Source organism: Gobius niger, assembly GCF_951799975.1.
Source record: "Gobius niger genome assembly, chromosome: 1".
NCBI classification, from domain to species: domain Eukaryota; kingdom Metazoa; phylum Chordata; class Actinopteri; order Gobiiformes; family Gobiidae; genus Gobius; species Gobius niger.
In genome coordinates, this window is record NC_136852.1 from 16425601 (window position 1) to 16496171 (window position 70571).

Below are 70571 nucleotides of genomic sequence, written 5' to 3' on the forward strand. Positions count from 1 at the left end.
CACGCAAAAAGACCAAGATATTGTTAGCATTTAGCATCTCTGCTTCTCCTCTACGGGCCGTGACGGGGGGTGAAGTTAGAAGCGACCAAACTCTTCCACGTTTTCCCTATTTAAATATGGTTTCGTCAGTGGTTCCCAAAGTGGGGGGTCACGAGGCTTTGGGTGGAGGTCCCCAGATGATATCAAGATGATAAAAGGAGACAGGCTACTGCTTTTAGTATATATATATTTTTTATCACAAGTATATTTTTGAGTGTACAACAGCATATCATTTGTGTAATCCATTCAAATATAAAACAGTTTAAATACATATTAACTTTATTTTAAAATGTATTTTTCTGCCCAAAGGTAGCATAAGAGGGAACAACTTAATGCACTGGGGTCCCGAATTGTTTACATGTCAATTTTTGGGTTCCCAGCCAAAAAGGTTTGGGAACCCCTGGGTAGCAGTAATATCTTCACTTTACTGCGAGGACGTCGAAGTGCTCCTAAGGTGTTATTACGCCTTACAATATAGTTCCCCTTTTTTTCTGCTTAGAAAATCGACATGTTTCATTTTGTGTAACTATTCTTGGATCGTGTAACTACTCACGTAACCGTATTTGTAAATAGGGAAAATGTGGAAGATCTTGGTCACTTCTAACTTAACTTTGGCCCCATAGAGAAGACCGGAGGCCCCAATACACACTAATGATCAAGCATTGTACATTATTCACTAAACTCAATTAAAAAAGCAAACAATAACAAGAAGTAGCAAAAAGCACCACGGGACACGACTTGTAAATACTTATAACAAACTTCAGTGTCCAAATGCTTTTATCTGAAGAATAAATCCATAATTTTGAAGTCATAATCTTCATTGTGTGTGTGTTTTTGGTTTTGTTTAGATGATTGTGGAAAGTGTCAGGAATCGCAGGAATCTTATCCAGTAGTTTTGACGTCACAATCCCGAGTTCTTTACAACAATAAACTTGATTATGATACATGCCAAAAGAGAGTTTGTGGATCATGGAGCTCTTTCATAACCACAAAACCTTTTTTCCCCGCATTATCCGCCCAAACTTTACATAATTATCTTCTCTCAAACCAGGTCAAGAGTTACTTAACTTGCCTCTGTCATGTGAAAAGTAATTGTTGCATGGGTGAGGAAATGTTACACGTTCCTGGCATTGCTTCCAAATTCACATTTCTGTTAGCGACTGCATTATTTCCCGATAGCAACCCGTGTACAGCGAAAAATGGCAGTGAAAATGTTCTTGGATTGGATTTCCAGTTTGGACAAGGAGAGAACTGGGTAGACAGTCTAGTCACTTGCAGCTAAATCCCAGTGTGTGAGTTTTTTAATCAGGGCCCCAGACATATTGCATCGCATTACAGGAGCTTGAGCAACAGCTAATCCTAAAGACAATGTACAAGGCTGACCCTTTTGTCGAGCGGCTGACCGGCTTCCTATACAGCACTGACGACACATGCTGAGAGGCCGACACGATGAAGGTAATTATCTTTGTGGTGGCTCGGCAAAAAGAAATGATTATTGAGCAGCGCTTTCATGCCGGGTCAGAGTTCACTTGTTACTTACGTGATTCAAAAAGTTACATAAGCAAGTGAGTTTTCGGGCGACTGGTTCAGTAACTATCTGAGTTTTTACACATGAATGAAGTTAAGCCTCTTTGGGCCACCCACTTTACACCAACAACACACTCTGAGGGATTTAGGAACTTTACTTTTTTTACGTCATCAAACATTTTTGAAATAGTTGCAAGTGAGAGATCTGAAGCGTACAGTAATATCATGGGAGCGCTGACTGCAACAGGTTGTGGTAATAGAACACTTTCTACTTGTACTGTGTGTCATTCTCTCCTTGATATGTCTCGAGGACTCATTGTGTCATCATACTACAAATACCCCTCACCTAGAGATTTTTTGGAGCTACATTCTGACTTTGAGCGTTTTATGTTCAAAATCATTCTACAAAACACCACAAAAAAAGGTCACATGCTCTAATATTTCGTTGGACCGCCTTTTGCTTACAGTTTCTATAAGCTGTTTCATCATGTCATTTCCAGCACATGCCAAAGCTTCTCAAGGGGGTTAAGACCTGACCAATCCATGTGTGGAAATGATGTCTCATGCACACTGAACCACTCTTTCACAATGTGAGTCCAGTGAATCCTGGCATTGTCATCTTGGAATATGAAATATGCCCTAAGAAATCCATGGAATAACCCGGTCATTCAGGATTTTCAGGCCGTCAGCTCATTCTTTGATCACATAGTTTGAACCTTGACCTGACCAGCTGCAGCAACCCCAGATCATAACAGTTTAATCCACGTGGCAACATTTTTGTGGTAAAGCAGAGTATTTAAAGTGACATATTGCTAAAACATAGTCAATTATATTTAAGATTTTGCAAAAGATTGTACCCAGCTTTCTTTAGTTTTTGTGATGTTTAGTTTCACTTCCTCATTGGACACAGACAGGAAGTGACATATGAAGGCAAACCATTTTAAACTGTTGCCGTGGAAAGGAAAACTGTAATGGAACTTTAAAACAAATAACTTTTCAGCCCAAAATGTATCCTTCTAAATATATTTTCTAAAGTATTAAAACCTGTCATTTGCACTTTAAATAGTAACCAGTTTCATCTTATTTTGAGTCCAAAGTGACCGTATAACCCTGTACAGGTCCCTGTAGGCTGAGAAACACTGCTGTATTGTATTTTACTACTCTTTAAAACTTTATTGTAGATTTCCCCACAGCTTCTACACAAGCAACATTAGGAATGCCAACATCTGCCACAGACCAAACTAAACGCACCTAACTACTACTTTAAGCCGACAGTTAAGCATTACTTCAAAACTGACTCAAATCACAGAATGCAAGACGTCTGCCGCACCAGACATGACAAATGGCTTTTCTTCTCAAATAATGCTGGAAATTGGAGCCATAAACAGTAGGATGATTAAAGCACCGAGCACACGCCTTAGCTTGGTTTGTCTGGACTGTATAACCTACTCATCCACAGTTTGACAGACAACACAAACTGTCTTCAGCAAACTAACCTGTTATTAGTCCCAGTAAACAACGATATACTAAGCTCCAGCGAGATGCTATTCTTTCAACGTGTGTGTGTACTGTGGCGCAGACACAATGCACTGGAGGAAATTATATCTAAGTCCGTTATTATTGTATATATTGCAGTACATTGGAGGCAAAGTGTCTGCAGAGGTTTTGCAATGTTGAATACTTTACTGTGTGGAAACTACTCTACTACTTAATGCAATATCATAATCTTACAGAGGCATACTGATTTGGTTTTATGCAGAATACCCTTCCTCGCCCTTCACATTTGAGAAGTAGGTCTACAATGAAGTAGGTCTACAATGCCAAATATAAACCATAAAAATGCCATCAGACAATCTTAAATAGTTTACATTTTCTTTATTTTCCATCCATACATCTCAAACAGTTCATATGCCAAACACTCACACAGATAAGTACCAATTAGTACAGCCATCGATTGACTTATTTCATCATAAACACATTTGTGATTACTATGTAACATACATAACATAGTGATACTCCAGCTCTGTGCTGCTGCTGATCACTTTTTGGCCCACAACATCTGGATAAATAAACAGAGCTGAATTAAAGGCTTCTGAAAAATAAGAAGCAAAAACACAAGGAGTTTTTTGGCGATGTGTCACTTCAGATGAGGACAGACCATCAAAGAGAAGCAGAACTATCATTTCAGGCCCAGACCCTGTGATCAGCCAAAGTATGTTTTTTTGTTTTTTGCTTTTTTGCTGCAGACATACATTTCAACAGCCTGTCTGAAATCACAAATATGGCTCATACAGTTCTTCTGGGGTAGTAGCAAAGGCAGTCGCTTGAATAAGACGGTCTGTGTGAGAGTCTTTGGCTGGAGCAAAACACCTTCCTGAGTTACTGCTTGAATAATCAAATAATCAAGCAGATAGTGTTGTGTGGACAGTTCAGTATTTGCCTTTTGCATATACACTTTGGCACATGCACTTTTTATGGAAGCACTGATTGTTGCTGATCTAAATATTTCATGACAGAAAGAGTAAACAAGTGCAGGGAAAGCTTAAATTTCCAAAGGTGAGGATGTAACGTAAATGTACTTTTTAGTAATTTTGTGACATTGTATCATAAGGTATCATTTGGTATCTTCTTAGCCCCTCCCATTCTTTGGATAAGCCCACTACAATATGCAGTTATTGTGCCAGAGTTCGTTCAGTCTTCGATGAATGCAGGTCATTTTCACAGTTCATTTTGGCTTTTAGGAGCTGTTGATGGCTGCAGCTTTATGCTCTCCAACATAAACGTGCCTACTTGCCTGACTGTCCCCAAACCCGCTGCCATTTTGAGGTGATGCACCACAGAATAATTAAGGCGAGTCCTCCTGGCTCCTCCGAATACAAAGAAACTAAAACATCCAGTTTAGATACAAGTTCAAAGGCGGCGGTTCTGTCACTGGACGCACACATATTTCTTCCACCAGGATTTCGAGAGCATCTTCATCTTATCAGCCGTACTGCGCACTTTCCGCTCCCGCCGCGCCCTCCGGTCCGACTGCCGTAATCCCACAGCGATGGCGGCGTCGAACACCTCCTTCAGGTTCTTTTGCGTCAGCGCCGAGCACTCCACGTACGTCACCGCTCCGATTTTGTCGGCCAGCGCGCGGGCGTCCTCCTCCTCCACGGGGCACTCCCTCCTCCGGGCCAGCTCGATCAGCACCTTGACGTCCTGCCGCAGGTCACACTGGGTGCCCACAAGGAGGACCGGGGTGAGGGGGCACCGGCGGCGGATCTCGGGCACCCACTTCTCCCACACGTTCTGGAAGGAGGCGGGGCTGACCACGCTGAAGCACAGCAGCAGGGCGTCAGTGCGGCTGTAGCAGAAGTGCCGCAGTTTGTCGAACTCATCCTGAGGAAGACAGAGGACACGATCAGCAACACTGTCATAAAGAGCCATGTTTGAAAGTAGTGAGTAGCATTTATTCAGCTTAACCCAAATGTATAAGCTCATAAGGCCAGTGTAACACCTCATATGAAAGACCTACAAAGCTCTACATCTAAATGGAGCTTTTTACTTGTGTTGTCGTCACTTTTTGCCACATTTTTTGCTACATTTTCATTGCGTTTTCTCTCTTTTGTTGTGCGTTTTTGTCACTTTTTTGTTGCTCTTTTGTGTCTTTTTGTGTCACTTTATCATCACGCTTTTTCGTCACCTTTTGCGTTGCGTTTTAGTTGTACTCGTCACACATTTTTGCCACATTTTCATGGCTTTTTCTCTCTTTTGTTGTGCGTTTTTGTCGCTTTTTTGTTGCTCTTTTGCGTCGTCCTTTTGTCCCCTTTCTGTTGCTCTATTTTTGCTCTTCTATCGCATTTTTGTTACACATTTTCGTCACGTTTTTATTGCTGTTTGGTTGTTTCCGTCACACATTTTTGCCATATTTTCATCGCTTTTTCTGACTCTTGTTTTGCGTTTTTGTCACTTTTTTGTTGCTCATTTCTTGCTTTTTTGTGACTTTTTCATCATTTTCTGTCCCCTTTCTGTTGCTCTATTTTTGCTCTTCTATCGCAGTTTTGTCACACATTTTCGTCATGTTTTCGTCGCTTTTTCTCACTTTTGTTTTGCGTTTGTTTTGTTGCTCATTTCTTGCGTTTTCATCATTTCTTTCTGTTGTTCTTTTATCACGTTTTTTGTTGCTCTTTTGTTGCGTTTCTGTCACTAATCCATCACAATTTTGCCACTCTTTTGCTTCATTTTCATCTTTGTTTTGAAGCTTCAGGTTGGGGTGAACCAACAATGGCCTCCAGCATCTTAGAGAACAAATACTGTATAAGGCCCATGCAATCTCCCCCCTTTTATTGCCTCAGCCTTTTCCTTCAGGGTTTCATAATCCCCACTTGTTTGAGCCATGCTGATTTTGCAGACAAATGTAAAAGCAGCAAAGTGCAATTATTAAGATTCACACAAGGTCGTTCTCACTATCACCGCAGACATTTATCATCTGCAGACTGCTGGCACATGCTTTTGGCCGGGGGGGCCGGTCAGATGACGCAGATAGAGGAACAGAATATACAAAGCTATCAACATCTGCGAGGAAAGAGCAGCTTTGTTTATCAGCATGGGAGGCAGTGCTTATAAGTTCTCCCTTCACTGGCTTGGTTTTGAATTGTCCCCGATCCAAACTCCCCTCTTATGAAATGACATCACTACAGTAAGCGCTTGCCGGATTTTTTATCTGCCCAAGCTTGTCCACGTATGTGAGCGGCTTTAGTTATTTAACACGCTGGGAGGTTTTCATACAGTTAAATGATTTCTTCTTCATCATGGCCAAGTGGAGGTTGATTCTGAAGAGAACTGGCAGTGCTTGTGTTCACAGTGTTAGCTAATGTTAAATAGGCAGCTCCAGGGCAGGCTTTTATTGAGTTTGATTAAGAAACAGCCGCCCTCGCCTCAAAGAAGTAAACCGTGGTTGCACAACATGTTCCTTCCAAGATAGATTTAATAGATTAGTAACTTTGGCTTCCTACCAACAGACTCTTTCTCTTGCTTAATAATCATAGGAATCTAAATTACCACCATGTAGTCGTTGTAAAACTTTTCCAAATTGTGGTGGAGCTGTTAATGCATCATCACAGTATTCTGCTACTCAATATCCACCCATACCAACTTGTGTTCATTACCATTTTATAAAGTTCTGCGCAGCAATTGAAGAGAAGGATTTTGTGGCACCCGCATCTTTGCAAAACTCTTTGCTATTGTCCACTCAAGCAATCTGTATTATAGTGACGTTCACTATGTAATTTTGATCCTTTACGTGGAAAGGATCAAAACTATACATTTTTTAAAACTTTATTTAAAAAAGCAATGACAAAAACAATGTTTCCATTTGTTCTGATATGTAAAAAAAAAAAAAGAAAAAAAAAAGAAGAAAGTGTGATGATAAACACTGAACATTTATGTGGGGAATAAAAAATGTAGTTCCAATCAAAAAAGTCAACGAAACCCTTGTCATATGTTTCATGGAGTTGCCATAGCGATGATCAGAACTCCACATTAACGCTAATGGAAAAATGGTATAATTGCACAATTTTACCAAATGACAAGGGCAAATGGAAACATTGTTTTTCTCATTGCTTATACCATAAGGTTTACAAAAATATATGGTTTTCAAACACTCCATGAAAATCCCACAACAGTGGAAATCTAAACATAGTGAACCGGACTCTTAACTCCATGCTTCTTATTGTCACTAACACTGACTAAAAAAACAAAAAAACAACAACAATAAGTTTAAACTCACCTGTCCCGCAGTGTCACACAGCTGTAGCCTGACTGGGTGTCCATCCACCTGAACAACAGCTGTAGACGCACAAAACAGAATATTTAGTTGTAGTTGATTGAAACAGCTCATTTGTGATGCAGTACAAATACAGTGTGTTCATGAATTATCCATAACCCTTTACTTATTCCTGAGTTATTAAGCAGACGTCAGTGTAAATGCTCAAGTTATATATATTTTTTTTTACCACGAACACACATATATTTTTAAGAATGTTCCAAAACAGAACTACTAGGAAAGAAAGCAACAGAATTTGTGCTTTAGTATAAGTTTGAATACTTTTTCTTTTAGGTTTAATTTTTGAGCATATTTTATTAACCTCTTAACCCTCGTATAAAAATATTTTCTCCAGTTCGGCTCAATCCATACGTTTACAGCCTAGAGGCCAGAGTAACGTCTCATTTGAAAGCTAAGACCTACAAACAGATCTATTTCCTTGTGTTGTTGTCGTCACTTTTTTCACTTTCTTTTTCATCTAATTTTTGCCAATACTTTGTCGTGTTTTTGTCACTTTTTTGCTGCAATTTGATAATTTTTTGTCACTTTTTTAATTGTATTTTTATTGTGTTTTTGCCACATTTATGTAGCTTTGTCGTAGCTCTTTTGAGCCTTATTTTGGTCACTTTTTGATACCTTTTGTTGCGCTTTCATCCTTGGTTTCTTCTCGTTTTAGATGCTTTTTTTCAAGAAGCTTTTAGATTTGGGTAAAGCCAAACTGGAGACAATGTGTTGGGTTCAGGTGAGTGGAAAATCATTTTGAATTTCTATTGTAAATGCATGAATATCGTATTGACTGCTACATCATAAAACAGAGACGGTTAAAAGAAGCCTCAGTATTTTCTCTGAAACAACAGACTGCCACCCACTCGGCCAGTAACCGTTAAGACCCTCACAATAACAGCTCAAGGTTGTGTTTAAAAAAAAAAAAAAAAAAAAAAGAAGCGAAAGAGGAGAAGAAGGGTGGGTGAGTCACTGCTGCAGTTTCATTGAAAGGCTATTATTCCTTTTTCAAAAGAGTGAACACAATGCAGCGCAGCAGGCACATGGAAACATTTACATTAAAGGCCTGGAGTGTGTGGTCCGTCATAGCACCTGATCAAAGAGCTGGCAAGAACTGAAGTCATGTTTTTAGGGATAGGCACTGACGCACAAACGCACAGAGGTGGATAGAAATAAGATGCATTAGATTAAAGCCACATTCCAGGTTAAAGGAACAGGCGACCGTTTTTCCCATACTGAGATATGTTCTTACCCGAGCTTAGACGAGTTGATGCGTACCTGTCTGGTCTTCACGCATGCGCTCAGTCACGCAAAAAGACCGAACATATTGTTAGCATTTAGCCTCTCCTCCTCTCCTCTATGGGGCCAAACAGGGGTGAAGTTACAAGCGACCAAGCTCTTCCATGTTACCCCTATTTAAATACAGTTAAGTGAGTAGTTGCACAATCCAAGCGCAGTAATATCTTCACTTTGCTGTGCGGACGTCGAAGTGCTCCTAAGGTGTTACTACGCCTTACAATATAGTGCCCCTTTTATCCTCGACAAGTTTGTGTGACTATACTTGGATCGTGTAACTACTCACGTAACCGTATTTAAATAGTTGAAACTTCACCCCTGTTTGGCCCCATAGAGGAGAAGAGGAGAGGCTAAATGCTAACTACATCTTTGATCTTGGTGTGTGACTGAGCGCACGCGTAAAGACCAGACAGGTACACATCAACTCGTCTAAGCTCAAGTAAGAACATATGGAAAAAACGTGGCCTGTTCCTTTAAACTGTGGGAAAAGCGTGAACAACTGCTCCTACTGAATGATCTTCCATAGAGACAGTGAAAAGGCCAATGGAAACATCTTAACCTCCTATTTGATGGAGTAAATTTGCAAGTCAGGTAACCAATAAAACGACAGTCATGCAGTATGGCTTTATAAGTGGTTTCAGTACCGTAGGCTACATAGTTTATTCTGAAATAACAACCGCCAGAGTTCATTTGTACAAGCTATAGGACACAGTTCTCCTCTCACGATCCTCATTTGGGGCGAACCCATTAACATCTGCCACCTGCGCCTTTGTTGCGTAATTTCTGGACAGCAAACTTTCAAGAGGACGCCGATTTGCAGGCACAGAAAGATGACATCACCACCCAAGGCCTCGACTAGTCTGCACAATCCCTCTCTGTCAAAAGTGTCCCGAAAGACAATCTGTGCCTTGGAGCCATTGCAGCAGATGTGGCCGGTCCAGCAGAGAGAGAGAGAGAGAGAAAAGGGGCTTCTGGGTCAGGGCTCACAACAATAGGCAGAGTTGTGCAATCTAAAACCCTTGAACCAGAGACACACACTGTTTTTTGTATGGAGAGGATTGAGCCAGCGCCCACCTCCCGGGCAAACCGCCTTTCCAGCGACCACGGCTTTATGAGCTATGTCTTACAGTCGAGTTAGTTTTACTGCTCATCTGTATAATTTCATATAATTAGACATAATGAATTTTACCACAAAAACAACAACAAAAAACTGTTCTTTGAGCCAACAAGTCTGAGCTATTCACTTTGAAACAACAACTGTCTTTGGAGGGATGTGCCACCACCTTTATTTTTTAGTAAACAAAGCATGCAGCAACTTGTAAGCCTAGAAGTTAACGAAGAGCGTAAAAGCCTGGCAAAAACTGACGCAGACCGAGACAAAAAAAAAGTGTATTTAAAGCTGCATTATGCAACTTTTATGTGGGGGAAAAAAAGTTGATATTTGTGTGTATTTGACCTTGTAGTGACGAAGCGGCTGTACGAGTGGTCCGCATGGTGCTTTTACTTTCCATTACGGTGGTCTCTACAACACTACAGGATCAATTGTTTTGTAGGTTTTCTGGTGAGAGAAAAGCAGAGAAAAGCTTCCAAACAATTGATCCTGGAGTGTCTTAACATAAAGGTGCCATGCTGACCACTCACACAGCCTCTTCGTCACTACAAGGTCAAATACACACAAATATCAACTTTTTTTTCCACATAAAAAGTTGCATAATGCACCTTTAAGTCATTGATAAACAGGTTCAGGAAAGTGGGAGTATAATCAACAGAGCGTGTGTTGGTGCCTAATACTAAGTGTCTATAAACATACTGTGCTTTGTGTGCATTCTAAGGTATTACATGTATTATAATCACAGTAAATTAGCAAAATATACACAAATATAATGGGTCTTTATCAGCTATTGTTCATAATTCCACATTAAAACACAGTATTCAGATGTCTTGATTGACTGTGTACAAAACATGCATTATCACACCCCTCTTTGCTACATTTGGCGAACCAGTGAAATAAAGATCCATCCTAGTTGTATCGTGGATGGACAGGTGGTCTTTGAGGCTTGCGCAGCATCATGAGAGCGACTTACCGGAGAAGTCGTCAAACGCAGTGGGCACATATTTAGTCGGATATCCATTGGTTGTGTAGCTGACCACCAGGCTCGTTTTCCCCACGGCTCCGTCGCCGAGGAGCACGCACTTGAGCTGCTTCTCGTGCGCCTGTCCCGCGTGCGTCGGGCTGGGCTTGTGCGGAGGTACCGGTGGAGCCATGGCCTTTGGGTAATCCATGACCGTCAGACCAGTCCCATGTGAACCCCCGAGCGCTTCTCACGTTTCGACCGCGCGAACGTCCGTCTAGTGACCGACGCGCTCCTCAACTGTGAGCATCGTCACGTACGGACAGGGACCGCTCTTTAGGACTCTGAGGGGGCGGGCCTACTGTGTGCACATTTGACTAGTCCCGCCCACACTTCGCTTCAAACTCTCGTGAACACTGAAGTAGTATGAAAAAGCAGAAAGCCTATTCAAGCTTATTTGGGAGGTTTCGTGGTCTGCTCCATTCTCATTATTATTATTGGGGAAATGGTTACGAGTCAATCCATTCATTTTCAGATGTATCCTCTTTCTAACTTGCACTCAAACTGCAGAACCTCAATAATATTCAAAAAACTAGCCTGGTGTATTAGCAGTGTTTTGATGAGAGACAAGTCAAAGGTTTAGAAAATTCCCCTTTACAAAGTTGGTCCTTTGTCGCCCCCTTGTGTCGAAATAGTGCGGTAGTCACAATAGTATACGTGAATGCCTTTGGTCTGTTTTTATGGTTTATTGTTTCATTGAAAACAATTACAGAAATATAAATAATGGCTGCTTCTACTACAGCGGACATATGACCCAGTTCAATATAGATAGTTAATGCTACTTTAATACTTATTGCTATGGTCTCTTTTTGATCACATTGAATAAAATGAAGGTCAAGGCAATTCATATCTAAAGTTATAGAGAAATGAAAGACAACAGGCCATGTCATAATATAATGCATAGATTCATTTCAAAAGGAGACACTAAAGGCAAACTGAACCGTAGTATCCTAAAACATTTTATTATTCCTAGAGACATTGTAATTACAGTTAAATGTAACATATACCTGCTTATGTCCACAGTCAGAGCTGGATGGTCAGGAGGATGTGTGAGATTATAATCCATGCACTAAGACCCACAGTTAGAAAGGCACCATCTGCACTGGACGCTCAAATTCCTCCATGTTTTTCCCTTGGCTTAGATATGTAAGGACCTAATAGGGCTCAGTGAGGACTCATATCATCGTGTTACATCGTTACTCAAACATATCTTCAGAGCATGGCTGGGATTTAAGATTTTAATTATAAAACCGTATCTTGTGAGTTATATTAACAAAGGAAAATGTGTTCTGTCTAATGGTTTGTGGATGAGATCTTCCCCTCAGCTCAATGCCATACCTTACACATACATCAACACACGCACGCACACACGCACACACACATATAAAGAGTCATAAAGATGAATATACAGTGAACATATTGCACATGTGCGGCCACATAGACGCATGCATCCTGACGAGTATAATGTGAATCATGAGAAATCACATGTCCAAATGAAATCCAGGTGTGATGAGAAGTCATGAACTTCCCATTCTGGTCTTGTTTTATTCAATTTGGATAAAAGCTGTCAGTAAGACACTTCAAAAATCAGTCCATCAGTCCATCATCTCTGACGTGAACAAAAGTCTCATTCAGTGTCCATACACACCCATTTCTCCTTAAGAACTACGCAATCCCACGTCTAACCCTAACACTGATTCAGGAGGAGTATAAAAGACCATGCGTGATCCCAGTAAAGGTCATCTGAAGTACATTCGGTCCAGGTCTCCGGAGCTCCAAGCACAGACTGTGTTAAGACTTCTGAGTGACAGTCTGCAGCTCCTCTGGCTTCTGTTATCCTCATGTCCTCAGGTGCTTACTGGGCTTTGGGTTTGGCGCCACCTGGTGTTTGATCAGAGGGTGGACTGCCCCCGTGGGAAAGTCGCAGCAGACTAAGAGAAGGTGCAAACAATTGGTTAGACAAAATTTATTGACAAATGTGCACACCTATAATGACCAACTATATTAACTATGCGTTTAGATATAGACAAAAAGTATTTAAGAAGATTTATTAAGAAATGCCATTCCATATAAGGCACTGTACTCACATGTCCGTAACGTTGTCATAATGACCCTGAACTTTAGCAAAAACGGTGTCAACCTGCTCCTGTTGAACAAAAAGAGATGTGTGAGTTTGTCTCGAAATAAACAAGTATTTTTTGCTTAACAAGTAAATGTGTAACCTGGTGTCTTTGATAGAAAAGAGGAAAAGAAAAGACGGCAATTACACCTGGAAAATGGAGAAAAAAAATTGTTTTAAAACCTCAATCTGAAATCTGTAACATTTTTGGATTCATTAAAAAACTGAACTCACTGATGATGAGCAGAGTAAGGCCATTGAACACTTTTCCCACAAAAGTCACCAGGTAGAGCAGGAACAGGAACTGATAAAGAAAGCCACAACAGAGGAAAATATAAGTTAACGTCACAGTGACCGAAACAAATTTGATGTTTACATTTTTCCTCTGACTTCAAACAATAAAAATAGCTTTGACATTTTTAGTGAGAACTTTATCAGCCACACCAAGCTGCATTGAGGTGATTGCCAAAACCAGTGTGGGTGTTTCCTCTTTTACCCCATGCAGTCACAGAGCAGGGGATGGGTTCTCTCCTGATATGGGACACCCCTGCGTCGGATTCCAGGGGCGCTGCTCAGACTGCTGTGTGTTACATACCGGCCAGGTCAGGGTTGACACCACAAGGATCTGAGAGAGGCCATTGCACACTCACTGTCCCTGCACTGTAAATGTGTTAACTATGTCAGATAATATCCACACTGTATAGTGATCAGTTGGACTTTATTCTAGGTTTATGCTGATAAGCAACACAGCCATGACACTACGACCAGATAGAGAGAGTCATTTTAATGTCAAGCTGTGTGCATTACATTTAAGTGGGATTCTCTTCCTTGAGTGGTGCATAACTTTCTGGCATTTATTTAACAGGATAGTCCTATTGAGATAAAGAAACTAATATCCAGGGGAGTCCTGGCCCCAGAGGGCAACCTATTGTACATTTTAGTGGTTGGGGAAACCAAGTACCTGGAGGAAACCTCTGCCGACACACAGAAAGGCCCCGCCCGGGATCAAGCCCGGAACCTTCTTGCTGTGAGGCACGAGATGATCCGAGCCATGTTTTGCAGTACAGTAAAAGTTCTTAAACACGGTGTCACTTGATAAGTTTATATGTAAAAATCCGGTCTTTCTGGCTAAAATCAATGATTACATACATAATTGAAGTGTTGCCAATTAGCTAAACAATGGATCCTATCAGATATCAGATACAGTATTATTTTACATTGCTTACCTTGAGGGAATTCAAAAGGTTCCCCACAAAAAATAGTCTCCTCAGGGCATCCACAACTGACAGAATTGTTACAATGGCTTTTTGCATGCACTGGTCAGCCAGCTCTCCACTCAAACTGATGTCCAAATCCAAGTATGACCTAAGAAAACATATTTTTAATATGAGGTAGACAATATAACAAAATGCGTTGCTAAAAAAGAGACTAGTATAAGGACTTACTTAAAGGGGTGTACACCGTCGCCCCAGTTGAGGATATAGAGGACTTGGTAGTAGAGTCTGACTGAGATGGTGAAACACATGACAGCCAGAGAGATGGTGGACAGCACAGAGATGATGCTGAGCTGAAACAGTGACAGCAGGCCTACTACCAGCCCGGTCAGCACCATGCCCGACCGCTCCGTGTCCTTCCAGTAGATCAGGTCCACAGCTGCAGGGTGAGACAAGTAATACAAAGATCATTGAAACTTTGTTCATAGAACTGTATCTGGTCAGTAAACAAAAGGAGAACACATGAATTGTTCAGCCTTCATTGCTGTATGTGTGAAAATGGTTCAACAATCTGCTCTGAACCCTTGACAGCTCAAGACAATGACTGAAGAGTAAAGTGATACAGGAAGTTGGTTTGGGTCATAAAGGTGAGAACTGGTGTTTCTAGCCTCATCACAAAAGCATCACTCCATGAACACGTCAGAGCCAGACTGGAGCTAAATATAGACCCCCGATGAAAGAGAGAAGCATTGGTCGAACAGAATTTAAATGCAGCCTTTTACTGCACCTGCTGACACGCGTCAGGCCCTTCTCCACACCCCTTAGGTTTTACTCTGTCACCGCAACAGCCGCCATGGAGACCATAGTGTCCCCGGATAATCCGTAACACAATGGAAAACTTAAGAAAACTCAAAATGCATGCAAGCAGATGCAGAAGAACTTCGAACAAAAGAATTTATACAAAAATGTGTGAAAGTGTTCAGAGCAAATACAACTGACCACTCACCACACAATTAATTAATGATTAATACTGATGATTGATTTCCATTAGTTAAGAAGTTCCTCTCCGTCTTATGTACAAACATACACTCCAAAGTCAGTTTTAAGAGGAACACTGGTGCTTTGACCTTTCCCAACATCTGACTCAAGGTCAGAAAGTAATTTATTTTACCTCATAATGAACAAACTCAAAATGAATTATTTTGCAAGATTACACACACTGACAGCCATAATCCAAAACAGCAGCAAACTCTCAAGGAACTCACATACATAGAACATAGGCCTATGCAAACTCAAATCCAATCCATATAATAGGCCGAGAAAAATGACACTGCAGCATAGATGATCTATTTGGACCTGATTCATTCAATAAATTGAAACAACAACCCATGTTAAAACATGAAACATAAATCAATGGTTAAATGCTATATCTATCATTCATATTCAAACAAAAGGCAAGTGACTAAATTTGTTCAAAGATTGTCACCAAACTATGGGTAACTTCAGGAGCATGCAATACAGCAACAGAAACAATTACTTTATGGTCAAATTCTATTTTCATTCTGTCTTTGAAATCTAATTTCTTTGTTAACATTTGGATGACGTCAGCAGGCCTCCTGAAACCATATAGTACTACAGTATGACGTGCCTTTTGAATGCCAAGTGTTCAGTGTGAACAAGGAACACTGCAAAGTCAAGCCAGATGCTAATATAGCCTGAGGCTGCAAAAAGAACCTAATATCATCTAATGCACATCTGAGCAATTACAACATCATACTGACACGCGATACTGCCCCCAGAGATTTTTCTTGTAAAGGAGTCGAAAACTTCGACTCCTGATTTTTAAAGCCGGACAGCCCATCCCTTCTCCAGCCTGACCCTCCACTGTAGTTGACAAGTATTTTAAGTAGTAGTTTTACTCTCCTATTTTTCAGGCACTAAACACTTAAACACTTGATTTAACTATACAATTGCAATTATTCTGCAAAGACATTCTTAAAGCCTGTTTAATCTCACCTTTACTGGCCATTTTGACTGCTGTTCCAGTGTTCCCCTTACGCCTGCTGTCACTGTCAGTCCTTCTGCACTCCCTGGTCCTCCTGAGCTGTTTTTGGCTACCCCCTGCTCGCTCAGCAATCCAAAGCCTTGACAGCCCAAAATAATCTCATCTACGGCACCACCCCCTGAAGATTGTAACAAACTTGAAAAAACTATGTTTTCCCAACTTTGTGAGTCCTATTATAATTTTCTATGTGACAAAGCAATTCTGATATTAACTTATGGAGCATTTGATAAAACTGAAAGGACATGTTCTCATTCATGTCTATTTATGAATACTGAAACATAACCACTGCCTATTTGGTTCAATTATGTCACTGAATCTCTCAGTATGTATTATTTGGTAGGAAAAATACACACAACAACAATGTTTTGAAAAGCATAACTGGACTTAGACCAAAGGCTTTCCGTTACAATGCATTCATTTTGAAATGTCCACTACTGTATTGTGTCAGCAATGCATTATGTACACAGATATAAATCATAGCCCAAATGTAATTTGACACTCTAATGTGTGCTATTTCTTCAGGACACTCTAAACTCTGTCATCGACCTGGACAGGCATTCATCAAGTTTCTATGGTCCCTGCCCTCCCCCATGTCCACTGAAATAACACTGAAATGTCCTGCGTGTGATGTTCCTATCACAGTATTTTTCAATTTGATGATCACATCCGTGCCACCTTTACAGGCTGTGTAAAACACATGTAAAACATACAAGAGGAGGATAGTATGGCCTTGCATACAATGTAAAAGTGCATAACCCAAAGTCCCCAATGCCAGAAATACTTATAGCCATAATTAGACAGGCATTCTTGAAGGGGGCTGTTTACTATGGAAGTATTATAAAGCAGGTGGGGCTACTGTGTGCCTTTAAGATCTACTCGAAAGCGAAATCTGATATTTTCAGTATTGACCAGCAGCGTCAGTGAAGGCCTGCAGGCAGACAGACATGAGGCAGTTTAAAGACACAGAACAATACCTGCTATGTGAGTCCATAGTGTTTCAGCCTCTGCCAGGCCAAGTGCTGAGAACCAGTGCTCGCTGACCAGCTTTTCCTGAGATTTGAGCCCTGTGGCAGATGAAGATGTTGGGTCTCCCGCCTGCGTACCTCTGGGCGCCACAGATGTGAGCAGCTTCACTGAAATGGTTTCCCTGGAGACGGGGGAAGCGGGCTCAGGGGATGGGGATGTTGCTGCTGGAAAACACAATATGAGGTCACTGTTTCTACACATGCTCAGTTCCACCGTAATCACGTCCACACTGCAAGGTAACAAAATGTCGTTGTTTTTACTTTGAGACGATTATATTACAATATGCAGCGAAATCAAAATGTCAGTTGAGGTTCATTTTGTGATTTCTGAAGGAGATGGACACCATGAAAAGGGCTTTTGACTCACCCTGAAGAGTGTGTGTGGGGTAATGCTGTGTGGTGGATTGGGAAGGAGTAGAAGTCTGGACAGGAAAACTGCTCTCTTCCCTTTGTAACCCTGTGTCTCTCTCCTGAGATTCCTGGTTCTGGGAGAGTTCAGCTGTACTACTTTCTGTTTGTTCATAGTCTTCTCCCTCAAAGCCTGTCCATTCTGTATCCGTCCTGGCTAGATACGAGTCCTGCTCTCTTCTCTCAGCGTCTGCCTCTTGTCCCTCCTGTGTGAGGAAGGCTTGAGGGTCCCACTCCACATCAGGGGAGTCCAGCAGTGTTTCCAGAGTGTCCGTGCGAAACAAAGCAGTGCGGCTGCTCCTGGAGCCGCCTCTGCGCCGCTCTCTCAGGTGCCGCGATACCCCCACGGCCTCGGGCTCAGCGATGGCGATGTAAGAAAACGTTAGCTCGTAGGAATGCTGGCGAGGAGTGCCCCAAAGGGATGGTGAGGATGCCAACCCATCTTCATCATCACCGTCTGCTCCTTCGTCATCCTCGGACCATTCCCGGGCTGTCTGCAGCTCACACAGCTCAGACTCCTCGTTCCCACCTGCACAAGAACACAGGGTATTGCGTGTTCTACAGTACAAAAATGTGTCTGCATTTATTTTCAATTATCTACTATTTAGCTTGTATCAATAAAAAATTAAGCTTGAAGCTTGAAGCTGACCCTGCAAAAATTAGTATAATATGGGTATAAAAGAATACCCCATGGATTCAGGTAACTCCAACTGTAATATATTCTGTCACAATAACGCTGCATCTAAAAATAACCGCAGCCTATGAAGCAGTGATCCAAAGGAAGCACTGTTTTCATCTGTGGCTCAAAGCTGCAGAGACAAAACAGGGGCTACCCACATTTTGTCAATGGCGTGAGGTCGTGCGAGTACATACCATCAGTGCATGGAGGGGTCGAGTCAGGAGTTGATGCCACTGAGCCGTACTCCTCTGGAAGACAAAATCCATGCATTTATGTTCATCTATAACTTTCCACTGATGCGTCATTTGACTTGTTTTTTTTATTATTTTGGCCTGGAAAATGATACAGCAAACTAAGCATAGTATCTCAAGGTAAATAAGGACAACAATAAGGCCTGTGCTAACAGCCATTAAGCTCCAATATCAAATTGAATTCAAGATGGAGAATTAAAGTAAACAAGAAAAGTTTAGTAGCATAATTAACTGTTTATAGTCTTATAGTACATAAATTGTCAAATAAATGAATTACAAAAGATCTTAGCTAATAGTTGGTTATATGCAATGTGCTTGAAGTTCAAATATCTCTCCGTAGATATGAAAAGTAACATAACAGTTGCATGTGTTTATAAGAAGGTCAATGTTTCTACTGCATCCAATCATCTGGAGCATGTTTATGGCAGAGAGAGGAGCGAGTCATGTTAGCTTGAAAGAGGAGGAGGGAGAGCTAACACACTCTGCGCTCTGAGCAGTTAGCAGGAAAGATGCTGAGGTGGAATAACTCTAACATAAAGGCTGCACAAAAGACTACAGAGAAAAGAAACAAACTCACGGCAGTGGGAGAATCCTAAAACCTGGCCCATGCTCCATCAAGGCATCGCTGGGCCCATGCAGTGTGGAAGCCCCCCTCCTCCTGCTCTCTCCTCCAGTGGACAGGCTGTAGTCCTCCTGCGCCTCTGTGGTCCCTCCTGCATCCCAGCTCCGTCATCCAGCCGCCCCACCCTCACTCACTGACTCACTCTGCCCGCATCTGCTGAGCCAGTAGTGGACGCCACAGCACAAGGTAAAAGGCAGGAGAGAGAAGAGACTGGGTGTTGTCATCTACTGTTCACAACCAATCCAAGCCTCGGCAGACTCTGATGCTGCGTGACTTCATCCCCAGATCTTAAAGAGGTAGGCTGTAAGAGCTTGAAGTCATAAATAATGCACAACACATTAGCAGGCTCTGGCAGTTGGCAAAAAAATCATTAATGTGACAGAAGATGAAATACTGGTCAATACAGTGTAAGAGAGCAAGACGGTATACTTGTTTCTTTTATAGTGAAGAGATTGTGGGGGCCGAGCTTCTCCAGTGACCCGAACTCAAGCACTTCTTTGTGTAGATACTTATGTTGCTACGAAGGGCTGGACCATATGGCAAAAAAATGTCATCACAATATATATTTTTTTCTCATTTACGTATATAAATCTTTATATAAACCTCTGCTCAAACAACAACAAATACTTTCCTGCAGTTTCATTTAACACACTAAAGTCCTGAACCTGAAAGCCTTTAACCTCTTCACGGTGCATGTGATCGACAGGCAGGTTTACTGGAAAGCTGGTCTCATTGGTCAAAGTGATGGCACCGGGATTCTGAGCAGTAGAAAAAAATACATTATTTGATATTATTTACGTTAAAGCAGTACTAAGTAATTCATGCCACAAGAGGCCAAAAGCGCCACTGCAGGTGTCGTAGCGTGTTAGGTTTTTTGTTAGTTATTAATTGTCTGTAAGAGTAAATACTACGCTTATAGAAAAGACAAATGGAGAGAGGGATATTGTACATCTAATTACACAATGGAGATAATTTTTTTCACTCAAACTTGGCTGCAAATACTGTTTGGTGGCGCTAGCCCGCAGCTTGCTTTGCCCGTTAGCCTGTTAGCTTCTTCTTCGTGATTCTATTAGTGTGAATTGGTGTCTCCCTACCCGGTGGCAGCGAAGTTGCAATTGCGGTTTTCTGGCCAGAGACACCAGGGGGAGATGAAAGACCCACAATCATCCCATTAACACTTGTATTACCCCCAGAGGGACTACGAAAAGGATTTATCAAGTTACTTAGTAGTGCTTTAAGTCAAATTTCAGACATGTGCGGCCAATTATACGCAATAGATTACAATGGTAAAACATGTACACTTGCAGACTATCACTTTAATAGTTTTTTTGCATTTGAAAGAAACAACTTAATTTTGTTGTTTATCTACATCAAAGTCATATTTACAATGAACATAAAACAGTTAATGGAGAAAACAGCCTCTAATTACAGAAACATTTTTTGCTATACCTAATACTGCCCACGCTGCATGTTAATTACTATATACTGTATACTATATATATATGACACATATGCTTCGGGCGGAAATAGGCTTAAAATGTACTACAGTTCATACCAACGTAATGAGCACAGTCATGTCACTGTGCGTCAAATGAGACGTTTTTACATTTATAAACCTATTAGGATATGCTGAATGAGGTAAACAAACAGTTACCCTGTGTAACTTCCACTGAAGAGCAGCCGATAACAGGTTTAGTGTAGGCTCCTTACGGTTGGCTATGGGCACACATACAGTCCTTAACTCTATTAAACCATGCTGTTCCAAACTAGGCCAGGTTCCCGGCCTTAAATACATCGGACTAACAGGATTACAACAACAGTCATACAAGGAAAAGCAGCCATCTAAAATGTGACAGAAAAGCAGCTCTTCAAAGAACAATTCATAATAACGATATCTCGGGTTAATGCCTCTTATCATATTGTACTGAACCTACTATTGTTCCTCCAATAAATCTATTATATTCAACAATGTAGCACAAGTAATTCCCATCACGAGTCGAGTTTGTCTGAGTCCAAGTCTAGCACCATATGAGTTCATTGCCACATTAAACATTTAAATGTCAAAAATCCTTGATATATTCACAGCAGATCCTGTTTCTGAGAAGCTAATCATAGGCTCTGTCTGTTGTGTAAAATAGCATGAGTCTAATCCGTGCCTGTGTGCAGAGCAGACAAAGGTCAAATGGCTGTAAGGCCAGGTGATTATTGGACTACATTAGACGGACAGGGAAAGAGGAGGGGCCAACACTTAAGTACAAATGATCAAAAATAGATGGACCAATAGATGCAATCCCCACAGTGACAGAAGTCAGAAGAAGCAGTGATAGACAGACACACTTTTACTGTGTCAAATCGAGATGCAAAAATGGGTCACTTTTTAAAACAAAATTAAAGTAGATTTTGTGTAAACAGACATATTTTATAGATACAGATTAATCCGTCACCTGATAGAGTGTCAGAGATAAGCTGCTGCGCTGGATCTGCTGAGGAGAACACAGCACCGGAGGAGTGGCATCCGAAGGAGACGGGGAGCTGCAAGGTCGAGCCGGAAGCTTGAACACAGACTCCGCGGAGTCATGAGAACGGCCAGGAGAGCCAGCAACGTGGAGGTGCCCTCCTTTCTCCGACAGCTGGTCAAAGAGACTGAGAAGATGGTCACCTTCTTCTTCAAAGGAGGCACCAGGGAGCGAGGGCCTGATGAGGATGACAGTCAGGATGAGGACGACTGCTTTCCCAGCCCATACTTGGAGCACCCCATCTTAGAAAAACATGTGTTTGAAGGGAGTTCCCAGTCTGGGCTCAACTATGCTGTGGCCAGTATGCAGGGCTGGAGAGCACAGATGGAGGACGCACACACCTGCATGCCACAGCTGAGTGGAGACCTCAAAAACTGGGGCTACTTCGCTGTCTTTGATGGACATGCTGGTACTACAGTGGCCCAATACTGCTCTAAGCATCTGCTGGACCGTATGATCGCAACAGGTACTAAGCCCAATAATAAAACTTTACTTTTACGTTGCTACTTATTATCATTATTTTGTTTGTTTTTGTTTAGGTGGGATTATAGCCACTGAGGACCCTGAGCAGGTGAAGGAAGGGGTTCGAGAGAGCTTTCTGGACATTGATCGGCACATGCACAAGTTGGCCCGTAAGGACAATTGGGATCGCAGTGGGTCGACTGCAGCAGCAGTACTGATTTCCTCACAGTACATTTACTTTATCAACTGTGGGGACTCGAGAACCCTTCTGTGCCGTGACGGCCAGGTGATCTTCTACACAGAGGACCACAAGCCCTTTAACCCCCGGGAAAAGGAGCGCATCCAGAATGCGGGAGGCTCTGTGACGCTGCAGAGGGTGAATGGGTCTTTGGCGGTTTCCAGAGCTCTGGGGGACTTTGACTTTAAAGAGGTCGACTGGAGGCCTCAGACTGAGCAGCTGGTCTCCCCTGAGCCTGAGATTTACGAGATGGAGAGAACCCCTGCAGACGAGTTCTTGATTTTAGCCTGTGACGGAGTGTGGGATGCCATCGGAAACGAGGAACTTTGTGCCTTTGTGCGCAATCGTCTGAAGGTGTGCAATGACCTTCGAGACATCTGTGCCCAAGTCATCGACCTTTGTCTCTATAAGGTACAAGTGCATTAACACATCACCCAACACTATCTGTCTATACAGCCAGGTATTCGTGAATGGGTTACTAAAGCACAGGGGCTGTTTCAACAGGTGAGAACTATCTCTGACAGGAGGAATTACAGTGATGTCATGACATAAGAAGATAATGCCAGTTAGCACAAACCTTACGCACCTACAGGCTGTCTATTATTAGACGTCTTAGACAACAGAGGAGATGTATGTACGCATGGCCTGGATTTAAATGAGAGTGCTGAACAAAACTCCTTTAAATCACTTGAAAAGAAATAAATAATTAGAGAATAGAAGATGGACTTGAAACTGTCTCAAGCTGCTGGAACACAGATTGCAAATGTGAATCTAGCATTGTAATTTTTTTTATTTTTTACAATCATTTTAAGTTTATCACCGAGCTAAATCAACAACTACGTATAAAACATAAAACAACAAAACATGAATACAGCCTCAAAGGTCCAGACACATTGAAGTGTTTTACGTGCTTTGTCTCCCTCTTCAGGGCAGTCTGGACAACATGAGCATCATCATTGTGTGCTTCCCCGGAGCCCCCCAGCTGTCCCAGGACGCTCTGCAGCAGGAGGCTGAGCTGGAGCAACACATCGACATGAAAGTGGAAGGTGAGGCAGTTTATTCCAATTATCATCACTAACATAGCTCACATTTTTTTGTTCAACTGCTTGTCACAGAAATCATCCAAATGATGAGGTCCAAGGATGAGGACCCAGATCTGCTGTACGTCATCAAAATATTGGCTAAAGAAGAAATGCCGGGACTTCCTCCAGGGGGCGGCATTACCAGCAAGTGAGTACCTTGAACCCTCATAAAAACACATTTCTCAATCTAAAGAACCAGACACATTTGCTGTTGTCCTTTGTAGGCGCGAATGTATTCTCTCAGCCTATCAGAAACACATTGTGAGTGCCAGAAGTCAGGAGCCAATGGTAAGTCAATAAAAAAATCACTTAAAGATTTAGTTATGAAATTGCATAATGCCTATTTTTTTCTGCATTTTAGGATGTTGAGGGATCAGAAGAGGATTCAAGATGAAGCTTTCAATGTTGAAAGAACTGTTACAAAATTATACATATACCTGGGATTTAATCTCAATAAAGAAATTGAAGTATACTAGCATCTTATCATTTAATATCATGATAGTCATTATTATTTGTATTTAGTACAAGGAGCTGAAGTACAATAGAAACAGCAGAAGTAACTCAGAACACGCACCATGGGCCCAATTGAACCCAGTGTTGAAGATGTATCCGCAAGGCCATGAAGATGTAAGGAAAAGGATGTAGACAAAATCTGGATGTCTAAAGCAGGAGAGGTTTATTACCTTCAATACAGGCCAGGAGCAGAAGAAGCACCTTTCACAGACATAGTCACAAAGCGCTTTACGTGAGACAATTATACATTCACTCCATACGTGGTGGTGTTCAGTTGTCTCTGGGAGAGACTGAAAGAAACACTGTCGTGACTGCACGGCCTCTCTGACCACCATCATTCATCCTGGCCTATTGTACATGTTTTTAGTGGTAGGAGAAACCAGAGTACCCGGAGGAAACCTACGCAGACACGGGGAGAACATGCAAACTCCACACAGAAAGGCCTCGTCCACTAGGTCATGAGAGAATCAGTATGTAAGTGAAGGGCACATTATCTAACACCCAGCTCCAGCTAGTGTCTTTTGTTGTCGAGTCCTTGAGCAAGACACTTACTCGCCTCGCCACCACTGTCTGTGTTATTTCAGATGTTTTTCCCTTGATGGAAAAGTGCCCAATATACTAACTACGCCTCCTCTTCTTCTTTGCACCAAAGACATTTCATATATACGCATATGCAGCTCAAGCACCTGATGCAATGTGACTGAATAATCACAGTTATCACAGAGTTGTTAGAAAGCAAAGGCTCGCAATGATTTCTTATAGAAAAAACATAAACGTGTGTTGTGGGAGAAGAAGATCAGAAAGGGACAACAGGCAATTGCATGTGAGAGGCCACACTGCTATTAAAGGCAAGAAAAATACAGTTTCAAGGAAGAGCCACATACTTGGTTAAAAGTGGACACTATGGTATGTTAGTGTCTGTGTGTGATGTGTTAGATCAGCATGTGCGCTCTGAGACTATGCCTCTATGTCCTGTATTGTACTGACTGTATAAAAACAAAAATTGCTGAAGTATTTTTGAAAGGGAATTTCTTTTTAGTCCACCAAAAATTATTGATTGGGGCAACTGAACCATAATGACTAGCCAAGAATGCGCAAACAGGGCTTTTCGCTCAATGCAAAACACAATAAAACATGATTCCTAATAGATTGAGTGGAGAGGGGCTTGCTCTGTCCAGCAGCAGTCACAGGTTCTGCAGAATGTGTGGAGAGGGTGTTTAAGATCAGCACCTCTGTAATAATTGACTCAGCAGTTTTAATAGGACACCAGTGCCCCTCTCACCTCCTCCTCACTTCTAAGTCACATATTCAGACTCCAGGTTACTTTCATTTGAAGAGACAAGACGGACCGGAGGAAGACCAGAGAAAAGTGAGTGAAGACTTTAAATGTAATTCCAAAAGGCAGATGAAAGCATATTAATTTGATTGCAAAAATATGGCCATGGGTCAATAAAAAGCTCTTAATAATTATTTTAACCTCTTAACCGCCGCCTTAAGCGAGTGTATTTTCTCCAGCTCAGCTTTACCCAAATCTTAAAGCTTCTTGACTGGAGTTTACAGCCTATAGACTAAACTACAAAACTCATCTAAACGTATCTTTGCATTGTTTTGCCACTGCTCTTGTTACTTTGCGCTTTTGTTGATTTTTTTGTGACTTTTTTAATTGTGTTTTTGTGTGATTCTTTTTTACACTCTCTTTTTTACGCTCTTTTGCTGCACTTTCATTGTTTTATTGCTGCTTTTTTTGTCGCTTTCTGTTGCGTTTGAGTCACTTTTTTGTTCCATCTTCATCACTTTCTTGTAACATTCTTTTTTTTTTGTGGCTTTTTTTGGTCATTTTTTGCTTTTTCTTGTCACTGTTTTGACACTTTTTTTCAAGAAGCTTTTAGATATGAGTAAAGCCAAATTGGAGGATATGTGCTCGGTTCAGGTGGGGTTCAGAGGTTAAAGATTGTGTGAGGTGAATTAATTTGTGGCTCAAAGTTGGTTGGCTTGCTCTACCCTTTTTTCTTATTTGGGTGACCAAGCAAGTTAAACATGTGAGCAAATTTTCAGCTGTATGAGCAGGGCTGGACTGGAAGAAAAAATCCGCCCGGGACTTTTGGGTCAAGACCGGCCCTCTATAAAAGTCGGTCATACCATAGACGCTGAAAATGTTCTTCCCAGTGGGTGGGGGTCAGGATTGATCTCACATACTCATAGTTATGTGCCCCGCTTTCTACATATTCAGCTAAACAAGCTCCCTGAAAATGAGAGCAAGATGCATTTCTCAACGCCATTAGCAATACAATAAGCCCTTGAACTAAACCAGTGTAAGCTACAAAGCCGAGGACAATATTCAGCCGAATTAGAGCTAACACCTCAGAGCAGTCTCTTGTTGTTTACAACTTGCTGCAATATGTGTCAAACTTCTAAACAATCTTAAAATGCGCGTTCCGTTAAGGAGGTTCCTCTTGCGACACAATGAAACTTCACAAAACCAACCGAATGATCGCACTGTAGATTTGAGAGGGGGTTGTAGCCGAAAGTGTGGTCTGGTCCGTGAATATTAAAGACGGGTCCGGACCATTACGGACCATGACCTCTAGGGGCGCTGTGCACTGGTCCGAGTGGTCCCTGATGGTCCCTGAGATGGTCTCTAGGTCCCTCGAATGGTCTTTGGGCTGAATTAATGGTCCTGTGTATTATGTGTGGCAGGAGTGGAGTCCTAATAGGTCTATATCAATATTTCTCATTCATTTTGAGGAAAACCAACGATTTGTTGGGAAGATTTTTTATTTGAAAATCATATTCTTTTTCCGGATGGTTTTCGACATCATCTGTTACAAACATTGCTCTATATTCATTCCAACCAACTGAAATACGCAAATTTGCGACATTAATGATCTTTTTTTTTTAAATTGTACTCATTACGATTATAGACTACATATACTGACATTCTGTAGATCATTTTAGATTTTACGTGGCCTAACGGGTTACGTGCATGTCTGCAATGTCGAAGGTTTCGAGTATGATTTGAAGTGTCATTTTTGGTTTCAAAACACAGAAGCATTTTACGGTTTATGATATTGATTCTTTGCGTCATTGATAACCGTGCAGTTTTTAAAATGTCCAAATAAACTGAATTTACGGATCAGCATTAATGTTTTTCCCAGTGGGTTCCCAGTAAAAAAAAAAAGATTTAGATTTAGGTAATAAAATGGTAATTATACTGTATATACGCAATTATCTGGGAACCATGACTCAAGAAAGCATGCCAGTGGAGGGGTATAAAATGAGTCCGATCCCTCACTATACATAGGTGAAATTGCACATTAATAGTGAGGAGCACATCAATAGAACATAGTAGGCTATACTTTGTGGGCCAGTATGGCGCCCCCAGAGCACGTCGGCCCACCGGGAAAACAAACAATTTTCCCAATTTCCAGTCCAGCCCTGTATATCAGCTTCAAAATGTTCTAATCTGTAAATGTGTGAATCTGGTTCAGCTCATACTAATGCTCTTTGCTGAGTCAGTGACATAATGCCTACAGACTGGCTGCAGCTGAAAGTAATGAGAGGTTAATTAAGCGCGCGATGGCTGCTGTCCGGGAAATGTTCAGACATGATTCTGTCTGCGGGTGATTATGAAAAGCAAGACAAAACTTTCAGCCTTATGTTTTTCGATGTGTAGTATATCTGCAGCTCTCCGGGATGACGCTGAACGCAGGTGGCCCCGTATATGGCAGTTTGTCCAGTCCCGGATTTTCACACAGCGGAGGTGGCGCAGAAACGGCGCCGTTGCTCATCCCCATCGATGAGGAGCAGGTGGCGCGGCAGGACTGGCGGCCTCTGAACAGGGAGCAGCTGGAGGTCGTAGCGGGAGGCCCAGGGTGGAGGAAGTTTCGCTCTTACCTGGTGCTGCTGTTCTGGCTCACCTGGATAGGCATTCTCGCCACGGCCATCGCGATCCTCGTGGTGGCGCCCAAACCCGTGCCTCAGCCGCTGAAGTGGTGGCAGAAGTCACTGTTCTACCAGGTCCAACCAGAGCTGCGACTAGATGCCACAATGGAGGAGTCAACGAGCCTCGATGGTGAGATACTCTTGAGTCTACCACCTTATCGGCCATATCTTTTTTGGGCCTATAGGGGTGGGCCATATCGTTAGTATCGCGATACAATTTTTGGATATTATTGTGGACACGGTAGGCTATATGTTTGTTCCTACTTCACCAATCAAAGGCGGCCTGAGTTCACAGATTAACGTGTGTTTTTTTGGGCATGTCCTTCATATTATTCCTCACTCATTTATAAACAAAAGTAAATCTGATGAAGGCACTTTACAGTATTATTCTTCCATTGTCCTGTCACTCTTGTTTTCAGCTTATACCAAAGCTCCCGGTTCGCTATTCCACACTGGAACATGTCTGACAGCACAGGCTGCACATCAGACACATGTCCATTATGGGCCTATGTCTCACACAACAGTTAGAATAACCATTACAACCATTCTCTGTTATTATTATTCATAACCTCTTCACATATTCAAAAACGTAGTTGCTACAATAAAAAATAATGATTTTGAATACAAAAAATACTATTTTAGTAGTGTCCCACTTTACCAATTACAAGTGTCCCACTTTACCAATAGCACCTAGAAACATTTTTCATTGGACCAACCTGTGTTTGAGGCAAAACTTCTGTGTTAAACATTTGACCTTTTTTCCTCCACTGATGTAAAATAGACATCTAAAGCTTTTTAAAAATATGTAACATTAAAGACTTTGGCATTTAATTCCAAACCAAAAATGAGGTGGAAACTAGGGTTGCACAATATATCGCGAAAAATATCGTATCGCGATATTAGCTGATGCAATATCCGTATCGCGAGAAGCCACAATATATCGCAACATCACCATAGCCTTCATCTGACTGAGATCGACCCATTTTTTTTGCAAACTCAAACTCATGCATTGAAATCATGTGTAAAAGTTCAGTTTTAATTGAACATTTACAAGCTTTGTTAAATTCTGCACTTGTTTTGGTCCTGATTGGGTGTTTTTTAAGTCTTCTTTTGACACAATTTGCTGAAAAAAATTGAACATAGTGTGTTTGGTGAAATATTGCAATAATATCGTTATCGCGATATTGCACAACCGTATCGCATATCGCAAGTCACTTCAATATCGTGCAGCCCTAGTGGAAACTGAATTTTCAAAAAGTGCTATATTCACCCTATCATTTATGTTATGCTAAACACTGACGGTAGAACACGGGGACAGGTGCCTCAAAAGTAAAATGAAATGAAGGATGTAGACTGCTTGAGTAGATCATATTTGCGAGGAAATTTGTATGCCGTAAAAAAAAAAAAAAAAACAGTGAATTAATCTTCCCAATAGGCGTAAGGCTGGGATTTTCAAGTAATTTCTCCATTGTCAATAATGTCGTTATCGTGATATTTCTTTTTTTTATACCGTGATGTAGATTTTTGGCCCTATTGCCCTGCCCTAGGGCCTACTGAATCACACGCAATTAAGCCTACACAGTTGGCCTACATCTGAAAGTGCAGGCCATATATAGTTGGTGATTTGACAATGATTGTGTGGAGTTCCCGTACCTGACCATTTGCACTGACTGAAGTGTGTAACTATCTCCTGTGATAATGATTTCCTCCTCCTGTTGTAGCTCTATCGGAGGAGTTGTCGTACCTTAGGTCACTGGGTGTGGGTGTGCTCATCTTGGAGCGTCTGTTTGGGGCTGATGTCTCCCCAGTGAACATATCCGCCACAAGTAAAGGCTCCTCAACATTGCCAGAGATCCTGTGCTTTCTCCAGGAGAGCAGCAAGGCCGGTACGATGCCTGTGCTTTGAGATGCGAGTTTAACTTAACGACTGACTTTTTTTCTATTAGATTTAAAAGTAGTGTTGGATTTTTGTGATGTGGATCTGCTGGGGGGAGGAGTGGACAGCGACGAGTCAAACAACGCCATAATCAAGGTAAAATAGGTTTGATATAGAAGCATAGGTTCCCTACTAATAATTTTTTTAACAACAGGAGGCACTCAGTTTCTGGCTGGCTCAAGGTGTGGCAGGATTTGCAATCTGTGACACTGATGAAGCATATTCAGAAAAGGTAAACCTCACTGACTTTATTCTATGGCCAAATGTTGCTGATCACCTGACCAGCTAAAAATCTTTCATTTCAGACTCTACTGGAGTGGAGAACTGTCCTGAAAGATTTTAACGCGGAAGATGAAAGGTATGTTCTTAAAAATAACGACAACAAATGTATGTCTACTTTTTTTTAAATTCCTGGATCTTTGCAGAATTTTGCTGGTCAGACAGAAAAGAGACACACTGCCTCCACTTAATATCTCACACTCAAACTCTACACTGGTGGATGTTGTCATTAAACCTATTCTGCCCAAGTTGCCTCACCTTCTGTCGGGGCAAGAAGTCTCCTCTGCCATCGAGACGCATCTGTACCAAGCGCAACGAGACGGAATTTGGAGCAGCTGGATGGTAAATGAAGTGTTTTCCTCCACAAAGGTCCACAGTGAGTTGGTTTGGTCGTGTGTGTGTTTGTGCAGGTTGGAGGTAAAGCGTCAGAGAAGTTGAAGAAACTCCTCCTGGTGCTGCTGATGACTTTGCCCGGGTCTCCTTCTGTGGAACACGATTCAGACATCGACCGAGATGAGGTACATTTGGAGAAGGTGTATGTTGTATTACTTATTTCTATCCAGCCTAAACATTTTGCACATTTAATTATTCTGTACAGATGATGACTCTAAATCTGGCTGGATCTTTCGGACAGGGCAGTAAATCAGACAGCCAAGTGAGTAAACTATCATGTCAAATAAGTAACATGGTAACAAGTGACGGTATGTTTAAATATCGAGCTTATGTTCCTCATCCAGGACACAAAGAAGAGACATTTGGCTCGTGCTCTGTTCAGCTCTCTGAGTCAGTCCAGGGCCAGAGAGGAGGCCCTTCTGTACGGCACCTTCACCTTCCTGCCCTTCCACAGCTCTAACACTTCGTCCAACTCCACCTTTCCGCTGCCTCCTCCAGTGCTGGCCTTTCTGCGCTCGTGGGGCTGTGTACACTTTCTCGTCCTGCTCAACATCGGACCAGAGACTCGCGCCCTGGACTCTGGATGGGCCTCGCGCCTGCCTGAAGCGGGAGTGTTTGTGGCCAGCACAGGGATGGACCGCATGGGCGCCACATCTCTGGACAATCTGGAGCTACAGCCACATGAGGCCATTGTCATCAAACTGTTTGAGGCCGAAGCATATTCATAGTGTTTCAAAGTGTGCCAAAGAATGTAGAAAATCAACTTTTAAAATAAGATTTTATGATTATTAACTGTAAAGTAATGGTTTGTTTAGTATTGTTCATGTACTAATTACGTGTAACGAGGGTGGTCAAAAATCCACAAGACTGGGTTTTGTGCTGAAAAACATTGTATCTGAGATGGGGAGACAAAATCACAATTTTTCATGTTGCACATTGTGCTTTATATTTGTCATAAACCACATGTTGAACCTTCTCATCCCGTGTAGCACCACAAGGGGGTGCTAGAACAACACTTTAGCAATTAGGAGTGCAAACGGCAGTTCAACTAGGAAATGTAATAGGCCTTTGTGCAAAAGTTCAAGTCATTTGTTTCCTTGGTGGTGTGTGTACGCTATATTAACAACACTTTGTAGGAGAAAAAGATTTAAACGGGCACATACACTTAAATACAGGTAAAAGGTCAAGTAAACTTTCACAGTGCTTTTGCAGGCAGCTCTATTAAGCCGGGGATTTACATTACTCACTACATTGGACTAAAAGACCGGTGCGGTGACTCTTGCATGCACAAACATGCTTCACCAGTATTTAAAATAAAAACATTTATGAGCATTGGGCATTGACTGGTCTGGTTTTTGACATGCGTGACCTTTTCTCTCACAGTGATAAGACCAAATATCATCCAACATATCGGATCAGTCTTTTTTTTTTTTTTTTCTGCTGAAAATACAAACCAGAAAAAAATGGAAATGTGCAACATGCATGTAATACGAAACATTTACAACATACTCAGAACATTTTCACAGGTTTTAGAGCTAACATTCTATGATATATTATAGTTAAACTTTCTTTGCAGTCTCGTCAAAAGCTAAAAATCACGTGCAACATTCTTTGCAGTCTTTAATTCACAGATAAATTAGGACCATACAGTGAGTGCCCAACCAACATGCCTTCAGTTTAGTTCAGGAGTCTGTATACTTTAATGTCCCAGGAGTCAAGTGTGTGAGGCGGGGTGTCTGACAGTCTGTGGGGGATAGAGAGGTAAACTGGAGTATGCATTGCTCGTAGACACTTCTGCGGGGCTGCGCTGGATGTGGTGGACCTCCAATGGTAAAGAGAGAGCACAATGAGCTGTGGTCTTCACAGCGCCTTTACTAAATCGGCAGCTGAGCAGAGAACAGAGGTGACGAAGCACAGACTTGCGGCAGATGATAAAAATCCAAGGGTCCACAATAGGGTTGAGGGCGTAAAACCGGAAAGCTGTCAGGTTTTCTTTGTCGTCAGAAAACGGGTGAACAGCATTGATGAAGCCTGCGATCTGCAAGGAAAAAACAAGTTTAGTTGTACTTTTTGAAAGACATTCTCATTGTGAATTTTACTAGCAGCGTAAATACAGGAATCATTACTATCAGTGAGTGCTGCAAAATGTCACCTTTCTTAAAGTTGAGCAACATTCTCTGCAGCCCTAATATCAAAATGTATTATCTGTTAAAGTGTGTTGAGCAGTTTAAGGTTCAAAAGCACTGAGACTTTCTGTTTGATGCACAGCAGAGACACAGCTGGCTCACATGCATCAGCAGGAGCAGCAGCAGTTGGCCCGGGACCACTATTTGTCACCTCTCCCTTCTTCTCTATCAACAATTCCCCATTTCCTCCATCAAATATCCAACAAACAGTGGCCTAATTAATGGTCTGTGCTGATGGAGGGCTTTTGTGCATCAGAGTAAATGTTTCCCTGTTGCTAAGGCCTGGACTACAAACTAATACGTCTGTTTGTTAAGTGTGAGGGTCCTGAGGGGGCGAACCAGTACCCTGCCCTGTTTGTGTACTCTTCTTTAATTGGTTAAACTGACACAGATGTGGACACCAATCTAAAATTTACCCTCACACCCACAATGGAAACAAGAGGTGAAGTGAAAGTCACAAATCTATATTCATCACCTTATCACTGGCTTTCATCTGGATAGTTTTTGACAGCACATTTCATGGTTGTAAAACAGATTTTGGAAGTTTCCCTTGCACAGTGAAAAAAAAAACTTGTGAGACAACTTGCTGCAACCACACACACTCACACGCAACAACCTGAAAATGCAGCAGTAATCTCATGATAAATCTGCACAGTGTTACAAGGGTAGTCATCATGCACTTTGTATATCACCCGAGAGCTTTCAAACAAACATCCCTCCAACAGCTTGTGGCATAATGATTGCCGGCCCTGGTATCCCTCCACACACAGTACCACCCAGCCGCTAATGGCCACCACCGCAGCCTGTTATGGACCTCATGCCCTGCACAGAGGAGGACACAAATCACACGAATGCTCCATCCCAGCATTTCAAACTGTGGGGTTGAAATGAATGCGTTATCCTTAACCGTTATAATGCTGCAGGCCAGGAAAGAAGAGAGAAAAGGTGAGAAATCTGCATCACATCAACTTGTTTTAAACACTGTCGGGAAGGTCAGGGACATTTTATTGTCTAAATAAGGGCATAGTGATTTGCCAGTAGTGACCATTACAAATGATTTCACCTTTTTTTCCTCTAGTGCGTTTGGCATAGGTTTTAGACCAATCACACGCCCTGCCATCAATCTGAACTTAGTTAATTTAGTCATGCAGCATTCTGTCATATCAGATTTGGGCCCTAATACTGCAATACAGGCAATTTCAGACAGTAAATTGGTTGCAACGTGATTCATATCCTACTTGCCAATTTTCCCGATTCGCCGGGGAGACTCCCGATTTTTGACTCTCCCGTGCAGTCAGTTCTCACGCTAATCTCCCGATTTTACAGTGAAGGAAACAAGTAAGATTGTGGGAGAGATATTTGCATGATCTGGCAACCCTATCCTTGAGAAGAATCACTCCTTTGCCTCTCTGTCATTGCTCTACTCACATTGCGTAGCTAGCCCTGCAGCGCGCACTAAAATTATTTTCAGCTTGCACTCTGAATTTAGCTTGAATCTTGAATTGATAGAAAAAAAAATAGTATTTTTATGCGGAAAATACAGTACTAAGTAAATAATGCCCCTAGAGGCCATAAGCGCCACTGCAGGTGTCGTAACATGTTTTTTTACTCATTAATTGTCTGTGAGAGTAAAAACTACGCTGACAGAAAAGACAAAGGGAGAGAGAGATATTGTACATCCAATTACACAATGGAGATAATTTTTTTTCACTCAAACTTGGCTGTAAATACTGTTTAAGTGGCGCTAGCCCGCAGTTAGCTTTGCGTGTTAGCCTGTTAGCTTCTTCATCCATTAGTGACACCAGGACACTGAGGGAGATGAAAGACCCCCCTAATCATCCCATTAACACGCGTATTACCCCCAGAGGCACTACGAAAAGGATTTATTAGGTAAAGAAGTTGCTTAGTACTTTATCCAAATCTAAAAACTTCTTGAAACACAAAAAGAAGACGTAAATGACGCAGCAAAACAGACGACAAAAAAAGCGACATAACGTGACAAAAAAACATTAAAAAACAAAACAAAATAGCAAGCAAAGATACAACAAAAAAGTGACGACAACGCAAGGAAAAATCTTAGATCAGTTTCGTTGGTCTTAGCCTTCAAATGAGATGTAAACTTTGACCTCGAGGCTGTAAGCTCCAGCAAACGTACAAACAAAAACACTTGCCTATTTCAGGGTGGAGTTACAAAACCTAATGTGCCACTGCTTTTTTCGTGCAACCTGGATTAAGGATTCGCTCGTCACACCCAAACAACACAACACCCATACACTGTGTTACTTAGGAATGCTGATTGGTGCAACTGTCAGGAAACTGGATAATCCTGAAGTCGAATCCAGTACGATCTATCTATTATCCGTGCTTTGTGAAGGCTCATTCCCAGATCACTGTCTTCCCGCTCCTATTTCACTGCGCAGCTAATGTGTAAAGATAGTGCTCTGATAACGGGCTCCTCAAAGTGGAACAAAGTGTCAAGGGACTCGAGAAAGGACATGCTTAAAAACTGGGATCAAACCACTGACCACGGCGCTTGTTCCTACTTCCTCTCCTACTTCTTACAGTTGTATTGCTTTCTTTGACATGAATAATACAAAAGAACTTAAACCTATAATGTCCATTTATAGTAACTCAATAATATTGATCTAATAGCTGATCTAATAGCTGATATAGAGTTCGGGAAATTCCATAGTTACCATGGAGATCCGTCATCTTTGCAGCTGTTAGCATATTTCCATTGACTAACATTAGCTAAAAATAGTACAATAAGTGGAGGAAATAATTGTTAGCCACTAAGTTACTGCTAGTAAATACATCTTACTCACTGTGGTTTCCAAGTGTTTTCATGCGAACAATAACTCTAGTATTTTAACTTTAGTTTACAATTGCTGCTAATCCCATAATGCTTAGCGATATGACGTCACATTCCCGAACTCTATAGGGATGGGCAAAATGCAAACATGGCAAAATCATCAATTATAGTCATCAAGCCGCACACATTTTCTCCAGTTCATTTTTACCCAAATCGAAAGCTTCTCACCTGGAGTTTACAGCCCATAGGCCAGCGTAACGCCTCATTTGAAAGCTAAGAACTACAAAACTGACCGTAACTTTTCCGTTTTGCTGTCATCCCTTTTTGTCTCTCTTCTGTCACTCTTTTCTTGCGTGTTCGTCATGTTTACGTCGCTTTTTTGCTGCTTCTTTGTTGCTTTTCTGTCACTATTTTGTCACTTTTCTTGTTTTGTTACTGTAGCTTTTTTTCCGGTATGTTTGTGTCACATTGTTGTCTCTTGTTCATCACTTTTTAGACGTGTTTCAGCAACTTTTTTGTTGTGTTTTTATCTCGTTTTCATCACAAGTGCCAAAAAAAAAGCACTTTTTTCAAGAAGCTGGGGGTTAAGAGGTTAAACTATTGTGCATGTTTCGGGTTGTAGGATTAAACAGGGAGAAAGCACCCAGACAGGAGGAGAACACGCAAACTCCACAAACCTGGGACTTTCTTGCCATGAAGTGATGGTGAAGCCACTCATTCCTAAAGCTCTATTTTCTTGCATCTGTCTCACACTTCATGCTCTGCTTCCTCCACCTACAGGAATACGGTAAGTAACAAGTGCGTTCCAATGACGGCTCCGCATCGAAACATCTATGAAAAAGCGCAATTTCATGAAACGCTGATTGCTTCATAAGGAAAGATTGAATTCCTTCATATTCTCACGTCTCGAGGGGCGCCTCGTTCGATTCCAGAGGTGAAAACTGGTAGTGATTAACTTTTGAATCACACACGCTTCGTTTCCGACAGACTGTGGTTAGTCAAACAGCGCAGCCATTCTCGGGTCAACAGGATGCACACGTTTCAGGCGTGAAGGGAACTTTTCTGCGCTGTGAAAGTGTGTCATAGATAGTGTAGGGTGAGCATATTTGCAATCGATTTAGCTGCTATATACAGTATGGGATATAAGCAGTATGCACATTGGTAGCATACTGCACAATAGCATATCTAATACATCAATACCTCTGTTTTCCTTTTCTCCAAGCATCTTTCTTTCTCAGGGTCTATGTGAGCAGCTGGGACAGCCTTTGATCTGACACTCGCCCCCTGTATTGTAGTATTCCTGCCGGGAAGCAGCAGACAGTCAGTGAGCGTCTTCAGGCACCACTGGGAACCGTCGGAGTCATTAGTGCTTTCTCTTCCCTTGGCGCCATCAAGGCTTTACCAGCTTTGCACAAAACGAACTGTACAAGGAAGTATCTTAGCGGAACCCATTATTCTGAAGCTCAGTGTCAATTACCGGTACTGAAAATGGGGCATTAGTAATAGAGGGGAATGCAGATTCTATTTAAGTTTAAGAGGCAATGAGAGAGTACAAACTTGTCAAACAGAAAGGGAAGTAATGTAAAAGATGAAACTGTGAAACAAGCAAAGGTGGAAGATTTTGAAATGTCAAAAGCCTTGCGTTTGGAAACTTAGCCAAAACTAATCATCCTTTTCTGGAGAATGTTACATGTGAAATAACAAACAAACAAACGGGCATGAACTTTTGCACTGCGGGGGAACAGTGTGTCCTGGGCACCAACACCTGCTGCATATTGAACGTGTTAAATGTTAGTGCTAAATACACAATCATAAAAGAATCGTCCATCAATTTTACAACTGAGGTTTCCAAGTTCACATTCTCTGTGTTGGCATAATTCCACTTCTGCATCACATTATCACAGAGGCAACAATAACGACGGATTTTGATTCTGTCAAAAAAAGTATTGAAGGTCGTGGATTTTACAAGGGTCATTCTTCAGCTCTAGATCTTGTATATTATCAAATGAGTTGAAAACCCTCTGGGCAAAATATCAGTGTCATTACATTTAACCAATGCAGAGTCATTTAAGGCCTGAGTGGAGGATTTGGGAGCAGAGGGGATTGTGGGAACTTCTTCCCATTGCATATTTTCAGTAAACGAGTAAACAACAGCGTCAGATCAGTGGGTCTTGAAGCGCTTTGGAGAATCTGCTTTTACTGCCTTCAATTATCAGGGATTTATTGGGCGATTTCAACCCAATAAATGGAGCAGTTTTAAAAACAAAAACAAAAAGATATTTGAGTGATGCATTGATCAACGTCACACTCATTTAATGAAGTCACATTTGGGTTTATTTTCCATGTGAGGAAAAACACGGACGATCTTTGACTACAACATTAGTCATATGTGCAGCGCAGTGAATCACTGATGTGGTTTCTCTTGGGCCACGTTTAACCTGTGCCAGATGTCTTTTCACACTTTATGAGAACCCACCATAGTGAATCCATATTGCAGAGGGTGTGCTGACCTGGACTCGTCGGTTTCTTTTGACAGATGGGGACCGCAGCCCGGCACTTATCGTTTGTTTGGTGTTGAGGTGTTGTATTTCTTTGCAACAACTTTTATTAGCTCATAAATCTTACAGAATCGTAGCTATTGTTCTCGCAATTATGACTCAATAAAGGGCCAATATCACTTTAATGGAAATGTGTGTGTATATCTGTCAAATGTTCCATATGGGGTCAAACACACCATGTACTTTTTGTTAGGAATTTATTTATTTTTCTCCATTTAGGCCACAGACTGTTTGTGGCTGTTTTGAAGTTTATTTGTAAGAAACTGTCGCATAAGCACTTTATATGGAGCAGGGGGAATGTAAGTTATATTCATATCTACACAATAAACTGACTTTGTTTGGCTTTTAACCCTTTAAAAAATTGCTTTTCCTGTTTAATCGTTGTGAAGCTTAAATCGTCGCCTGGACTGGGTTTGGTTGGGGATGTTTTGCTTCTATTCACAGAAGCTTCTTCTAAGCTCTCTAGAACCCAAGTCCAGTCGACGATTTGAGCTTCATGACAATAAACACTTCCTGGACGAATGAGAGCCTTCACAAACATTTTCCTGTTTAATGTTTCATTGTGAAAGTAAACCTTTATAACGTCAGCGCTTCCACAACAAGTTGCTGCACACTCCTGTTGCCTTTTGGCCAGATTTCTTAATTATTCAAATAAAGTATGCTGAGTAATACATTGTGAATGTGCTAAAGGCAAAAATATCGATTATTCACAGGATTAACTAATATATACAGTACTAGTTTTCACTTACAAAACTAGCAAGAGAATTGACAGAGGTGAAGTAGCACAAGACTAGAACTGCTATTGACATGAAACAGAAAACATATGGATGAGGCAACAGTCAGTGACTTCACAAATTAACTCCAGACAAAATGTAATCACTTCCCTACAAAGCTTGTGATTAAAGTCTTGCCAAAGTGGGTGTAAAATTGCCTCTCCTTTTACTGTATTCAAGCCAAGTTGTTTCAGAGAAAACATGTGGTTAGCCTTTTGACTGTAAGGAGACGATGCTTCTCAAAGCCAGATGCATAATGCATGAATCCAAACAGGATGTAGTTCATGTCTATGGTGTGGGAAATATTAGAGTCCCAAAAGGTAAAAGACAAATATCTTAAATTTAACTCAAAGTAGGGCTGTGCAAATAAACAAGGTCATCATTAATTAATTTACATTGGTATGATTTATGTTGGCATATTGCCCAGCCCTATCAAAGACATGAATGAATGCAAAAATAAGTTATAATATTGTGCCAGCAGGTGATCTGTGAGGTATTTCTACACAGCCGCAATACAAGCTTGTCTCTATGAGTGTGATCTAAAACCTTTTCAGTAGCACCTGCGTATCTCCAGCCTGAGGCCATGTTCTTCAGCACACTTCAATAACACATAACTCAAAAAAAATAACGGGCCAATGTCATTAAGAGATGATTTTCTTTTTCTTATTTGTACAATAGCTACTAATTAAATCAGCTGCATGGACTTATGTGGAGGCTTTATGGATTGTCGCCTCGGTGTACTTAAGAGGGAATCCCTATTGTTGGAGACACAAAAGCAGCAGCTCATTTTACTCCACGTAATGGATCTGGCAGCAGCACCTGGAACGCGAACGCACAATCATATCGATAAAAATAGCTCTCATTTTAAGCCTATCTTATTACAACTCAGGGTAAACATATCAATCAATAAGCAGCCCATTTAAAGCTAATGGTCAGCCTTCAGTATGGACGTATCCTCCCTTTATTCTGCAAGCAATTAGATGCTAAGTAACATGTCTGAGTCAATGGTGTCTGGCCTTTCCCCTGCACTGCTCATCGGGACTAATGCAGTCTGGATGGTTTTATGGGGAATAACCATGGCTACAGAAAAATATCAAGTTGCTGTCCCACATATTTTCAGTGATACCATTGGGATATGACTAGGCCTGTTGTTGAGGAATTTCCCGACAGAAAGAAACCGCTAAAATGTCTCCTTGTCTTACAATTTGAATGTTGTTCTCTTTGTTGTGTGGATGGGTGGCCTCCTGAGTTTACTATTTTAGCCCAGAACCGATGACGGACCCCCACCCCCTCTCCTTTCTCAGTTTGGTCTCTCAGACGCTACATAGTGATTAAAACGTCACGATCTTTAAATTGTGATTGTAGAGTTCTCAATATTTAGGTGATGAAGAGTGTAATCTATATATATATATATATTTTTTAATCTAACTAAAGGCACATTTTTTAACAGATCAATATGTGGGCCGATTGGATGTGCACAGCCGATCGATTCCACGTATTGACCTGTCCAATATGTGCCTTTAGCAGTACGGTGCACATGGGAAATGGCACAAAGAGGGCTATTGATGACAGAAATTAATGAGCAGGCTGCATGATGTCACAGTGGAGCAGTTATCATTTATAAACTCAACCTGACAGGACTGTAGGGAAAACAAGGGGCCTAATGGGAGGAAAAGTACCCAAGATGTCCCACGTTCTCTGTAAAAACAATTAAATGACAATAAGAAATGCACTTCAGCAAACACAAGCTAACAATATATCCCAAGATAGATAGACACAGACAGACAGACAGACAGACAGACAGACAGACAGACAGACAGACAGACAGACAGATAGATAGATAGATAGATAGATGTTTTGCGGATGGGTGTCCTCCTGAGTTTACAGAATCTATTTTAGCCCAAATCCAATGAAGGACCTCCACCCCCTCCCCTTTCTCCGTTAGGTCTCTCAGACACTACTTAGAGATTAAAATGTCATGGTGATCGTAAAGTATTTGGGTGACGAAGCGTGTAATCTATACTTTTTTTTTTAATTTAACTAAAGGCACATTTTTGAACAGATCAATATGTGGCCCGATTGGATGTGCACAGCCGATCAATATTTGTCTGTGGTTAAAACATTTTACTGAAATTGCAGGAATTACTGAAATTATGGGAATTGGGTAATGAATTATTCCATTTCATCATCTGCTATAAATGTCATATTGAGTGAGACCCACATGAAGTAGCAGTAAATTCTAAGTATAGAATGAAAACCAGCTGTACTTTTCACAGTCGAGAGAAAGTCATTGTTGCTGGTTTTATTCAAGGCAGCTCTTTAAGAACACAGAAGAACCACATGATAAGTTTGCCTGTCTGTAGCTTTGCAAAAGATGCAGGTGATTGTCTCTCAGATCGGGGTTTTAGTAGCCCACATAGCAAAATGTGTGTGGCCGAGATCTGGGCCCCCCTGGTCTCTGTTTCAGATGGCCAGTCGTTAGTATTGACGTCTTCAGCCCTGTCCGTGGAGGAACTCCTTAATTGACATATACTCTCCATCACATTGGCCTCTATGATGATCCAGGATCAATTGTTTTAGTGTTTCTTGTAGGTTTTCACTGCTGACAGATCCTCTCACCAGAAAACCTACCAAACAACTGACCCTGGAGTGTTGTAGAAACCACCGTGATGGAAAGTAAAGGAGTCATGACGAACCCATGCAGCCACTGGGTCACAATTACGCACAAATATCAAGATTTTATTTCTGCATAAAAAGTAGCACAATGCACCTCTAAGCTCCAACAAGGACTGGACATTCTTCCACGGTCTTGACCTGTCTGTAGAGCCTCCTTCTTCTGTGGTTTCTCTTCCCTTCTCTTCTCTAACCTTTGACTAGCAGAGGTTTCAATTGTGCCCCATACCTTTATTTATGCTTAAAACCTTCATGCCAGCTCTGTCTCACAATAAAATGTTAGTTGTTTGGGTAGAATTGTGTGAATGAAAAGGGCCTTCTCTGATGATGTGTACCAATTCAGCAAGAAGGCAGGGGGCCACCAAAAACTGATCTGAGGGCCGCATTTGGACACCCCTGCACTAGACTCTAGAGTTCGACCCACCCAGGATATTATTTACCTTATTGCGGAAGTTCCCATGGGGGCCGCCATTCATTGTGCCCGCCCCTTCACTTCTATTAGTTTACATAGGACTGCAGATGTCAAGAGATAATCTACACGGACACAAAGCCGTTTTCAGTCCGCCCGCAGAAACTTTGCAAAGAGATAAGTGACACGTCACCGCACGCCGGTGATACTTCTGATGACGGCCTGCAGATGGTGGCTGAAACATGTAAAGGTAAAAGATCTTTAACATCTCTAACCTTAGTGTCTGACAAAACGAATCTAAAAAGTGATACTAGTGCAGAGTTGATCTCTTGAACATCGGACATACTACACAAATCAATCAACTGTACAACATATTTTAGTGGCAAACATTTTCACTCAGTCTGAATGGACCTCGCGCTCTACCAGAAGTGTCATTGCAACGGATTTGCGGATCTGAGGCAAAAAGAGGCAAAAGTGGGCGGGGCGGAATAAGGTGAATACTGACAAAATAAATGCGGCTGTTGCTATTTGCTATTGTGCAACCATTCAAATTGCGGGTTTGATCGACTGCGGTTAATTATGCAGCCGTGATTCAGTAGAACAGCTTTTCCACTATGAAGTCCAAAAATTGCACTGGACTAAATTTAGCAAACGTACTAGCCTACGCATTTCTCAGACAGCAGCATTTATCCTCAGACGTTCCGCACTTTCTACAAATTCAGAAGTGATTTATGGCTCCTAATTGCTGGCCGTGCGTTGCGACAGGCCTCGGGAAGTTAAGAGTGATTAAGCAACAAAGACCAGAGCAAACACTGAAAACTGATTGCTTCTCCATCATAGTTCCACACACAGATCCAGCAGCGGGCCCCAGAACCTTTGTCAAACGTAGTATAAATCTCTCTCAACACAAGACTGATTACAAAGTGAAAGGGAAACTTTACGAAACAGTCTCGCAGTAGGCCAAGGCAAATATTTAAGAAGTAACAAACTGTAATTGTAACTAACACACAAGAACATTGCTTAACTTCCTCGTAGCGCCACAGCCAGCCAATGCTGCCACGTATGGGCTTTCAAATTGTGTAACTGAAGATGACTTATATTAAACGAGACCCACCCTTGTACTGTGAGGCTAAAAGCATTGATCTAAGAGGTATATTACATTTCACACCTTTGAAACCAGTTTGAATAGGAATAAAGTGTTTTTGTATTGTGGGCTATTGTTTACTGTTGTTATGTCTGTATAAAAGTTCTAATGAATTTCCTTGTAGAGTGGAGAGTCTCGGGTGACGTAATCTAAATTGGTGGGACAGAGGGGGGGAACAGGGACAGGTGGTCACTAGTTCAATAGTGGACTTTAAAAATGTGGGAAGACTCCTCAGATAAAACACACATGCTATGAATGTAACTCACCCGGTCAAAGTCTATAGAGAATACATAAGCCAATTAAAATTTGGCTTTTGAAACACATTATACAGAATGAAGCAACATTTTTTCCCTCGAGACGAGTTGCTCATATTCCAAAAACAGGATGCTACCTATTTTTTTGCCCTTTGCATTACACTGCCTTAACCACAGCTCTGGGCAAGTATCACAGACAACATGAACACCACAAGACACAACAGCACAGGGACTTTTAACACTTCCTCAACGTTAAATTTCCCCACCACCACTTTTGTGATTCATGAAACTGACTGTAAGCTACGTTTGTCCTTTCTCTGTGCCAGGGCAGGGTAGGACACTTACAGCCCACAAACCTTGTGTGGAAAAGACAGAGCTCTCCCAGACACACCTCTTGCTAATATTGCCTGCAATGTACACCACTAAGGACAGCACATACCACAGCAGACAAAAACATCAACGGTCGCTACACAAGTGAGCCCTCTGTGTACAATAGGTTATGCAATGTGGCAAAGGGATGGTTTTAATAGATATTCAAGCGATGGGAAAAGCCTAGGATTGCATACTGACTTTTCTATTACTTAGATTTTTTTTTTTAGATCGTTTTCAAGAAGTGAAAGTCTTGACACATCAGGGTGTTGTGTTCCTTGGACTTCTCAAAATGTCCTTGTTGTTATTCGCCTTTTGTCCACATGTTTGTAATACAGTCAGTCTCTTTCTCGAGAACTCAAAATGCTTTCCCCGCACCTGCTGACGTGATGAGGTGATGCTCCTCAGGGTTTTCCAAGTCTACAGGTGAAACTCGGAATATTAGAATATCATGCAGAAGTTCATTTATTTGTCAAGCCTTTATTTGTTATAATTCTGATGATTATCTGATGATTATTTTTAATTTATTTTTTACAAGCTGAGCCATAACAATCAAAATTATAACAAATAAAGGCTGTACATGTCTCACTTTGCATGTACTGAGTCCATCATATATTAGTTTCACACTTTAAACTGAATAACAGAAACGAATGCACCGATATTCTAATTTTCCGAGTTTCACCCTGTATGCACTTTTACCAAGCAGCGGCACAGTGAACAGTCAGATAAGTCCTGGAACTTTGCATTTCCAGAAATCAGGGCTGATTAGGTGGCACAGTGACTGAGTGGGTAGCGCTTGCATTTGCCTCATAGCGAGAAGGTTCTGGGTTTGATACCCTGAGCGCCTATTTTTGAGCATGAGACAGATCATGGCATGGGCCCCCAGGTGCTAGGACAAACAATAACAGTATACCCCTTAACCTTATGAATGTCAACAGTGCAATGATATTTTCTTTGACTTTTTGACATTAACAGCAATACCTGTATACTGTATTGCTATAGATTTTGAATATGATTATTTCAGTTCAGCTATATAGGCACAACTATGGGTCAAACGTTGAGGGACAGTTAGTGGTGTTGTACAAATAAATACATGCTCTATACTGAATATACTTTCAGATACATATGAAGTACTTACAGTGAGTGGCAGGGAGCAGACTGCAAAGATGAGTGTAATGAGTGCCAGCAGAACCAGGTGATCCATCTCCTCTTCACCCTGTCCGAACCAGGCCAGACTCATCCGCCTGCGCCTTCCCACTGACGTCACGGAGCCACGCCGCTTTGCATGACTCCTGTGCATCTTACACAGGCTCACAATCACGGAGCCATTGCACAAAAACACCGCCAGTATGACTAGCGCCATGAGGGACGAGTAGGACAGGGAAAACGCCAGGACTAAGCTGTCGTCCTCTGTCGCGTCCATGTCTATGAAGCACCACGTTCCCGGGCAGTACTGTCGAAATTTGCCATAGCCAACGTACGGCAGTAGACAAAAAGCGAGGGAGAAGAGGTATATAAATAAGAGGACATATTTGGCAAAGCTGCGCCGTATGTGGACAGAGTAAAAGTAGGGGTGACTTATGGCCAGGCAGCGCTCCACGGCCATGGCACACAGGATGAGGGTCGGCGCCAGTCCGAAGAAACTCATGGCAAAACCAAAGAGGTCACACAGCCTCTGCTCTCCCAGGCCTATGAGCGACATGTTGCGGGCATAGCAGATGAACACGGGGGGGCTGAGGAGACAAGTCCCTAAAAGGTCAGTGAGCGCCAGGCCAGTCACCAGAATACAAAACACAGAAGATCTCGACCGCTGCTCCTTCTGGTGGACCACGAGAATGAAGAGAGCCAGCAGGTTTCCAACCACGCCGGCCAAAAACATGATGATGCTGGTCGCGGGTTTGCCATCCTTGCTTACAATGAGAGTGATGTTGCTGCTGATGTTGTGGCATGATCTGTTTGAAATCATGCTTCCCAAAGTGACGGATGAGGTGGCTCAGTGAGGGATGAGTAAAGAGTATCCAGACAACAGAAGAAGGACCGCCTGACCTCTGGACACTAACATCTGGCAGAAGGCAAGGTGGAGATCCATGATGGTGTTAACGCGTCATATTACTGCCTGGACAGAAGAGAGAAAGTACTATTCACCTGACAATGCTCTTCACATTGCCTTCTGCCCACACCAGCTTCAATATATGTGTAGCCTAGACGATGTTCATACTTTATAGTCGACTGGAGGCCGAGTAGCCAAGTTGACAGCAATTATGTTCTTTTGAGCGCATATTTAGCGCACAAAATAGAACCGGTAATCCAGAGATGGGTAGTACTCAGTTACATTTACTCACATACATGTACTCTTGCAAGTAGTTTCTTCACATGTGCTTGAGTAATATTAAAATGAAGTATCTGTTCTTACCTGAGTAAAACAATAGTAACTCCTGGCACTGTAGACTAAATCTTTAAGTGATAATTCTTCACTTTGACACAAAAATAGATGTATTTTGTGTTTTGTTTACTTAATAATGATATATTTTAATATATTTTTGTGGAGGTTTCTTTAAAAAAGTAGTAACATTTTCACACTTTATGTTTTGTGTCTCATCATTTATGTCACTACTTAAACAGATTTTTTTTTTCTCTCACTTGAGTAAATGTTTGAGCCACTACTTTTTACATGGGCCAAATTATCTTAAAGTAACGCTACTCTTATTTGAGTAAATATTTTGGCTACTCTACCCACCTCTGCCGATGACCATAAACGCAAACTGTCTGAGAAATAAATAAGTTCGCAAGCCAAAACATTCACACTTTTGAAGTTCATCTAGTTCACTAATACCATGATATTGAATCGCTTACCTTGCATTCCTCATAACCATTACCCTGCTTCGGTTCAGTCTGTCACTTCTTCTGTCACAGTCCACCTAAAAGCCTTAAAGAAATCCTCTAAGAGTTGAAAAGTTCCGCTGATACACGACCGTGATGCGTCCACGAGCGCAGAGAGGAGGGAGTAGTGAAGCACGCGATCTCGAGCATCGGCCGTGTAATGTTTCACTGCATTTCCCCGCCTCCTCTTTCGATATGTCTGTGCGCAGTTCCTCACTTTACTTTACCCGTTACCGCTTTTGCAAACATTCAATACTACTGCTCCATTATTCCCAGTCAATAATTTCTAATTTCAGCCTAATTATGGGGAAAATGTTAATGGGTTACAAATGCGTCAGAATTTCCATGATGCGTCTTCAAAGCGCGCTCCAATCACTCACTCAATTAAGCTCAATTTCAAATACGCAAATAAAGCCACAATTGCAGATGAATACGAAGCCCCAGCACAACCAGTGATACAAGCACCACAGTGAGGTAATTCATTTAACCTTCAGTGATAAGTTGTACAGCACTTGTTTATTTAAAAAAAAAAACACACAAAAAAAACCTTCGCCTCACCATAAGTCATTAGCCTACTCCGTCACTGTGCTGTACCTTGCTGTTTCTTTTGGCTGGGCCTGAGCTCGGTTGTTCTAAAGGAGGTTTGAAAAGCTTTAATCTCAGCTGGTTTACATTTCATGCAGCCTTAGGTCCAACTCAACCGAGGAAAGAAAAGAACCAGTGCGTCTGGACCTCAAACTGTGTCTGGGAACCTGACGTTTTGTTGGACTGAGCTTGCTCCACCTTCACAGTGGTAAAGAAAGTAACATGTGTAGCTTTGATTTGACTTTCTTGATGCACCACTGCCCGTGAATGTCAATAGTTTATGTGTATTGAAACTCATTGATGTTCTTTGTGTTTGCAAATGGATAATACTGTCGCTGTTTCGTAACATGGTCTCACTTTCTACTTCCAGTCCCAACAATATGGCTCGGTCTATCCCTACTGCTATGAAGAAAACTGTCACTTCCTCATTTGGTTACATGGGGGTCACTCCAGGATTATATTTTAAAAAGGAAAAAAAGAAAACCTCATTCTTCAGCAGAATTTGTTGTGGCAACCGCACAATGTGACTGGCAGGTCAGTCAGAATACAGAACTTGACAAATTTGGGAAGAGTCAAGGAAAGTCACGCCATTTCTGTGTCAGAGAGCTCACATCTGACCCTTTGTAGTTCTTTGGTTTCTGATCAAAAACAGACAAGAACTGGAGACAAAAACAGTGCTCCGAAGTGAGACGCATTATTAAGGAGAAATGACATTGAAGAATTTCAAGAACAAGAAAGTTTCAGCCACGAAACACCGGAAATACAAGGTCAGCAGTTTGTCGTACCAGTTGGACTGTGTCAAAAATAGCCGGCCAAAGAATAATTGTAGTTCTTTGTTATATTTAGGATGCACCGATATCAATACTGGTATAAAGTCTTCACTCTTGTGAACCAGATACCAGGAAAGGGTTAGGTCACGTTATTATTGTTTTAATATTAATTTATACAGATACTAATAATAACTTACACCCCCTCCAGAAGACCAGGTGCTGACACTATCTCCAGAGAGCGTAAGAATATCTCTGAGCAGGATCGACGTACACAAAGCACCAGGTCAAGACTAAAAGGTTGCACTGTTGAACTCGCTGAAGTCTTCACAGACATTTTTGACACATCTCTGCAGCAGGCTGTGGTCCCAACATGCCTCATAGCAACCACCATCATTCTGGTACCAACAAAGTCACCTCCCTAATGACTACCACCCAGTCACCCTCACTCCGATTCTTATGAAGCGTTTTGAGCAGCTCGCCATGGACCACATCAAGTCTGTTCTTCCACCCACCTTGGACCCATACCAGTTCATCAGTCCAACTGCTCAACTGAAGATGCCATCTCCACTTCGCTTCATAAAGCCCAAGTGTCTTGAAACAAAGGGCTACATTAGAATACTGTTTTTAGACTTGCTGGACTTCCTGACAGGGAGACCACAGGCTGTACATGTCAGTGGCAAGTCCTCCAGAACCATCACACTGAACATGGGGGCTCCTCAAGGCTGTGTGCTGAGCCCCCTCCTGTTTACTCTGCTGACCCACTACACTCACAGTACAACTCAAACCTCTTCATCAAGTTTCATCAAGTGGTGTGTCTTGTCAGCAACAGAGACAAGTCATACTACAGGAGTGAGGTGAGCAGTCTGGCCATGTGGTGCTCACAGAACGAGATTGTTGTGGACTTTCGAAGAGTGCGGGTCCAGCGTGCTCCTCTGACAATCAACGGGGCTGATGGGAGAGGGTGTCCAGCACCATGTTCCTGGTTGTGCACATTCCAGGGAAATTTTCCTTGACCGTGAACACTACATCACTGGTAAAGAAAAGGAAACAGCATCTCTATTTTCTCTGCAAGCTGAGAGTCCCAGCCTCTGTTATGTGCAACTTCTAAAGAAGGACTATAGAGCGCATCCTGACCAGCTGCATATATGCATATATGATCGAAAGGAACAGGAGGGCAGGATGGATTGTGATAAGGTGGTGTTGGTGATTGGGAGGTGTGATGCACTATGGAATATCACTCAAAAGTTAATATAAAACACATTTTATTTTTTGTTAATGAACTTCTTTACGCTGGTATCTATTGGCATCAGAAAATAGCTGATGCAAAGCGTATTTATTTTCTAACTCCTATTTGAGGTAACAAAAGATTTCACAGTGATGCAAACCACATACAAGACTTAACAATTACCCCACGTCAAAGACAGGTTCCTAGAGGCATCCGCCCACATTCATTGTTACGGTCCTGTGGCAGTGTACACAGTGAGAAACAGAGCTTGCCCAGTTCTATTGAGAAAACATGCAGCCTGATAATAGACATAATGAGAGCGGTCTGTTTTGGATTAGCATGTTTGTCCTATTTGTCGAAAGAAATGAAATCTGAAGATTTTTTTCTTCTATTGTCCACAACTGCAGTGTTTGTCCAAACAAGCCTGATCAGCCCACTGTGTCAGCTCAGGTATACGCTTTGCTCATACCAAACACATGAATACCACAAGTCAGATATGGAAAACAGTGCTGCCTATAGTGTGACCACCACCTCGTAAAGTGGGACAAGCCATGTGATTGAGTAGAACTTGGGAGGATGAACTTGGAAAGTAATATTTGAAATTGAAATTGAAGTCTTTTTGGACAATTTTCAGGCTTAAAAAAACTACAACACCTGTCATATTCAGTATTGCCATGATATAGCAAAGCGTCACAACATTCCCAGCAAAATCAAACACCCATAAGTTATGAAGTAAATGTGAATTTTACAGGCTATGGACCTCAAACTCTGAAGAGAAACCAAAACGTATTTCATGAACTGAAACAGCCACATCAAAGCAATAACATCAGAAGCTTTTTACCATCTAAAAAACATTGCTGAGATCAGAGGAATAGTATCAAACCCAGACTTAGAGAGACTTATTCATGCATTTGTCTCCAGCAGGTTAGACTACTGTAACGGTACATCCAGAACGCTGCTGCTCGAGTCCTGACAAGAACCAGGAAATACGACCATATTAGTCCAGTGCTCCGGTCTCTGCACTGGCTTCCTGTCGCTCAGAGAATAGAATTTAAAACAGTGTGTGTACAAGTAATCTTATCATGGTTTAGCACCAAAGAACATCTCTGACATGTTTGAGTCATATGAACCATCTCGGGCCCTGAGAGCTTCAGGGAGGGGTCTCCTGGTGGTTCCCAGAGTCAGGACTAAACACGGTGAGGCTGCATTTCAGTGTCATGCAGCTATAATCTTCATGAGGATGTGAGACAGGCCTCAACTCTGACAATGTTCAAATCCAAGCAAAAAACAGTTATTTTTACCTGCGCATTTGACAACTGAAAGTCTTTCATCTACACTCTTGCCTTTTACTGTAATTATTCTTTTTTTAAATTAACTCACTTTCTTGTAATTTTATGCAACTGTGAAGAACTTTGAATTTCCTTATGTTAATTGTGCTCTTCAAATAAACGTGCCTTGCATTGGCTATTTGGAATTAGATGATCCATTGTTCTCATTTGCAACTCATTTGCAACAATATCACAATCACAATACTCTTTAACAAAACTACCATACACATTTTTTTGTGTGCCTCTGATTTCTATTTTTCTATTACAATATTTGTATATTGTTTAAAAAAAAAAACATTTGCTTTTTAGGGAACCATCTAATATGATGAAATGTAACTCCATTTACCACAGAAAGAAAGGACCAGGTTTTAATACCTCTTTCAGTTCCCATTCCTCGTTCACTTCTCAAGGTTGAAATGTCAGTATAAATAACAGTTGTATCGGAACTTTGACACTACTATGGCTGAACGACTGATATACTGTTGGTGTATCCACAAGCAATGTCAAGAGATGTCAGAAATATGAACTCCTAAAGAATTACAGGGAGTTCAGAACATGTTTGCAGAGGTTTAGACTTCAGTGTTAGCAGGTTTTATGAGACCACATGGAGACAGGATGTTGTGTCGATAATCCTGATATTGGATTTGCAGTTTCTCATTTGAAACCATTTAACTTCTGAATTAGATTTAATACCGCATCCCTAGTTGACAAAAAACATCTCCAAAAATCTCAGCCCATGTTGGTGCAGCACTTATTTCACTGTGGATGATGACAAACTCTTGCCATTTTCAACTGGCATCTTCACCAGGTCTTTTGCATTTGTTCTTGGGTTGATATTCACCTTTCAGACACAGCATGTTCATCTCTGGGACACAGAACCCGCCTTCTTTCGGAACTCTATGATGACTGGACATTTCCATCTTTTTTATATTTGCGTAAATTGTTTGAACCAATGTACCCAAGGATGAACCAGACTTGTTCTTCCAAGGTCATGACATCGTCATCTGGGCTTTTCCAAATTGTTTAAAGGTATAAGTAATCTTAGTGTGTAAATTTCTGACTTTGTAGATAAGTAAATAAAAAATAAAAAATTCATTGCAAAAATCATTTAGCAAATAGAAATATTTTTAAAATTCCAATTGACCTAAAAAAATGAAAGTTAATTCTGGTTTCATGTCAGACAGTAAGAAAAAATGTATGTATCTTTTTACAGTATATAGTGTATGTAAACATGTGGTTCCCACACTAAGTAAAACCTTGACCCCAAATGAATATAAAACAAAGGCTTTTCCCTTTATTCTTTCCGCCTGAAAGCCTCTTATTGATGTATTGATCAAACAATAATGACCAAACCTATTAAAGCTTATAGGGAGGGTTACCTGAGTATCCAACAGGAATGTCTTGTATTGATCGAAGAGCCTTATTTGTGCGGCTGACTCACCCGTAATCTAATTTTAAAACGTTTTATCCTTTTATAAATACAAGCTCACGCCCTTATATATAGCCATAATAACCGAGGGCAATTTCAATGTATATCCGAAACAGGAAAGGCTGGAACTATAATAGGGACATCAACCACTAATAGTGGAAAATAGTAGCCAAGTTGCCATGTGTAACTGGTCACCACAAGTAATACATCTTAACACTTAAAGACAGGCACACATTGATGACTAAGTTAGGCACTGCAGCAAAGTCCTGGGTTTGACTCCCAGATCAGGGGTCTGTGTGAATGTTGTGTCTGGTGCCATTTTCCCCAACTACTAAAAACATATACAGTAGAGTCCCTTCTGGAACCAGTTTACCCTACTACTCTCAGTGGGACTCACCTGGTTAAAGTAATCTCAAATGAATATCATCTGCAGTGGCCCACTCACTTCCCCAAAGCAGTATCTGATCTAAATGTCAACATGTCGAGTTACATCCTTACCTGAGTCTACATTTCACAAAGAGTTGTATGTTTCTATGTAAACAAATGAGGGCACTGCACATGAATGAAGACAGGTGTGTCCTGATGCAAAGTAAGAAGACTGAATGGGCACGTTCAAGTCCAACGACGACTCAACACGTCTGGTCTGGGATCTGGAGTCTACAGATGCTATTCAAGTTCAGACCATTTTCAGAGAAGTGTATAGAGCATCCAAAATATTTACTCAAGTAACGTTGCTGTTCTTGTTATGGGAAAAGATTGTGTTGGAGTTATTCCATGTTCTCACCATGTCTCCGTAGGTTTCCTCCTTCATTTGGCAGCCTGAGTCTGTTTGGTAACACAGGCTTGTACAGCGCACTACAATGTAAGCAATTTTTTTTATAGTCAGATGTCCATAAAGCAATAAGAGAGGAATAGACAGCCAGTGGTCCAGATTTCAACAACATACAAACAGCACTGTTAATGTTCATATTTCTTATTAATAAACCGGAAAGTGTAGTTAATAGGGTCCAAAATTTTAATCTGGGTACAAAAATTACAAATATTTCATACACAGGCTTCTTCAGTCTTCATTCAGGAAACTCACAGTGAAAAGTGTCACTGGAGTCTTCAAAACATTCATTTAGTCAAACACACAAAGCAAGTATTTTGTTTTTAGGTTTATGGGTGTTTCGCACTGCTTATGTCAACTCCATGGCGACCTCTAGTGCTAGAAATTAGAGCGTGCACTATCATTGGCTGTGAGCGCATTTGATCATCTTGAGGGAAATAACCTCCATGACCTGGCCTCCCCGCGTTCCCCGGTGAAAGCTGTATTTAGTTTTCCATTGTGGACTCAAAGGATCAGTATTAGTCAATATAACTGCTATACACAAGAGAAAAATAACCAGTTTGAGCACACACATTTATTTTCATTCATTTCAAAGCAACAGCTGTAACAGTACTGAAGACATGCATTTTGGATAAAGCTTGACAGCAAAATAAAGGTGAAGTAAAGCTCAGTCACTTAATTGTTGTGTATAGAATAGTACTGACATGTTACTCCTGTCTTAAATGTTTACAGATAAATCCCAAATCATACAAACTGCAACCCTTCCAGTCGATAGTGGTATAGCCAATTTCTTAAGGCTGAACTTTACTGCATCTCCATTTCCACTGCAAAGATTACCCTTGGACAGTAGTATAATGTATATACACTGTATGTATTAGCTTGAGAAAAAAACAGCAAGCTGACAAAAAAATCACTTTACAGAAACTTGAGACACAAAAGATAAAAACATGGACGCTACAGCAACAGTAAAGTGTGTTGAATTACGTATTCGTAGGACAAAACAATATTAATATCCATATAGCTCATAACAAAGTGCAAATAAATGTTTTCTACTGTATTTAATTTTAATAAATTACCATGAACTACGAGTCTTGCAGAAGATCGAGGCGTTTAAGGGGATTATGGCACATTTCAAAGCAAAGAAAATAAACAGATCACAGAAGTTTTACTACAACAGGCAATGCAAACTTTACAATACACTCATGAAGCTCTATAATATGACCAAAGTTTATCAATACGTAATATATTTATAACACAGTTATAAAGCATTACATCAATGTTATATCATCAGGATATTTGTTTGTAGAACAAAAGTATTAACTGCAGTCCCCGTGTGTTTTCACAACAATCACCCTGACATTGAAGCACTGACTGCGTCCAATTAGTGCTGCACACGTCCAAAACCCACAACACAAAGCCAGAAAACGCCCCGCACAGGGACCAACATACAGCAGTGCAGTCTGTTCTTGTTCAAACTCTTCAAGACTTTTTTACAATGCCCACTTTCAACTGAGCACCAACAAACACCCTACACATATTTGCTCTTGCAACACTCAATAGTTAGATATATTTTACAGATATAGCTATATAGTAATGTATATACCTGCAGAGTGTACACAATCTGACCACTAGTTCTGACGGGCTCCGAACCACCTGGTGACAAGAGACCGCCACAGAGAGGGTGCATGCAAGAAGAGTACAAGAACCCAATTTAGGATGAAGAGAATCACTACTGCCACTGGTGCAAGAAAGTCTATATTCTTTGTAGATATTGCAAAGAGATGAATAGCCAGCAGCTCTGTACGAACTGTGGCCAGGGTTCCTATCTCTGTCTTTACACTGTTGCCATTTCCTCTGAGTTTATCAGGAGGAGGATTCAAGTGAATCTTGGTCTGGAGAACAGGGCTTCAACCCTCATAAAGCTTGGTCCATTCATTTCTCTATTCTGGTGTTTTGCTATACACAGACCTTGATTCAGCAGTAATAAAGGAGAAATTGCACATATCTAAACATGATTTTTTTTTTAGGGGTCCATTTTTGTTTTGAAAGACAATCTTAAGAGGACAGGCAACATTGAGAGAAATGTCAATACTCTTCTCACTTGGCGGTCATCATTTGGACAAACTCTGTAAAAGAGAAGGAATATTATCTATAATTAATACTACAGATCCACAGTATACAAGCACAGTTGTGAATGAACACCAAGACACTATAAATAAATAATCTTGGTACATCTTTCCAATGACATTTCCGATTTTATGCTTTTTCATTACGTTTTCCTCTGGAAAATTCAGAGCTGGGCGAATTTCCCTCACCCACAAAAAATTATTTTACTTGATTCGATTTTTGCCCCCCATTCAAAACAATGTAGCTACTCTCTATAGATACATTTTTTAAAAATCTGAATTTATTGTTTGTTTGTTTTTTGTTAAAGTGCATCAACAAACCCTGAAAAATAGCAGGAAAACGGAAGTCACTGTGCACAAGATTTTTAAACTTCCAAATCATACAATACTGTATTTGGAATGAGCTAATAAAGCAACAAAAATGCCAGAGGTAACTCTTAGTCGATTAAAGAGTATCCATGTCCAAAGAAAACAGAGTATTGTGAAGTAATCATGGTCAAGTCTATAAAGTGAGCATTACAGAGTTCATAATGATCGATCTAACCGTGCACTTATCAGAGCACACGCAGCCTGATGCCAAAACAAACAATGTGACTATCTTTACAGCACAAGCAATGTCTGTATACCAACAGGGTGCTGTCAAAATGTGCTCTAAAGCATAATCTGGACCACTCTTCGAATAGTGACATGCTTTTCCTGTTCATAACAACTAAAAACAGGTACCTTCATAGTTGACCTGGCCGTCACCGTCGATGTCAGCCTCGCGGATCATTTCATCCACCTCTTCGTCAGTCAGTTTCTCCCCCAGGTTGGTCATGACATGCCGTAGTTCTGCTGCGCTGATGTAACCGTTTCCATCCTTAAAACAAGGAGAGCAGGAAGTCAGCATTGTATTTTGCAAATTTGAGATGGTCCAGACAGGCAGCTTTAGGGCTTTTGGAACAGAGCTCATGTCATTGATCCCAGTCTCTGAAATGTCAGTACCTTGTCAAAGACTCTGAAAGCTTCTCTGATCTCCTCCTCACTGTCGGTGTCTTTCATCTTCCTCGCCATCATTGTCAGGAACTCAGGGAAATCAATAGTTCCATTACCTAATCACAAAAATTAATGAGAAACAGACACCAACAATATTTTTAAAATGTGAAAAAAGAACACTAAACCAAATCCTGTATTGTCAAAATATTTTCTTTTAATAAATAATATAAATAAATGTTTAAAGAGTAAAATTTGGCAACTAAACTCTGTTTTGAGCTTTTAAATGAGTACGATATATCTCAAAATTCCTGCCCAGAAGGGTATATTACGAAGCTGTAATAGAGGGTTAGCATGGTAAATTCCAAACCCTGGTTTTGCTGTACTACAAACCTGGATAACTCTGTAGCAGGGTAGATCTCCATGGCTTAGGTCCCAGCTTAGATAAGAAGACGGCTCTTTGATCAATCAGTAGGGCTGGGTACGGTTACATTTTCAACACCTCTACTTCAACTAAACTTGGTTTACAATACTGATACTCAAATGATCATTTTTTCAATACCAACACTAAAATATTTGTCTACCAATCAAAGGAGAGAATCCTTCGCTTTGACACCCAACCTCTGTGGTGTATGGAGAAAGGTGAGGAGCAGAGATGGAAGAGGAGGAAGCACCTTGAGCAGCAGTGAGATAATTCCTTTATATCAAAGCGCACATTGATTCCAGGTTAAGTTCAACCAGCTTCGTAGTATAGTCTTCTGTATAAGCAGCACCACTAACATCATTAAACTGAGAGAGAATGCATGAATGTTACAATGGCCAACAGGGGGCAACAGAGTCTAGTTTCTCTATAGAAAAGGAGAAATACTTCCACTCCACAAACATTTTGTACAAATAAAAAGAATAAATAGAAATCAGAGTTGTTATAAGGTAGACAGTGACTATATTTTAAGCCTTTTGTCAAATCTCATTCTCATGTGCTTTTGCTGCTCACCATCAGCGTCAACCTCATTGATCATGTCTTGCAGCTCAGCCTCTGTGGGGTTTTGTCCGAGGGAGCGCATGACTGTCCCCAGCTCTTTGGTGGTGATGGTGCCATCACCGTCTTTGTCAAAGAGTGAGAAGGCCTCCTTGAACTCTGCACAACAAAACACAATAAATGGACTCGCTGTGCAGTTTTGTCTAGAGAAAAATGTACAAAACAATAACACGCCAACTCACCTGCGATCTGCTCCTCAGTCAGCTGATCAGCCTGTTCACGAAAAAAATAAAATTACTACAAAACAACATTTTGATACAATTAAAAAATACTCAAAGATCAAACACAGGTGTGTGAATAGTTAATTAAAGCATTGTGACTGTTTTGTCAACTCTTTAACTGCTCAAGGCCTTCCACATGGCAGCTCCAGACAGAGAAAGTGTGGTGAGGGTATTAATACTCACAGCCAGGAATACACATGCTGCTATAATTAGTGAGAAACGAACAGGGTCGCCAATGTAGCACAGAGTTTCAGCAGCCAGATGTGAAGCCTGCCTCATTATCGGACTAGCCCTGTGCCAACTGCTGCTGGACACTGCTCTTGAGTGTGCACGCTCTTTAAAGCCATTGAATGAATGAGCATAAATTGCCATTTTAGTCATCGTAGTTGAGATTTTGAAATATCGTTGACTTGACTGGGTTGGACTGGGTTGGACTGGGTTGAGCGTGTTTCGCTTCTGCCTTCACAAGCTTCTTCTTGTAGTTCTCAAGGTATTATTGCCAGTTTTCTGTTCTTCTATTGGCCAGACATACATAGTCCAAATAGAGGTACATGTTATGGGGTAGCACTGGGGCAATTGTGCAGTCAAAGAGGTTTGAGTCGTTTTCACAACCAGCCTGAATGACTGTAGCGTGTGTGGCAGGAACGCTGTAAGTTTAGGGAAAAGAGCCCAAAGATTAATCGGTTATGTTCTGCCACTTATAACACGCGGTTCTCACAAACTTACATGTAGACGCCTAACAAAATTGGAGCTGTGTGCAAACAGTTCCAAACAGGTCGTTCAGTGCGTTTAGTTTGGGCATTTTGAGGGTGCATTGCGGGTCCTGGCAGCCTGCTGCACCGAGCATAGTTTGGTTCAATGCAGGGGGAAGGGAGGGGGAAGGAGGGGTTGCAAGGAGGATCATTCAACAGAGCAGAATGCGGCTCAGCGTTACGACGCAATATGTCACGTCATATAACAACATAGCTGTAATAATAAAACACAAAATATGAATAAACAGTTTAAAAAAACAGTGATTTGCCGCTAATCTGTTTCTCAAATCTTTTTGTGACATATAAAGGTTTATTGTTTGGCTTGTTGCGCATGCCACACTATTTAAAAAACAGGTGAACTGTGGTCAAAGTACAATGAACCATTATATTTTATTTAGATCTCGGGCAGAATGATCATATCACACCTGTGAATCGATCCTTTCACCCTCTAATAAAACCGCAAATGATGATCACATTTATACCAATCATGCCCATCCCTTCAAGCAAATGACCTGAGACTGAATTAGACCAGGAAACACATAGTTAAGTCGGGCTCCTCCCTTGTTGGAGCTCAATAACGCCACGTTATAATTTTACACTAGTGTATCAATATGTCACGTTAGCCCCACACTGTCCACCAGACAACTATAAGGGACTCTTTCAAAGGGTTGATGCTTATGAATTATTTCACGCAATACATCACGCAACGCTGTCACATCGTGGTTACAAAGAACTAAATTGGGTTGAAATGCAATGGCATGAAACCGTGGACTAAATTATGTTTGCGTTTTGGATCGTTTTCTAAATAGTTAATAGGCGGATTATGGTATGAGCGGACAGACCTACTGATGCTAACCGTTAGCCAACATGAGCTAAGCTATTCACAGCAACGTTAGCATTTACTCACCATTGTCCCGTGTGATTTATAGGCTCTAAGAGAAGAGTCTTGCGTCTGTATGAATTACACCACTGTAGATTGATGCGCAAACAGAGGTATTTGTCTTGCTATGAGTAAAAAGCAGTAAAATGTGTAAAATATCGCCGTATTGTAGCGCAGCAGGCTGAAATCTCGCTATGACGCCGGGTGGACTAGTACGTGCTGCTAGGACGGTGATCGCATGTATCCCTCCGCGCGCCTCAGAGGCGCTTGTATCCCTCCGCGCGCCTCAGAGGCAGCAGCAGCTGTGACACACACGACTTCTTCGTGTTCGTTACCGCCGACTACTGGTCATTTGGCGACTTTGTTCAGATTTACTGTTCAAAACATAGACTGTAGAAAATGAGTTACAAGATAATGTTCTCTCAAAGAATATAGGAAAATCTGTAAATCTATTCCAGTGGCTTTGATACAGCTGATAAAAAAACACAATTATTTTTTCTAATGTCCAAATAAAACTTCCAAACTTTAAAATAGGAGAAGTAAGCATTACAGACAAAAGATGTGACAAAGAATATATCGATTATGAATATGATAGGAAGATAAAAGAATATTACATAATCCAACTTTTTCAGAAAAAAATTGGGATTTCATAAAATGACCTATCGCACCCAAAGTAAAAGAAATGCCATTTAAAATTCTTAATAATTACTATCCATCTGCAGAGACATTGAGGGGTAGATTTGGTTTTGAAGTTGACCCTTGTGACATTTGTCATGAAAACCCAGAACAAACAGAACAGTTATTCTTCTCTTGCCCAGTTGGTGGGAAGTTCTGGCAGGATGTCCATAGTTGGTTAAATCATAAAATCAGTCATCTTGAACAATTTACAATTTAAGATATTCTTATCTTTAATTCTAAACTGACAAGGTGTAAATGACCATAATAATATTTCCCCCATTTTGTAAATTGCTTCTAAGGTGTTATTTTGTTGCATTATAATTCATACGCTTTTATTTTGAAGGAGCTTAGAGAAGGCTCAGCGTGCGGATGTAACTATGGTAACCAAAGGGAAGTCCTGCTGCCAACGTTATAGGCGGAGAAAGGTGCGCGTCCTGTAAAAAGATGGACAAAAGATTTATTTAAGATTTATTGGTCTATTGCTTACGGTTCCCTAGCGCCCGGTTGATGAGGGAACAAGGTTGGTATTAGGGTTTTGTCATGACATTTTATATTTTAATCATTTTTGCGGAGTTTATATTTATAACTGTTGCGTAACGGTAACCTTTACCCACTAGAGGGTGCCAACGCTCTCCGGTTAAAGCCATGATTAACGCACTGTAATTTCAAAGACGCAATGTATTGTAAAAAGGCAATGATTATTCTTTCATGGTACAGATATAAGGTTAAAGGACCAGGTTTGGATGTTTAATGATTATAAATAGAATTTACATAATTATAGCACTCAAAATAGAGATTGTCACATGGTTAAAAAGGTTTAAGGTAAATTACATGCTGTATGAGTTACTGATTGTATTGTTCTCTGTTTGTATTGTAGCTCTTACGGTGTGTTCACATGCAAGGCAAGGCTAAATAAAAAACAATGTGAACCATCAGTTTGAGAGACCATCTTTTCGACCGCGGCAGCTACAGTAAGAGCTTGTTCCAAGCTGAGAAGAGCTCCCCCAAAGCCGAGGAAGAGCTCATCCAACGCTCAGCGCTGAGGTCACAGTGAGAAGGTTTCATCTCCACGGCTCCAATCAAGGTAATCTGGGATCCGATGGTCCAAGGCATCTTCCCATCCTCAACATGTCGAAATCTGAAGATGAGACGGATCACACCGAGGATCTTCAGGCCACAGCGGAAGAGGAGCTTCCACACTCTTCTCATCAAAGGAGGCCCACAGAAAGGATGCAAGTGTATCAGGAGGAGGTAGCGTTCAGAAAGGAAAAACGGCTTCTTCATGTTTACGATCAATGGAAAAAAGAAGTACGTACAATGCGAGAGCAATTAAAGGGAGACATATCAAACAGTGAAATTATATCACTCATGAACATCATAGAGAAGGAAAGAGACAGTGTCATTAATTTGTACACAGAAATAAGAGATCACATTATTCCATCCAGTGATACAAGGCGATGTGTGAAGCTGTCACCAGAGACATTATTAAGGTTTCACATGAAAGGCTATCAGGCATGGATGACTATGATAGTGTCCAAGTCAAAATACGTCTTCGTGAGCTTCGTTGACCAGACGCTAAATCCATTTACAGTTCCTCAGTCTCACACTCAAGTAAACACTCGTCAGTCAGTAAGTCAGACTCTGCGGCATCAGTTGTCATTGCAAAAAGAGTAGAAGCTGCAGCAGAGTTAGCAGCCAAGGAAGCAGAGTATGAAATTGCAATTGAAGAGGAAAAACAAAGGGAAAAGACTGATCAGTTGCAGCGTGAGTTAGAAAGGCTCAAGGCAGAAAAGGATGTAAAGTCTGCACGAGCTAGACTAATGACTTATGATCAAGAGATAAAGAGTGAGAGTAGTGTCCAAAATGTAAGCATTAGGAAAGTATCTCAGCAGCTCCCAACAGTTTCTGCTCCCATTCAATCTCCAAACAGTAATGTGAAGTCCTCCTCACCTCTGCAAGCAGACGCACTTTTCTTAGCACAAGCAGTACAGGACAGTATTGCCATGAACAGATTGCCAATGCCAGAGCCCTCCACATTCACGGGTGACCCACTACAGTTAATTGAGTGGAAAGCTTCATTTACTGCACTCATTGATAACAAGAACATTTCACCCGCTGACAAACTACACTACCTGAAGAAATACATAGGAGGTGCAGCTCGAAAGACACTCGATGGCATCTTCTACAGAAATGACAGCGATGCATACAAGGACGCATGGGAACGACTCGGTGAAAGGTATGGACATCCATTCGTCGTACAGAAAGCGTTCAGAGAAAGGCTGGCAAAATGGCCAAAGATACATACAAAGGACTCTACAGGATTTAGGGAATTTGCTGACTTCATTCAAACATGTTATGAGGCCATGCCCCACGTCGAAGGCTTAACTATTCTCAACGATTGTGAGGAGAACCAAAAACTTGTCCAAAAGTTACCAGACTGGGCAGCTGCAAGGTGGAATCGTCAAGCTACTCGGTTCATGGATGAAAGTGGGAAGTTTCCAAGCTTAAGGGACTTTGTCGCATTCATGTCCTCTGAAGCAAGGATTGTGTGCAACCCGATTACATCGTTTCAAGCACTCCACTCAAGAGACTTCACCACGACCACAGGTAAAGTTTCTCAAAAGGAGAAAAGACCCACCTCCAATGTTCTCCACACACAAGCTGTAACAGAGACTGAAAATACAAAACAAAAGTCAAATGTTAAACCACCATGCATGCTCTGTCAAGACAATGGACACAAACTTCACAGTTGCCCGCAGTTCAAAGGCAAATCACTTGAAGAAAGAAGGAAATACATAAAAGAGAATAAACTGTGTTATGGCTGTCTCAAACCCGGACACAGTGCAAAGGACTGTCGTTACAGGCTCGTATGTGAAATGTGCAAGAAAAAGCACCCTACTTGTCTGCACGACTTCAGCTATAACAAAGACAAATCAGCTACTAACACAACTCAGAACAATACAGAACAGGCTGCAACTACCCTGTCTCTCAACGCAGAAACCAACGATCAATGTGTCAACACTGCAATGATAGTACCAGTATGGGTTTCTTCAGAGCAACATCCAGCTACGGAAAAGCTTGTTTATGCACTCTTAGACACCCAAAGTGACACAGTGTTCATTGACCAAGATGTAACTCATCATCTCAAAGCTAAGTCCACCCCAATAAAGTTAAAGCTCACTACAATGCTTGGTAAAGATGCAGTTGTGCCTAGTGAACGTGTCTCAGGTCTCAAAGTGAGAGGCTACAACTCCTCAGAAATGATCAAACTCCCTCCTGCATACACTAAAGACTGTATACCAGTGAACCGCTCCCACATTCCTACCTGTGAAACGGCAAGGCAATGGAATCATCTCAAGGTAATAGTGAATGAGATTCCACCACAGTTCGAGTGTGAAGTTGGCTTATTAATCGGCTATAGTTGCTCAAAGGCACTGGCTCCAAGGCAAGTAATCTTAGGAGGAGAGAATGAACCCTACGCAGTCCTTACAGCATTGGGTTGGAGTATTGTAGGCCCCACATCATCTCACAACGACTCTTTAAGCATGTCTACAGTGTGTCACAGAGTTACAGTCAAAGAGCTCCCCCTAGTGACTCCAGCAGATGCACTCAAGGTTCTCGAGTCTGACTTCAAGGATGATAACAAGGATAACAGGTCAGTGTCTCAAGATGACATTCTCTTTCTCAACACGTTAAAGGAAGGCATTTACAAAAATACAGAAGGACATTATGAAATGCCACTTCCATTTAAGGAGAGACCGCACCTACCGGACAATAGGCAAATGGCCACTGTGCGACTTCAAAGCCTCAAAAACAAGCTGTCAAAGGACCAAAGGTACAAAGAGCAGTATGTAAAGTTTATGAGTGAAGTCATAGAAAAGGGAGATGCTGAGGAAGTCCACAGTGAAGCAAAGGAAGGAGAAAGGTGGTATATTCCCCACCATGGGATATATCATCCCCAAAAACCAGATAAACTCAGAGTGGTCTTTGACGCCTCAGCAAAATACAAAGGTAACAGTCTCAATGATCATTTGCTGTCTGGCCCAGACTTGCTGAACAATCTCAACGGCGTTCTCATCAGATTTAGACGGCATCAGGTTGCATTGTTGTGTGACATTGAAAAAATGTTCCACCAATTTCATGTGTATGAAGCAGACAGAGACTATTTAACCTTTCTGTGGTGGAAAAATGGCAACCTGAGTACTGAGCCACAAGAGTTCCGAATGAAAGTGCACCTATTCGGCGCCACGTCCTCGCCAGGGTGTGCCAATTACGGCTTAAAGCATCTTGCTAAAGAAAACGAGACACAGTTTCCCCTCGCTTCACAGTTCATAATGAAAGATTTCTACGTGGATGACGGGGTAACGAGTACTGCAAGCATCAAGGAAGCTATTCAGCTTGCACAGGAGGCTCAGACACTCTGCGCATTAAGTGGCCTCCGACTGCACAAGTTTGTAAGTAACAACAAAACAGTGTTAGAAAGCATTCCTGCATCCGAACGTGCCACACCACAGCTTGCATGTGACCTAGCCTTTAATGACTCTAAACTTGAGAGAGTGCTAGGCATTCATTGGCACATTGAATCAGACACACTCAGGTTTCGCTTTCACTCCAACGACCAACCTGCTACAAGGCGTGGCATCCTGTCTATGGTTGCATCTCTGTACGACCCGCTGGGTTTCATCTCCCCCTTCGTGCTCACAGGCAAAAGAGTGCTTCAAGAGACTTGCAAACAGGGCACAAACTGGGATGATCCCCTTCCCAGTGAATTAAGGCCAGTGTGGAATAACTGGAAAAGTGATTTGGAGAACTTACAGAAAATCACAATACCACGCTGTTATGTTCCCAAAGACTTTGGCCAAGTAGTAAAAACAGAATTGCATCATTTTTCTGACGCAAGTTCCTATGGCTACGGTCAATGTTCATATTTGAGACATGTAAACAAAGATGACAATGTGCATTGTGCTTTAGTTACAGCAAAGACCAGAGTTGCTCCTATTAAGGTAACAACAATACCAAGACTCGAACTTACAGCTGCTGTTGTCTCCATTACTGTAAGTACCATGCTAAAGGATGAGCTTGGACTGTCACAGGTAGATGAGTATTTCTGGACGGACTCTAAAGTAGTTTTAGGCTACATCAGTAACGAAGCACGTCGTTTTCACACATTTGTCTCCAACAGAGTTCAAAAGATAAGGCTTTACAGCTCACCCCAGCAGTGGAGATATGTCCCTTCTGAGCAAAATCCTGCAGATATAGCCTCCAGAGGTTCAAGTGCAAGCGAGCTCATCACATCAGACTGGTTCAAAGGGCCACAGTTTCTATGGGACAGAGAATTACCTCCGGCTGCTGACGTTGACACAAATGTTCCTCTTGGTGATCCAGAGGTAAAAAGGGTACATGCGCTGAACACGCTCAAAACAGAACACAAAGGTTTATCGGACAAGTTAACAAAGTTTTCTTCATGGTACAAAGCCACTCAAGCCATAGCTCGGCTCGTTCGCTTTGCCAAGAAAAACAAAACAACAGGTCACAGTACAGTACAAGAAAGACAAAACGCACAAAGTGTTATTCTAAAGGACATACAAGCATGTGAATATGCCAAGGAGATCAAGATGCTCAAAGACGGAAAGGCACTTCCTCACAAAGGTCAGTTGTTTCAAATGGACACATTCCTTGATAGTGATGGACTCCTTAAGGTGGGAGGAAGGCTCAAAAATGCATCATTCTCCTCCACATTAAAACACCCAGTGATAGTTCCCAAAGGTCACCATGTCACTCAGCTGATAATAGCTCATTTCCACAGTAAAGTGCAACACCAAGGAAAAGGACTGACAATCAATGAGATCAGATCAAATGGATTTTGGATCCCAGGCATCAACAAAGCCGTGGCAAACTTTGTGCACCAATGTGTAAAGTGTCGCAGACTCAGGAGAAATACAGAAGAACAGAAAATGTCTGATCTGCCAACGCAACGTTTAGATCCAACGCCACCATTCACATTTTGTGGAATGGACTGTTTCGGTCCCTTTCTTACCAAACAAGCTCGCAAAGTGCAGAAGCGCTATGGACTTCTTTTTACATGCCTTTGCTGCAGAGCAGTTCACATAGAAATGTTGGACGACATGACTACAGACGCCTTTATCAATGCACTCCGCTGCTTTATAGCCATAAGAGGAGCAGTTACTGAGATAAGGTGTGATCAAGGAAGTAACTTTGTTGGAGCTAAAAACGAACTTCAAGAAGCTTTAAAGCAAGTGGACTCCAAACGCATAGCCACATTTCTTGCTGAGAATCAGTGTGATTTCAAAATACACACGCCTCATTCAAGTCATACAGGAGGTGTATGGGAAAGACAGATCAGGACAATTCGAAACATTCTGCGCTCAACAGCTTCCCTTTCATCAGGCAGAATAGACGACGCATCCCTACGGACATTCTTTTATGAGGCAATGGCGATCGTGAACAGCAGGCCTCTTACAGTGGACAACTTAAGTGACCCAAACAGCCCAGAGCCATTGACCCCAAATCACCTGCTTACTATGAAGTCAAAGGCAGCCCTGCCCCCTCCAGGTAAATTCATCAGAGAGGACATTTATGCACGTAAAAGATGGCGGCAGGTGCAGTATTTATCAGAACAGTTTTGGTCTCGTTGGAAAAAGGAGTATCTTTCCAGCATTGCTACAAGACAGAAATGGCACACTCCAAGGAGAAACTTAAAAGTTGGAGATGTTGTCATGGAGAAGATGGATGATCTACCGCGCAATGAATGGAGATTAGCGCGAGTAATTGAAACAGTAGTCGATAAGGATGGACTAGTAAGAAAGGCAAAGCTTCGCTTTGGAGAAAAGAAGAGTGAAAAGGCACAAAGTTCTGGAAAACCTTCTATTGTAGAACACCCAGTGCAGAAATTGGTTCTTCTATTAGAGACTCTTTAAAGGGTTACAAGTCATTTCTTCATTAGGAAATCATTCTTAATACCATTGGTTCAGCTAGCTCTAATGATTTGGTGGGAGTGTAAATGACCATAATTATATTTCCCCCATTTTGTAAATTGCTTCTAAGGTGTTATTTTGTTGCATTATAATTCATACGCTTTTATTTTGAAGGAGCTTAGAGAAGGCTCAGCGTGCGGATGTAACTATGGTAACCAGAGGGAAGTCCTGCTGCTAACGTTATAGGCGGAGAAAGGTGCGCGTCCTGTAAAAAGATGGACAAAAGATTTATTTAAGATTTATTGGTCTATTGCTTACGGTTCCCTAGCGCCCGGTTGATGAGGGAACAAGGTTGGTATTAGGGTTTTGTCATGACATTTTATATTTTAATCGTTTTTGCGGAGTTTAGATTTATAACTGTTGCGTAACGGTAACCTTTACCCACTAGAGGGTGCCAACGCTCTCCGGTTAAAGCCATGATTAACGCACTGTAATTTCAAAGACGCAATGTATTGTAAAAAGGCAATGATTATTCTTTCATGGTACAGATATAAGGTTAAAGGACCAGGTTTGGATGTTTAATGATTATAAATAGAATTTACATAATTATAGCACTCAAAATAGAGATTGTCACATGGTTAAAAAGGTTTAAGGTAAATTACATGCTGTATGAGTTACTGATTGTATTGTAGCTCTTACGGTGTGTTCACATGCAAGGCAAGGCTAAATAAAAAACAATGTGAGCCATCAGTTTGAGAGACCATCTTTTCGACCGCGGCAGCTACACAAGGGACATTTCACTTTTAATTAACCTTATCATCATTATGCAATACCACATTCACAAAAATAAATGGAAAAAACAGCTGCCAAATGTTAACTGTTTTAAAAATGAATTTCATATGTTTTTATCATCCTTGATTTTTGTAAAAAAAATAAAAAAATAAAAAATAAAATCCAATAAAACTGTGGAAGCAATTTGCCATGGTGCTGAAATGTTTTTGATCCTTAACACTTTTTTTTTGTTTTGTTTTTATTTTACTCTTAAGGTTTTTTTCCCTGTCAATATACACTTTGTCATCGCCTTGCCTGTTTTGTTGTTTGTCTCTACGAGATTTTGTTATAAACATTTATTTAAAAAAAGAAAAAAATTCTGTGAAACCGAAGTTTGGCAGGATATTTTAATGCTCAAATGATTTGCACTATTAACCATGGAGCATCATCAGTCAGAAACCAGTAGGCCTAGATGCAGAAGCAGTTTAACAATTTATTGTAGGTCTACAGATTATAATGTTGGGGCACATAGACATACGCGGGTTTCTGCAACATAACAAACGCAAGGATAAGGTCGTAACTCAAATAGGCAGTTATAAAATACAAAACTAAACAAAGGGCATAACAAGGAAAGCCGTGTGAGGATGAACAAAGGAGGAAGGTGAGTGGGTTTAGGCTTCTTATAGTGATTGCAAGAGGTGAGGGGAACTAATGCCTTCCCTCCTTTGCAATTTGAAGGACTCCAACCTTGGGCAAGCTGGTCAGAAAGTATTTGCCCACTTCAAAGCCAAACAAAAATTTTTTTTTACTATACTAATGGCTCCCTTTCCTATCCGAGTCCCAAACACTACCATGAACATTCAAAATCAAGGATTTAACCTCTCCTTTACCCACTGGAATCCTCCCACTGTCCTCATTGGGTAACTTAAATGCTTGTTTTGCAATCTCATCTGCAGTTTCATCACTAATTATTCCTATGTGAGTGAGAATCCAACAATAACAAACAACCAGACCTATTCATCTTTTACAGTGAAAGACGAACCTCAAACAGCAAGTCATCGCAGCAAGTTTCTGAGTTCTCAAGTTTCCTTTTTTTCCTTACATCTGTCGAATCCTTGCCCGGTTCTGAATGGCAAAAGTATCAAAGACTTTTCCAAATCTTTCTTTTATTCCAAATTTTGTTGAATAAGCCAAGAGCACATTTTTAAAAACTTCAATAGGAAGGTGTCTAAACATATAGCATAGCATTACTGATCCTGACCCGGGCCAGAGAAACCACTCAGCCAGTCAGAGCTCTTATAAGTTAATCTGGAGTAAAATCCATATCCAACTGTACAGACTCCATTGACCTTTTCTTTGTGACATCAGGATTTCTTATAACCATTTCCTCCTCTGCTCCAAATGACAACCACTGTGTATACCAGCTATTTGTAATAGCCCTATAATCTTCATCCACTAGTACAGGTATTTTGTTACATTGTTTCTTCCCAGTAGTTTTTCTAACCATTCCCCAAACCTCTTTTAGCTCTTCACTACAAAAAGATGAGCAGAACGTCCTCCAGGCATTCCTTTTAGTGGATTAGTCGTGGAGGCAGCAGTCTGAGCAGAGGTGCCCAGACTTCGCGATCCACGCACACCTCCTCCAGCTGTTCTGGGGGGCCCGAGGTGACACCAGGCCACAGAGACATAGTCCCTACAGTGTGTCCTGGGCCTTCCACGAGGCCTCCTCCCAATAGGACCTGCCTGGAACACCTCCTGGCATTAAGATTTGGAACACCATAACTATTTTAATCAGCATTTTCCACATCTCCATCTTTTGACATAACAAGAACATGAATCTTTTCTACATCAACTTCTTTAACCTCTTAACCCCCGCCTTTAACCGGGCACATTTTCTCCAGTTCAGCCCTACCCACATCTAAAAGCTTCTCGACTGGAGTTTACAGAACTGATTGTAAATTTGCTGTTGAATTGGTTTTGTCTCTCTTTTTTTTCTTCTATTTTGTCTCTATTTTGAAGCTTTTTCTGTTGAATTTTCATCTTCGTATCTCGATTTTGATGCTATTTTCAAGAAGCTTTTAGATTTGGGTAAACTCGAGAAAATGTGCTTGGTTCAGGTAGGGGTTAAGAGGTAAACTGCCAGGAATTTAATTGCTGTTTCCACCACTATTACTTTAGTCACTTCTTCTTTCCATCTGAATCGCCACATCAACAACGAAAGTTTATTTATGAAACGCTTTTCACAAATAAAATCACAAAGTGCTGTACAAGAGAATAGATAAAAACAAACAATATAAAAACTAGGGCTGTCAACATTAATCACGATTAATTTAATTATCCTATTTCAACAAAAAAATATTTTCATTTTGTCCTCATATTCTACTTCATGGACCTAAAAGTTTGCAGTTTCTGTCCAAAAATTTCAGCACAAAAAAAAGTGTCTCTAAAAAGTGAATCTTCAGAAATGGCTGAAGATCCCGGTTATCAGCTGTTGGGCTTTTCACATAAACATGAAACTGTGGATTTGGTCAATGAAATGTAATGTAATGTAATGATTTGACAGAGGAGCCAAGGTGCTGTTCAATCAGCAGGATCTTGTGGTCTGGAGCAAAGATCAGTGTTTCAGTCTTGTTTGACTTTATCTGCAAGTAGTTAGTGGCCAGCTAGTCAAATATTGACCTTGTCAAGCAAAAGTGAGTCTTTGTTAATTCTCCTGAGACCTTGGCCTATATGGGGTCCGCCCATTAGTCTGATGTCTCATAATTCCGAAAATGTCCCATTGAGGAGGGGTGCCATTAGTCCGACAACTCTTTAGTCAGAAAAAACTGACCCATTGGTCCTAAGTCCCGTTGGTCTGACCATTAACAGCGGAGATGTACTCGGAGTCTACGCACGCATCCTTGGAGTTTATGCCTTGTAATGCTCACTAATATTAGGGTTAGGTTAGGGTTAGGGTGTTAATGGTCGGACCAACGGGACTTCGGACCAATGGGCCTGTTTGTTTCTGACTAAAGAGATGTCGGACTAATGGCACCTCTGCTCAATGGTAAATTTTGGAATAGTAAGACGTCGGACTAATATGTTGACGTACCAATAGCATGGCACCGGTCTATATCTCGGACTCTCTGGGGAAGCGGTGCTGGAGTTTGTAGGCTGGAGGAAAATGCCAGGGGTTCGGCCCTGCAGAAGGAAGGACTGTTTCAGTTTGCTTAACTTTCTTAACATCATCCGCATGTGATACGTGATTCACTACTTTATCTTTCATTTCCTCACTGGCTTCCCCACCAGAATGACAGCATCGGATTTATAAATAATCATATAATTATATTTTCCATACTCGGGTTTCCCTCGTCATCCGGCACACCTCACTTTCCCTTTGCACTGTGTGGCTGTGTGACGTTTGAAACACCCCAGGGGCGCTGA

At 41.3% G+C, this 70571-nt stretch overlaps 7 protein-coding genes across 10 annotated transcripts in view; 2 read left to right on the plus strand and 5 right to left on the minus strand.

The window, feature by feature from the left end:
- Window positions 1–4160: 4160 nt before the first annotated feature.
- Window positions 4161–11079, minus strand: rhoub (ras homolog family member Ub). The gene is made up of 3 exons (XM_079556284.1): window positions 10759–11079; window positions 7340–7398; window positions 4161–4950 (listed from the first exon to the last, which is right to left on the minus strand). Exons 1-3 carry the CDS (start codon window positions 10955–10957, stop codon window positions 4495–4497), a joined length of 714 nt encoding a protein of 237 aa, XP_079412410.1. The 5' UTR covers window positions 10958–11079; the 3' UTR covers window positions 4161–4494.
- A 579-nt stretch (window positions 11080–11658) lies between these two features.
- On the minus strand, window positions 11659–19413 carry rtn2a (reticulon 2a). Of its 2 annotated transcripts, none has more exons than XM_079556230.1 (10): window positions 19145–19413; window positions 18511–18564; window positions 17597–18166; window positions 17179–17391; window positions 14371–14578; window positions 14152–14290; window positions 13160–13229; window positions 13029–13075; window positions 12894–12952; window positions 11659–12737 (listed from the first exon to the last, which is right to left on the minus strand). In XM_079556230.1, the coding sequence occupies exons 1-10, from the start codon at window positions 19173–19175 to the stop codon at window positions 12662–12664; spliced, it is 1467 nt and encodes a 488-aa protein (XP_079412356.1). In that variant the 5' UTR covers window positions 19176–19413; the 3' UTR covers window positions 11659–12661. The 2 variants fall into 2 exon arrangements, with proteins under 2 accessions (XP_079412356.1, XP_079412355.1); XM_079556229.1 differs by having other exon boundaries at window positions 11660–12737; window positions 17179–17394; window positions 19145–19412.
- Window positions 19414–21557: 2144 nt separating this feature from the next.
- ppm1na (protein phosphatase, Mg2+/Mn2+ dependent, 1Na (putative)) lies at window positions 21558–23954 on the plus strand. The gene is made up of 6 exons (XM_079556250.1): window positions 21558–22171; window positions 22245–22816; window positions 23334–23451; window positions 23521–23635; window positions 23712–23775; window positions 23849–23954. Exons 1-6 carry the CDS (start codon window positions 21766–21768, stop codon window positions 23879–23881), a joined length of 1308 nt encoding a protein of 435 aa, XP_079412376.1. The 5' UTR covers window positions 21558–21765; the 3' UTR covers window positions 23882–23954.
- Window positions 23955–27693: 3739 nt separating this feature from the next.
- LOC306969690 (amino acid transporter heavy chain SLC3A2) lies at window positions 27694–31278 on the plus strand (the record flags this gene model as incomplete). Its single annotated transcript, XM_079565385.1, has 9 exons — window positions 27694–28072; window positions 29664–29828; window positions 29889–29974; window positions 30033–30110; window positions 30184–30236; window positions 30304–30499; window positions 30568–30675; window positions 30792–30795; window positions 30854–31278. The coding sequence occupies 9 exons, from the start codon at window positions 27694–27696 to the stop codon at window positions 31276–31278; spliced, it is 1494 nt and encodes a 497-aa protein (XP_079421511.1).
- A 686-nt stretch (window positions 31279–31964) lies between these two features.
- Window positions 31965–46729, minus strand: ptgir (prostaglandin I2 receptor). Of its 3 annotated transcripts, none has more exons than XM_079579755.1 (3): window positions 46582–46729; window positions 44867–45840; window positions 31965–32588 (listed from the first exon to the last, which is right to left on the minus strand). In XM_079579755.1, exons 2-3 carry the CDS (start codon window positions 45692–45694, stop codon window positions 32265–32267), a joined length of 1152 nt encoding a protein of 383 aa, XP_079435881.1. In that variant the 5' UTR covers window positions 45695–45840; window positions 46582–46729; the 3' UTR covers window positions 31965–32264. The 3 variants fall into 3 exon arrangements, with proteins under 3 accessions (XP_079435881.1, XP_079435880.1, XP_079435882.1); XM_079579754.1 differs by having other exon boundaries at window positions 44867–45844; XM_079579756.1 differs by lacking the exon at window positions 31965–32588 and adding an exon at window positions 33453–33558 and having other exon boundaries at window positions 44867–45844.
- Window positions 46730–53343: 6614 nt separating this feature from the next.
- On the minus strand, window positions 53344–59014 carry calm3a (calmodulin 3a (phosphorylase kinase, delta)). The gene is made up of 6 exons (XM_079580396.1): window positions 58792–59014; window positions 57094–57124; window positions 56867–57010; window positions 55885–55991; window positions 55624–55759; window positions 53344–54900 (listed from the first exon to the last, which is right to left on the minus strand). Exons 1-6 carry the CDS (start codon window positions 58792–58794, stop codon window positions 54872–54874), a joined length of 450 nt encoding a protein of 149 aa, XP_079436522.1. The 5' UTR covers window positions 58795–59014; the 3' UTR covers window positions 53344–54871.
- A 1394-nt stretch (window positions 59015–60408) lies between these two features.
- Window positions 60409–70571, minus strand: part of LOC306969699 (potassium channel subfamily K member 13) — a gene marked incomplete at both ends in the record, with an annotated part of 13078 nt that continues 2915 nt past the window's right edge. The window contains 2 exons of the mRNA XM_079565395.1: window positions 60409–60643; window positions 64783–64856. Coding sequence (XP_079421521.1) covers window positions 60409–60643; window positions 64783–64856 — 309 coding nt within the window. The remainder of the gene's footprint in view (window positions 60644–64782; window positions 64857–70571) is intronic.

Coding starts and splice junctions, on each gene's coding strand:
- ptgir (XM_079579755.1), bottom strand. CDS start 45,694: ATGATTTCAAACAGATCATGCCACAACATCAGCAGCAACATCACTCTC. Junction 32,589..44,866: donor TCTGCTCCCTGCCACTCACT/GTAAGTACTTCA, acceptor TTTTCCTTGCAG/ATCGCAGGCTTCATCAATGC.
- calm3a (XM_079580396.1), bottom strand. Junction 57,011..57,093: donor GACTGAGGAGCAGATCGCAG/GTGAGTTGGCGT, acceptor TTTGTTGTGCAG/AGTTCAAGGAGGCCTTCTCA. Junction 54,901..55,623: donor CGGCCAGGTCAACTATGAAG/GTACCTGTTTTT, acceptor TCTCTTTTACAG/AGTTTGTCCAAATGATGACC.
- rtn2a (XM_079556229.1), bottom strand. CDS start 19,175: ATGGGCCAGGTTTTAGGATTCTCCCACTGCC. Junction 14,291..14,370: donor GACGGTGTACACCCCTTTAA/GTAAGTCCTTAT, acceptor ATGTTTTCTTAG/GTCATACTTGGATTTGGACA. Junction 13,230..14,151: donor ACCTTTTGAATTCCCTCAAG/GTAAGCAATGTA, acceptor TTTCTTTATCAG/TTCCTGTTCCTGCTCTACCT.
- ppm1na (XM_079556250.1), top strand. CDS start 21,766: ATGAGAACGGCCAGGAGAGCCAGCAACGTGGAGGTGCCCTCCTTTCTC. Junction 22,172..22,244: donor GGACCGTATGATCGCAACAG/GTACTAAGCCCA, acceptor GTTTTTGTTTAG/GTGGGATTATAGCCACTGAG. Junction 23,452..23,520: donor CATCGACATGAAAGTGGAAG/GTGAGGCAGTTT, acceptor TGCTTGTCACAG/AAATCATCCAAATGATGAGG.
- rhoub (XM_079556284.1), bottom strand. CDS start 10,957: ATGGATTACCCAAAGGCCATGGCTCCACCGGTACCTCCGCACAAGCCC. Junction 7,399..10,758: donor TGCGTTTGACGACTTCTCCG/GTAAGTCGCTCT, acceptor GTGCGTCTACAG/CTGTTGTTCAGGTGGATGGA. Junction 4,951..7,339: donor TGTGTGACACTGCGGGACAG/GTGAGTTTAAAC, acceptor TGTCTTCCTCAG/GATGAGTTCGACAAACTGCG.